The sequence below is a fragment of the Tursiops truncatus genome, chromosome 11, assembly GCF_011762595.2.
Source record: "Tursiops truncatus isolate mTurTru1 chromosome 11, mTurTru1.mat.Y, whole genome shotgun sequence".
NCBI classification, from domain to species: Eukaryota; Metazoa; Chordata; class Mammalia; order Artiodactyla; family Delphinidae; genus Tursiops; species Tursiops truncatus.
Genome location: NC_047044.1, coordinates 10,683,227 through 10,748,265, shown reverse-complemented (window position 1 = coordinate 10,748,265; position 65,039 = coordinate 10,683,227). Strand labels below are relative to the sequence as shown.

Sequence of the window (65,039 nt, the reverse complement as noted above, 5' to 3'; positions counted from 1 at the left end):
GTGAGGGGGCCCAAACTCATTCTCCTAATGAGAATTTCCTCTTATTAAGGAAGGGGCACCCTCCCCAGGGACTTCCTCATTGGTCAGAAAGGGTCACATGGCCACCCTTGGCAGTAAGGGAAGCTGGAAAATAATGATTTAGCTTTTCAGACTTTGTAGTAGAGGAAGGAAAAGAGGAGATGGATTGGGAATTTTTAATGTTTTTAATGATTTTAATGAATTTTTAATGGTTGTCAATTTTTAATGTTTGCCATAACCATAAAGGGAATTAGTTGTCCGGGTTTCAAGCTTTGACGCATCCAGAAGCTCATATGATGTCATCCAGCCTCACTCTCTCTTGCTCTCCATCTCTCCACTCACTGTCTTCTGCTTTGGCTTAATTCTCAGGCTCCTTCTGGTGGCACAGGCAGCTCCAGATTTGCATCATCTTCACAGCTAGAAATCACACCTGAAAGTTTTGTTTTCCTCATTGTTCCAGCAAAATTCCCAGGATTGAATCTCATTGGCCCTGCTTTGGTCACGGGACCAGTGTTGAACCAATCACCACAGTCAGGGGATGGAATATTATTAGCTGGACCTAGGTCATGCCGTCTCCACCCCCTTCCTAGAGCTAGGGATGAGGTCAGCCTTATAAATCCCCTGGACTGAAAGTGGAGGCGTGCTAGTCCCCAAAGAAAGCAAAGACCCTCCCTGGATAAGGTCTCTAGATCCTGACCTCACCTTCCCTGACCTCCCTCCTCCAATTCTTCTACCTGTCTAACCTCATCCTCATCTCTGGGCCCTTCTTCCAGCTTGGACCTCGTAACACTGTGCTCCACAGGGGTCTGAGCTCAATCCTTTTCTCAGTCCAAAGCCACCATGAGCTCACGCAGTCCCGTAACCTTGTGGACGTCTACATGGTGATGACACCCAGATGCGTGTCTCCAAAGCAGATCTTGCTATGGAGCTCCAAATGTATCAATCGACCACACTATGTCACGTATAAACACATATAACATACACATACATTTGTAATGTGTAAGTACATACCACAAATACACATAACATAAAATTCACTCTTGGCCGTTCTGAAGCGTACAGTTCCGTGGTATTAAATACATTCATGACGTGCAGCCAGCGCCACCACTCATAGCGCTTTTCATCTTGTAAAACTGAAACTCTGTCCCCATTAAACAATGACTCCCCATCCCCCTCCCCCCAACCCCTAGCAACCACAGTTCTACTTTTTGTCTCTGATTTTGACTACTCGAAGTACCTCATAGAAGTGGAATCATATAGTATTTTGGCGGGGGGGACTTTTTTCACTTAGCATCACGTCCTCAAGATTCATCCATGTTGTAGCATATTGCAGAATTTCCTTCTTTTTTTTAAGGCTGAATCATATTCCACTGCACATTCCACATAGACCACATTTTGTTTATCCATTCAGCCATTAATGGGTACTTGGGTTGCTTCCATATTTGAGCTATTGTGAATAATGCTGCTGTAACGTGGGTACACAAATGTCTCTTTGAGACTCTATTTTCAATTCTTTGGGGTCTATACCCAGAAGTGGAATCTCTGTGTCATACAGTAATTCTGTTTTTAATTTTTTGAGGAACCGCCATATGGTTTTCCACAGCAGTTGTACCATTTTACTTTCCCACCAACGGCACACAAGGGTTCCAATTTCTTCACATCCTTGCCAACACTTGTAATTTTCTGTTTGTATGCTTTTTAAAATAATAGTCATCCTAATGGATGTGAAATGGTATCTCATTGTAGTCTTGCATTTCTCTAATGATCAGTGGTGTTGAGCATCTTTTCATGTGCTTATTGGCCATTTGTTTATCTTCTTTGGAAAAATGTTTATTCAAGTCATTTGCCCATTTTTGAGTCGGGTTGTATGTTCTTCTGTTGTCAAGTTTTAGGAGTTATCTGTATATTCTGGATATTAATCCCTTATCAGATATACGATTTGCAAATATTTTCTCCCATTCTGTGGGTTGCCTTTTTACTCCGTTGATAGTGTTTTTTCTTTAATGCCCAAAGCTTGCTAATTTTCCTGAACTCCAATTTGTGTATTTTTTTCTTTTGTTACCTGTGCCTTTGGTGGCTTATCCAAGAAATCATTGTTGAATCCAGTGCCATGAAGATTTTGTCCTATGTTTTCTTCAAAGAATTTTCTTGTTTTAGGCCTTACATTTAGGTCCTTGATCCATTCTGAGTTAATTTTTGTATGTGGTGTTAAGTAAGGGACCAACTTCATTCTTTTTTTTTTTAATTTTTATTTATTTTTTAATAGTGTTTATTTTTACTTGTTGACAGTTTGCTCTATTTATTTATTTATTTATGGCTGTGTTGGGTCTTCGTTTCTGTGCGAGGGCTTTCTCTAGTTGTGGCAAGCGGGGGCCACTCTTCATCGCGGTGCGCGGGCCTCTTACTATCGCGGCCTCTCTTGTTGCGGAGCACAGGCTCCAGACGCGCAGGCTCAGTAATTGTGGCTCACGGGCCCAGTTGCTCCGCGGCATGTGGGATCCTCCCAGACCAGGGCTCGAACCCGTGTCCCCTCCATTGGCAGGCAGATTCGCAACCACTGCGCCACCGGGGAAGCCCCCAACTTCATTCTTTTGCATGTGGCTCTACAGTTTTCCCAGCCCCTTTTGTTGAAAATATTCTTTTCCCCACTGAATGGTCTTAGCCCCTTTGTCTGCTTTTAATCTGTCTTAGCGAGTCCTTTTTTCACGTAATCATCAGAGCAACCTTTCCAAACTGCAAATCAGTAGTAGGATTGGCTCCCAGCGCCCCACATCTGGCTGTGTGACCCGGGGGGTGGGGTTACAGAAACTCTCTTAGGCTCAGCCTCACTCATCTACAAAACAGGATCACAATGGCCATCTCAAAGGGATGTGGTGAGGAGCGCTCGAGACAAAAGACTTGAACACCCTCTGCGGTGTCTGACACAAGAGACAAAAGACTTGAACACCCTCTGCGGTGTCTGACACAAGAGAGATTTCCTACCAAGGGTGGCTCCTTTCTTAACTTCCTTATTACCAGTCAGGTAAGATAAGAAATGTACACCGTGTTCTGGCATGCAAAGCCTCTCAGAGCCTGGCCCCCATTTTTCTTTTGAGGCTCATCTCCCCGCTCCCCACTAAAGCCACACGCACAGATTCACTCGCTTAACAGCATGAGCTCTGGCCCATGGACGCACCTAGAGGTCACCTGCTCAGCCTCACATCCTCAGTCCGCACATGCTGTTCCCACCACTTGATGCCCTTCCTTCTTCTGCCTTCTCTCCTCCAAGCCAGTTCACATAACCTCCTCCTCTGTGGTCCCCACCAGGAATCCATCATTACCTACATACCTGTTCTGAGAACTCATCACGTGCCTGTAGAATGATCAGAGGATGATCTGCCCCCCTGGACTGGCTCCCCAGGGCTCGGCTGGATCTCACTTTGTCCTGAGGAGAGGCAGTGATGTGAAAAGATGAACGTGGCCTTGTGACTCAGACTCGTGGGATCTCACATCCCTACCATTCACAGACCCTGGGACCCTGGACGAGACAGTTCACCCTCTGGGCCTCAGTTTTTCATCTGTAAAATGGGGATAATCATATCTATTTCACTGAATGTTTGTGAAGATCAGAGGCCGACGGATTTTTTAACAATGTATTCAAGTATTATATGAATAATTTTAAATGTAAAACTGTATCAAATGGGAAGTGTGGGTGTTGAATGGACATTATAGCTCACCCAGGATGGGCAGCCAGGATGCAAACTCAGGTCATCTAAATGCAGAATGCAAGTTCTTAACCACTATGGAAGATGGATAGATGGACAGATGGTAGCGGGATGGAGGGAAGAACAGATAGTGGATGATGGAAGGAGGCTGCGGGGGGCGGGGTGGACCAGTCACTGGATAGAATCAGGAGGCTTCCACGTGAGGTTTTCCCAGCTGAAGCCCAGCCACTTCCCACCTAGCCCTCAAAGAGAGCTGGGATAGGGTGAGGCACGTGAGGCACTCACTTCGGGTGCAGAATCTAAAGGGAAGCTAAAGTCACTAATCAAGATAAATAATCCTTTAGGTGATATCTTCAGAAATCAAAATCAATGCAAAAAAAACCATAATGAACAAAATATCAAAAATAACGTTAATATTTTTAAATTTAAATAAAGATCAAATCTGCCCCAGCGTTTATACGACCTCCCCCTGATCCAGGCCTTACCTACCACCCCAGCACCTCCCCTCCCACCCCCGACCCATCACCCCCAGCCCATCACTTCACCACCACCCCCATCGCCACCCTGAGGCCGGCACTGGAGAGTCGGGGAAGGAAGTGATGGAGAATGAAAGAGAAGGCAGAGAGATGGGGCTGCCACGCTCTTCCCAGCGCCCAGCCCTGCCCGCCCCCCACTACAGTCACCGCCCATAGACCCAAACACAGGCCTTGACGGCTCCTCTGAGTGGCGTTCCCCCTGCCACCACAGGGTGGCGCCCGTGGGCTGATTTTGGTCTCCGAGGAACCAGCGGAAGGGGACAAGGGAAGGGGGTCAGAGCCTCCTGGATCTCCCAAGGCCGCGCTCGGTGCTGGCTGCTTGAAGTGGATTCTTTCATGAAATTCCTCACACCTTCCCTCGTGGGAGGTGCTGTCATTATCCCCGTTTTTACAGAGAAGGAAAAAGAGGCCCAGAAAGGGAAAGTGGGCGGCACCTGGTGGAGACCTGGCCATGTCTGCAGGGCTCCTCGACCTGCGCCAGCCACTCACCGGGAGCCCAGAGGCCCCACGCCTCACAGAGGGCACTCTGGGCGGTCTTGGGAATAAATGGGCAAACAGGCCCATTTGGCAGAGTTGGAGACGAGGCTCACGTGGCTGAGTCCCTTAGCTCCCGTCACAGAGCCGGAAGAGACGGAGGAAGCAGGGGAAGCCTGGGACTGCCCAGCACCATCCCATGCCCTGACCCCACCAGCATGATCCCCACTTGTGAGGCCCTGTGTCCTGGTCTGCAGACTCAGCCGGGCCCAGAGAGAAAGTTCTAGCAGGTGGGAGTCAGGAGCCTTTGTCCCTCCCCGCTCCGTGCTGACTTTGGCCAGGTCATGTGCTCCATTGGTCCCAGGGTCATCTCAGGACCCTGTGGGCCTGGGGTCACAGAAACCAGATGGGGCCTCCTCCCAGCACATCAATAGCCTGGTGTGGGCAGAAGGGCAGAGGATGAAGGGCAGCCAAGGGGATAGGAGGAAAAGAATAAAAACCAGGACTTAGGGCGCTTGGAAGCACCTCCCTACCTCCATGGTTCTCTCTTCCATAACCACAAGGAGAGAGATCTCAGACACACTAAGGGGCCTTCCAGCAGAACATTCTGGAATTCCAGGACTGCAAGCTCATTGCCATCACAAGCTGGTCTATGTCACCATTCCTGGACATGACTCGCACAGCCCAGCCTGGCCCAGGGACCTGGCTTCCTGATAACTGAAGGTTCTGGTTAACAGAGTTGCCATGCTCTTCTGGCGATGACCAACCTCAGAGTGACACTAGAAGTGGCTCTCATTTCATCCCAGGGCCCTGTTGGGAGTGTTACCACCTCCAAAACCGTGGTCTGCAGGTGGAGAAGAGGTGCCGGCTGGCCACCTGCCTTCTGGTTAGATGGAACTTTACAGTTGTAGGATGTGGAAGGTCAGGGATCAAAAGGCCCTTAGAGCTGATTTGGTCAAACCCTGACACTCACCCCAGCCATTTATTCATACAACAAATACTTACTTAGCATCACCATGTGCCACAGGCTAACCAGATAGAACCAGCCCCATCCCTCCTAGAGTTTATAATCCAGCGATGAAAACAAATATCGAGCAAGTAATTATAGTGATGGGTCCTAGGATTCTGGTAGGGTGTGCTGAGAGCCGTGAGCATGTGGGTCAGGGAAAACTGCCCAGAGAAAACAGATTAAGCCAAAACCTGAAGCTTGAGTAGGAATTGGCCAGAGAAGGCAAGGAGAAAGAGCACATCTGGTGGCAGGAGTGGCATGTGCAAAGGCCCTGGGGCATGAGAGTACACGGTCTGATCAAGGTAAAGAAAGATGGCCTACAGAGCTGTAGCATAGAGTGAATGGGAGAAGAGGGCAGAGCAGCAGGCAGCAGCCAGACTCCAGAGGGTCTTGTGGGTCATGCTATGGAGTCCCAATGCCATCCTGGAGGCAATAGGGAGCCACTGAAGGTTTTTAGGCAGAAGAGTGACGTGACCAGACGTGTCTTAGAAAAATCAGTCTGGGTACTATGAGGGCAAAGAGTCGGGGTGGGGGTGGGGCAAGGCTTGAGGCCAAAAGACCTACTCAAGCTGTCACAAGAGGAAAGATGATGTGATGGTGGCCTGAATAGGGAGGTGGCAGTGAGGGTGCCTGAGGAGTCCACGGCTCCAAGAGTCATTTAGGACACCAGACTCTAGGGCACATTGATTATGCAGGCAGGGAGGAGGGAAGACAGGGGTCTAAATCGATTCCTATGGTCCCACCTGGGTGACTGGGGGCAGGGCGGGGGAGCAGTGCTGCCGTTTGCTGAGCTGGAAAACATACAAGGGGCCAGTTTGGGACCCACTGAGCGGAGGAAACACCCAAATGGAGTTGTCAGGTGGGAAACTGGAAATGTAGGGGACGAGTGAGAACAGAGCACGGGGCAGGAGTGTCGGTGCGCACTCTCGGACCTTGAATGATAAAGAAAGAGGTGCTGGGAGAGGCCCCGAAGGAAGCCCAGCATCCCACACACCACTGTGTCCGTGTCCCCAGGGACCGGCGCATTGCTTGGCATGAGGAAGAGTGGCGAGTGGTACTTTCCAAAGATGGCGGCACCAACATCTCCCATCCGCATCATCTTATAATGTGACCCCGTGACTACGGTGGAAGTGACACTGAGAGACTTCCAAGGCCGGGTCATAAAAGGCGACTGTTTCCACCTGGCGCTCTCATGGCTCCCAAGGTTACTGGCTACCTGGAACTGCCATGCTGGAGGGGCCACGTGGAGAGCCCACAGAGAGCAAGAGAGAGATGCCAAGCAGTTCTAGATGTTCAAGCCCACAGACCCACCGCCAACCATGCAAGACAGTGAGGCTTCAGGTACCCCAGGCCCATTCTTGGGCTGCCCCAGTTGACACGAAGTAGAGCCGAGACCAGCTGTCCCCACTGAGCCCTGCCTACACTGCAGATTCATGCGCGGAATACGTGTCATTTAGATCCACCAGGAAGTTCAGGAGCGGCTTGTTACGTCGCAGAACAATCGCCACTTCGTAAATGTGTTGAACAGACATTTCAGGACACGTAGAGAAAGGGGAGCCTGCGGAGGAGTCTGGGAAGTGGTTAGGGGGTGAGAAGGAATCAGCGAGTGAGTGAGTGGCCCAAGGGCACACAGCAGACCGGTGGCCAAAACTTTCAGTCTGGTCTCTTCTGACCACTATACTTGGGTTTTGCCCGAGACTTTTATGCTATCTTCCTTTCTTCTTTCCTTTCTTTTATGAGGAGAATTTGTAGCTCCCAGACTATCACCCCTATATACAAAAAACTAGGCATATGAAACCATACAGTGAGGTCCAGGAGAAAAGAAGGCCGACAGGCCACATGATGCTGCCGCTGAGCTGCAGATGTGCTCGAGTTTCTGGGCAGCTGGAGTGAAAAGAGAACAGGACAAGTTACTCAGTTCTCCTTACTGGAAAAAGGGGAAACAGGCCAGTGCTCCGGTGAGTTGCATTTTCCTAACACCCTGCTAGAAGAAAGCTCTGTGTGCTCTTGATGTGAGGAGCGCTGAGTGACGTCATGCCTTCAACAGCAAATGCGGAAGTGGTCTCCTTATTTCCTGTAATAACTTCTTTGCTAGAGGCTGACCCCAGAGCTCTGAAGCCCAGAGTGTATCCTGACATCATTACAGAGAGAAGGACAGCGTCTCCCTGGCCGGGGTTGCAAGCATATATTTAAAATAATGATTTCAGGCCCCTCCGTCAGAGGATGGACCCAGGAGTCAGTGGCCTGACAGTTTGTACGTTAATAGGCTCCCAGGGGGACCTATCCAGGGGTCCCCTGCCAAAGACAATCTTTCCTAAATCTCAGGAAAACAGGGCCTACTGTCCACTGGGGCCCCGGAGCACCCTGGAAATTAGACGAGCCATGGGGAGACGGACAAGGGCCAGTGGCTGCGTCCACTGAGGCCCGTTCCACTGTACAGCCACGCCCTCCAACCTTCACAAGCCAGCGCGACGCTCCGCAGTATCCCCATTTTACAGATGAGAACGCTGAGTCCCAGAGGATACTGCCACAGCTCACAGGGGGAGGCACTGAGGTTCAAAGCCAGGACCCGCTGAGCTACAGGCTGATGCCAGGAAGAGGCCAGTTTCCAGCTGAAACACACATCAACCCTTCCTGAACAGCCTGAGCCCCACCAGTGACAGTGTCCTGTTCATTCCTTCAAGAAGCGTGCACTGCACACCTACTGTGTGCCCAGTCTAAGTCCCTCGGAAGCAGCAGGGAACCAAACCGACCCCGTGTATTAACTTATCTACTAACCATATTTCCTTATTTCCTGCATTCTCGACGCTCTGGCATCTGGGGCCTCGCTGCTGGGAAGCGACTTCCACTGCACCAGGGTTAGCTAATTTCTAGAGCTAGTAAATGAAGGGACCTGCCAGCATGAATTTCAGATGCAAACCAACCAATCCTGGGTCCGTATCCCCATCTGCTTCCTCTGTCTGGCTTTACATTCCAGGACGTAATAGTCTTTCCTAGACAACTAGGAACCACCCCGATTGCCCAGAGCCTGACAAAATTATTCCAACTAGCCAATCCTAACCCTGCTCCATGCTTACCTTGCCTCACCCATTTCTTCCCTGGAAAACCACAATAAAGGCTTTTGTCCATGCTTTCCTCTCACTCTTCCGCCCCCTTGACTGGCCCTGTTACTTCTCTGTGTGGCCCTGCGTGGCCTGCCATGCCCCCTCCTCTTGGGAACCTGTGCGCATAACAAACAGTCTTTTCAGACAGGCATCTCCTGTTGTGTTGGCCTCACCGTCCCTGAATAAGACCAAATCCCAGGTAACATTTTAAAACACCCAGCCAAGGACTTCCCTGGCGGTCCAGTGGTTAAGAATCTGCACTTCCCAACCTAAGTGTCCATCGACAGATGAATGGATAAAGAAGGTGTGGCCCATATATACAATGGAATATTACTCAGCCATAAAAAGAAATGAAATTGAGCTATTTGTAATGAGGTGGATGGACCTAGAGTCTGTCATACAGAGTGAAGTAAGTCAGAAAGAGAAAGACAAATACCATATGCTAACACATATATATGGAATCTAAAAAAAAACAAAAAAGGTTCTTAAGAACCTAGGGGCAGGACAGGAATAAAGACCTAGACGTAGAGAATGGACTTGAGGACACAGGGAAGGGGAAGGGGAAGCCGGGACGAAGTGAGAGAGTGGCGTTGACATGTATACACTACCAAGTGTAAAATAGATAGCTAGTGGGAAGCAGCCGCATAGCACAGGGAGATCAGCTCGGTGCTTTGTGACCACCTAGAGGGATGGGATAGGGAGGGTGGGAGGGAGACGCAAGAGGGAGGAGATATGGGGATATATGTATATGTATAGCTGATTCACTTCGTTATAAAGCAGAAACTAACACACCACTGTAAAGCAATTATACTCCAAGATGTTTTAAAAAAAAAAAAGAATCTGCGCTTCCACTGCAGGGGGTGCAGGTTCGATTCCTGGTCAGGAAACTAAGATCCTGCATACTGCATGGTGTGGCCAATAAAAGAAAATAAAACAAACAAACAAAAAACACCCAGCCCTGCCCTCTGAGCTCACAGAAACGGTTCTGACCAGTTGATTTTCAAAGCAGGAGGTCCCGGGGAGCCCCAGCTCTACCCCGGGGGTGGGGGTGATTCTAGATGGTGTGGCAACCCCACAGGCCAGGACTCAAACCCAGAAGGTGCAGCTGGGTAGCCCTGGCCTCCCCCCATGTCACGGGGCCCACGAACGTGGACACGACAGCCAAAGAGACGAGACCAAAATGGCAGAAAAGGGGACTGGGGGGACCCACGAGGACATGTGTAAACAGAACGCTTTGTTAAAGCTCTGTAGTTATACTTTTGAGCAAAAAAATGAGACTCCACGATAGACGGAACCTGTCCCAAGTTTACATACGAAGTATCAGATTTCCATCTTTTGAAGGGTTGACAAAAACTATAGAGGAACGGCTCCAAAATAAGTAGAACTGATGTCCCAGGAAGATGACTCGATGTCACACAATAACCCAAAAGTCAGAACCAAACTCCAGGCCAAATCCCAGCCTGCTGGTGGCGACAGGGTCACGGGCAGCAGCGTCCTCTGAGCCCATTTCCTGGTCTGTAGAGCGGGAAGCCGAGGCGCCCTCGGGCGGGGGGACTCCTCTGGCCCTCCCCCCTCAGGCTGCCCCTCCACTCTGGGCCATCCTCTCCTCCTGCCCAGGACCCTCTCCAGTCACAAACGCCCTGGGTCTCTGGTGGCTTGGCTCAAGTGAAGCCACTCCCTTCTTAAAAACGCCCTCCTCTGCCCATCAGCGAACCCCCACCTCTCACTCCCTTCTCGACACCCCCGTTCACTGCCTCCCCTCCCTCAGCTCCCCGGCGTGTGGCCCCTGCCTGGCCACCTCCCACCCCAGTCACTCGGCTATAACGCAGTGAACCTCCCCCCACCCCCTGACCCTGCCGGGGACACTGACGACCAACTCTTAAAAGGCCATCATCTCTTGGGCTTCCCTGGTGGCGCAGTGGTTAAGAATCTGCCTGCCAATGCAGGGGACACGGGTTCGTGCCCTGATCCGGGAAGATCCCACGTGCCGCGGAACAACTAAGCCCGAGCGCCACAACTGCTGAGCCCGCGCGCCAAGAGCCCGTGCTCCGCAACAAGAGAAGCCACCACGATGAGAAGACTGCGCACCGCAACGAAGAGTAGCCCCCACTCGCTGCAACTAGACCCCCACTCTCTGCAACTAGAGAAAAGCCCGCGCAGCAATGAAGACCCAGCACAGCCAAAAATAAAATAAATAAAAATAAATAATTTTTTTTTTTAAGCCCTCATCTTGGGGTCTCTGACCACTCCTGGGTTTCCTCCTGTCTCTCTGACTCCTCCCCTTCCTTCCCTGTGGTGGCATCTCTCTCCAGGGCCCCACGGGTTAACGCCTTGGTTCCCACCAGCAGCCACCTCCCTGGCCGGGGCCGTCCACCACCCACCTAGATGCTGCAAATACCAGCTGCTCTGTTTCCGTGGGCTCAGTAGTTGTGGCTCGCGGGCTCTAGAGCACAGGCTCAGTAGTTGTGGCACACGGGCTTAGTTGCTCCGCGGCATGTGGGATCTTCCTGGACCAGGACTCGACCCTGTGTCTCCTGCATTGGCAGGTGGATTCTTAACCACTGCGCCACCAAGGAAGCCCAAGCAAACTTAATCTTATCTGTCCCCATTTTGCAGATGACAAAAAACAAGGCTCAGCGGTTAGAAGGCCACAAAACTGGCAGATGCTGAGTCAGCATTTGCATCCAGGTCTCCATGGCTCCCCTACTGCTGACTCTACCAAACCCTTTGCCACCCACGGTGAGAGTACCCTCCCTCCCAGGCTACCGGCATGCAAGCTGTTAGACATGATCGGGGCTGCAAGGGAAGAGCGAAGGAAGGTGTAATCACCGAAGGCTTCACAGAGGAGGTGGTATTTGAGTTGAGTCTTAGAGAAAGAGATAGTAATAATACTGAACCATTCAACCAGTCCTTCAGACAAAAAGGGAAGTCCCAGATGCCAAACTGTGGCCCTGGGCAAGGGACACCTACCGGGCCTGGCTGTAGCATTAGAACATGGGTCAGTGGTCCCCAAAGCCATCCCCAGTTTCAGTGGTTCACCAGGAAGATTCACAGAACTCGGCATAGAGTCTTACCTGCAGCTGTGCTCTATTGCAGCAAAAGGATACAAAGCAAACTCAGTGAAAGCACATGGAGTGACGTCCAGAGGCAACCAGGCATGAGCTTTCAAGCAACCTCTCCCGGTGGAGTCACAAAGGAGACGCTTCAGTCCTCCAGCAAACACTTGTGAAAACACACGAGAGGTGTCGTCAACCAGGGAAGCTCAGTAGAGATCCCACTCCCCGGGTTTTTACTGGGAGCTGCTCGCGTGGGCACCCTCTGCCTAGCACATACCCAAATCCCGGAGTCCTGGGAGGAAACGGGTGTTCAGTACAAACCACACTGTTTGCACAAACAGTTTGGGTCACTCTTACCAGGGAACAGCAGGAACCCTCCTGAAATCCAAGTTCCCAGATGCCAGCTGGGGACCAAAATGCAAGTTGGCCTTTTATATATATGTGTATATGGGGTTTTTTTTAATTGACATATTATTGTTTCACAGTGTGTGTTACCTTCTGGTGTACAGCAAAGTGATTCAGACATAGATATAGCTATATACTTTTTCAGATTTCAGATTCTTTTCCATTATAGGTTATTACAAGATATTGAACATAGTTCCTGTGCTGTCCTGTAGGACCTTGTTGTTTATCTCTTTTACATACAGTAGTATGTATCTGCTAATCCCAAACTCCTAATTTATCCCTCCCCCTCCACACTTTCCCCTTTGGTAGCCTGTGTTTGTTTTCTATGTTGGTGAGTCTGCTTCTGTTTTGTATATGAGTTCATTTGCATCATTTTTTTTTTGGTTCCACCTATAAGTGATATCATATGATACTTTCTTTGTCTGACTCCACTTAGTATGATAATCTCTAGATCCATCCGTGTTATTTCATTTCTTTTTTGATGGCTGAGTACTATTCTGTTGTGTGTGCATGTGTGTGTGTGTGTGTGTGTGTGTGTGTGTGTATCACATCTTCTTTATCCATTCATCTGTCGATGGACACTTAGGTTGCTTCCCTGTCTTGACTATTGTAAATAGTGCAAGCAGTCCTTTTAAAGACTAATGGTCTCAGACCCACTGTTAACACTTTTCTGCACAGGGAATGACACCTTTCTCTCCATTTCTCTTTTTGAAGTGACCCAGGAAATGGTTTTTTTGTGCCTGAGGCCCTGATGTGTTGAGAAAATTCTAGTTTACCATGAAGATAATGTCAGCAAGTTTCCTAGGAAATAACCTTGAGCTAGGCAAGAACTGGCAGACAGTGGATGCTGGCGTGGGGGCAGGTTTGAAGAGCCGGAGAGCTCTAGACCAGCAGTGAGTAGGCCCAGCTGCTGGCCCTCAGCCGGCTCCTCACTCAAGTTCCAACTTGGTCAAGCGTGTCCCCGAAAGGAGCCTCAGTTTTCTCTTCTCCATGTGTCTCCATCCTCAGCAGGCCACCCGGGGCAGCTGGGCCACAAGTTTTCTTAAGGCCTCGCCTGGAAAGTCAGGTAACGTTTACTTCTGTCACATTCTAGTGGTCAAAGAAAGACAACAGCCCAGTCCAGATTCAAGGGGAAGAGAAACAGACACCACCTCTTGATAGGAAGAGTGGCAGCGTCACAGTGCAAAGGGGTGTGGAGACAGGAAGTGGTGGAAATTGTAGCCAACTTTTGCATCAACCACACCATCTCCCCTGTGTGCCCTTCATTCATTCATTCATTCATTCATCCATTCATTCATTGCACGCTTGAACACCCCCTAGGTTCCCAGCATTCACCAGACCTGGGACACAGAGGCGACCTTGTCCTCATGGGGCCTCGAGACTGGTGGGGAAACAGATGAATAAACCGATATGTGCCACAAAGTTACAAGGAATGAGCATTTACTTTATAGATCTTTCTTTACACCACACCTTTTTCCATAAAGAATGGAATCAGCCTGCCAAAAAGAGGCACAAGCAATAAAATTATGAATTTTAACCCCCAAAGAGAATTTAAACCGAAAGGGTAAAGAAGATCGTGTTTATTGAATAGCCAAGCATCTTACACACATTATCTCCCTCCATCTTTTCCATAACCCTGGGGTGAGGATTATTATTCCCCTTTCGTAGTTAAGCAAACTGAGGCTCATGGCAGATAAGTGACTCACCCAAGTTCACACAGGTCCTGAGTGGCAGAGCTGAATCACACTGCTGAGTCTGGCCTTAAAGTCTGTATGCCACAACAGAACAGCTGTAAAAGAGCTTCAGATTTGACTGAGCTTCCTAGCAGCCTGGGGGAAAAGGGAAACTGAACATAATGCCCAACTGACCACTAGGCAGGAAAAAGCCAGGCATTTCATTGAGGGGAAGCAAAGCCCTTCCTAGCACTCAATTAATTTTTCTTTGCTCAAGGGAGAGTTGATGAAAGAGAGCTTGTGGGGTGGAATTGATTGGGCTCAGCTTGGACAGTCCAAGTTGAATGATCCTTCAGCTTATATGCAGGGAGGTTCTGTCCTCTAGTAATCATCTTCCTCTGGGGGGTGTGTGTGTGTGTGTGTGTGTATCTGTGTGTTTGTGTTTTTTTCTCTGTGTCACCATCTTTCTCTTTTTATCCCTCTCTGTCTCTTTTGCCTCTGTCCCTCCCTTGCCCACACCCAAAATGCAGAGTCCCCGCTACCCAAAACTCTGCTGGTTTTTAGGAAGTGCTGTGACATCAAGAGACTACGCACCAGACCCCAGCAGGACAGGACTTCCTCCCCACACTGTGCTGGGCGGGGCAAACGGGAAGGGGCCTGTTGTAGCTGAGATGACGCATCCCTGCCTGAGCAGCAGCTGGGTCAGTGGGCCACAGGAGCACAGGCCACCTTTCCCCGGGGGCTTCAGAATGGACTTGTGCCACCCAGGTAAGCACCTGGGCCGACCTGTCAGTTTCCTGTTCTGTAGAATGGGGATAACGGTGCCCGCCTCGCAGGAATCGGTGTGTAAATAGATACAACACAGGCGGGACTTGCAGAAGCAGGCAACAGATATTTATGAGCTCAGGCTAGGTGCCAAGCTGTGTAGCATATGCTGGGAGTCCCGCGAACAAAGCAGGCATGGCCCCTGCCCTCATGAGCTTACGCTCTAGACGGGGAGACAGACAGTACATATATGAATGTACTATGTCAGGTGGTGACGAGCAGAATGAAGACCAGTAAAGTGAGATAAGGAAGATGGGTGGCTGGAAGTCCTCAAGAGGAGACACCGTTTGAGCAGAGACTTGTAGGAGGGAAGGGAGTGATCCGTGTGGGTTTCTGGGGAAAGAATATTCCGGGCAAAGGAACAGCCAGTGCAAAGGCCCTGAGGTGGGACTGAGAAAGGTTGTTTGCGTTGAAGATGATGATGTCTGTGAGAATGATAACTGTCTGGGTGGCACAAGGGCCCTGCAGCCCTTTTGGCCTCTGGTGGGTGACAGTGGCCTTTGGGGAGGCTAAGGGCACCACTTTTGCCAGTGGAGCGGCCAGCAGGGGACCATGGCTGAGACCCTACCTGGTAAGCAGGAGAGGAGGCTGTCAGTTGGTACAGGAAGAGGACAGGACTGTGTTGTGCTGTGTTTCTGTGAGGCCGAGAGGAGAGCGGCCAAGTCTCTGCGCCCTGCATCTCAGAATGTTCCAGCATGGCCTGGAACTCCAGAAGACAAGGGTTGCCAGGAGCTGTCCAGTTCCCCAGGTCCAGATGACGTGAACCCTGTTAGCCACAGACCCCTTTCTTCAAACAAAACCTAAAACAAAGCAGTCTGAGCCCACTCACTGGGCCTCCCCTCGCCCCAAGTGTTCTGGGGAACACAGAGAACCACTGATCCATTTCAACAGCCCCCATTTTCAGCTGGAACAAAGGAGGCCAGGAGAGGGACAGTCTTGCTAAGGCAGGATGACTCCCCACCTCCAAGCTCCCTGTCCAGTGCTCTCTCCCCGAACCCCAAGCTTCTCCTGGGGGCTTTTGGGGGCAGGTGGCTCGCGGACTGTACGGCTCGGTGAACACATCTTAGGGGCAAGTAGGGACGCAAGCGGAGACCCAGGAGGAACAGTGCCTGGCTCAAGGTCACTCAGCAGATACGAGGGTGACAAGAAACAGTGAAGTAATCCCCCCGACACTGCCTGTCTTTCCACCGTTATTCTTGGGGTCTTCGTGTACAGAAGTCCTTAGGGCGGTTGCGCCCATAATGCAAAGAGGAAACTCAGGCTCACAGAGGTGAACTGGAGGAGAGGACGGAATTGCCCAAAGTCGGGCGGCCAATAAGTGGCAGAATAAGGACAAGATCTGAGAAGAGCGAGAGCCCCAGTTGAGTCTGGGCTGTCAGGGAGGGGAGGGGCGAGGCCTCCCAGGGAGGCCAAGAGGTGAGTCACTGCTTTGCTTCAGGCTGGTCCTGGGACGACAGGGATTGAATGGAGTCACTGCAGGCAGTCTCTTGGGAGATGTGAGGACTGCACTGATCAGTTCATCTACTCATTCATTCATTCATTCATTCAATAAGTAGTCCTCTGGTGTGCAGGTCCTGGGCTGTGCAATGCTAGAGACAGCAATGACCCAGCCACAAGCCCAGCCCTGAGGGAGCTACTGGCTCGGGAATGGGGGGAGGGGGAGAAAACCCTATAGGACAGTGACCCAGGGCAGATGTGCAAATGGGCACAGACCTGCAGCCTGGGATAGAGCGACTCTCTCTACCCGGGGCCAGGGAGATCTGGGAAGACTTCCTGGAGGAAGTGGAGGGAGGGAAGGCCATTTCTCTGCTACCCAGACTGGGTCTTACTCGGAGCTCCTTCACGGCCCAGTGACTTGCCCTCTCTGAGCTCCGATTTGGCATCTCTAAGTGGACACCATCATCCTGGCCTCACCCCGGGGAAGTGGGGAAAGAACAAGGATTTGGAGTCAGCCCGACCTGGCTCAGATCTCAGCTGTGCACCAACCTGCCAGTGGTCATGATGGGCCTCTTCCTTCTGTGGGTTTCAGTTTCCCTGCTCATACAATGGACAGGATGGTGGCAAAGGGGCTGCCTGCCCTCCTCCAGCTGTGGGTGTCTGACACCCAGAAGCAGGTCCCCTCCCCCTAGGTCTGCTGAAAAGCTGAGAGGTCCAGGCAACAAAGCCCCAATGTGACCAAAGACAGCCGCGGGGCTGGTGCAGCAAGACTGCAGATTAAAAATAGAGGCAGATGGGTTGGGGGAGGAAGCCACACGATTTGGTGCGCCTGCAGGCCCTCTGGGGCTGGGGCGGGGTGCAGCTCTGCTAGCCGCCCCCCATCTCAGACCCCCTCGCACCCAGACTCTGAGAAGCCTCCGCCTTTAGGGCCCCAGGATCGCACCCTCCTCCTGCCCTGGAAAGGGGAAGCGGGGCCAGCTGTCCTGGAAGCCAGGCTGCGAGCAGATTTCTAAAAATATGATGGGAAAGAGGAAGGACAAAGGGGAAGTAGAGAGGAGCCGGGGAGATGGCCGGGACGGCACCTGGGCACACTCAGCTGGCCTGGGCACGGCGTGCGGAGGGCAGCCCAGCCACGGGGCGTATGGGTCGGTGTCCAAGGGCGGCCTTCACGAGGTGTGGGAAGCACAGCGCGGTGAGGAGTAAACAGAGCTCACGGTGGTGGCGGTGGTGACCATCATTGTAATACCTTTGTGTTTTTTATCATTAGTGTCACTATTATTATCATTAAAATCCATCTCCCATGAGCTGCACCAGTGCGTGAAACTCCATCATCACTAGGCTTGGAGTCAGTCGTGACCCCCCTCAGGCTGTGTCCTTGTCACCCTCCCTGCACCTCCGTGTCGTCAGCTCTGAAATGGAGAGAAATCCCCACTTTTAAACAAATAGGTGAAGGGTTGGAAGACACCCCCCCCCCCCCGCCCCGTGCACCACGGGATGAGTGCCACAGGCTCGGGGCTGTCAGCCCTGTTTCAGGGTTCAGATGTACTCGGCCAGCTGCCACCTGTTGGGGTCAGGACCTGACAGAAGGGGACAGTGGACTGAGAGGGTTCAGGAATGCTCCTGTCAAACCACAAAGAGCTGCATGAAAAAACAGGCACATAACCCCTCTCTACCCTCACTCCAACCCACTCTCCCAGGACAAAGGAAAAAGCACCTTCCCAGCTCTACCATGTTGGCCTTGTTTTTGGTTTGTTTGTTTGTTGTTGTTGTTGTTGTTGTTGTTTGGCTGTGTTGGGTCTTCGTTTCTGTGCGAGGGCTTTCTCTAGTTGCGGCAAGCAGGGTCCACTCTTCATCGCGGTGCGCGGGCCTCTCACTATCACAGCCTCTCGTTGCAGAGCACAGGCTTCAGACGCGCAGGCTCAGCGGCCATGGCTCACGGGCCTAGTTGCTCCGCGGCACGTGGGATCCTCCCAGACCAGGGCTCGAACCCGTGTCCCTTGCATTGGCAGGCAGATTCCCAACCACTGCGCCACCAGGGAAGCCCTTGGCCTTGTTTTATTTCTTACCCCAAAAGAGAAAGGGGCTCAGACTGTAGACATCACCCAGCATCTTGTCTTCATTCTCCTTGGTGCTCAGCCACGGTCAACATTTCTGTGTCAGAATATCCAAGCTTAGCGTCTTGATGGGGTTTTGATGATTTGCGCAGAGATACCTGGCTTCTGAAGATCGATGTGAGGGTTGTGGCCTTGGAGGCCCAGATGAGTGTAAATCACAGCTCTGTCACCTTCCAGCTGTGTCCCCTCGGGCAGGTCACTTAACCTCTCTGAGCTTCGGGTGCCTCATCTATAGAATGAAATTTAGAAATACCTTCCTCCAGAGCTGTGGTCAGGATCAAACCAGAGAGTGGATGGCAAGAGCCTGGAGCCCCCAGGGCCTGAAGCACAGAAGGTGCTCACCCAGCATGCCTTTCCTTAGCCAACAGCTTGGCTTGTTTAGGAAGCAAGATCCCAGAACTGCTGCGGGGATGGGAAAGAGGTGACGGAGGGGGGGTGCCCAGACAGAGCACAGGAGGGCCCCTGAGAGGAGATGGAGACAATGAGTAGGGGCCGCTAGGCAGAGAGGAGAAGGAAGGGCATTCCAGACAAGGGGGAACAGCATGTGCAAAGGCCCGTGGAGGGAGAGGGCGCACTGGAACACGTGAAGGGCAGCCAGGAGGCCTCAAGCCTGGGGCAGGGGCGGGCCCAATGTGAGATGAGGGTGGGGCACCAGCAGGTCTGATGGACCCAGTAAGATTTGGGGGTTTTATCCCCAGGACAATGGGAGGCCATGGGAGGGGCAGAGTGGAGGCAGGGAGACTTCGGGAGGCCCTCAGTCATCCAGACAGCGGAGTCCAGGGTTGTGGGGAGGGTGGAGGCCATGGAAACAGAAAGAAGGTGGACAGGGCTTGGTGATGGACACGAGGATGAGAGAGGGGGTGCGTGTCAAGGTGCCTCCTGGGGTTCTGGCTGGGGTATCTGGGGGGCCATTCCCAGAGCTTGAGAACTCAGGAAGAAGGCCAGGTTGATGGGAAATTCTAGGAGTTCCGTTTCAGTCACAGTGACAAATGAGCGTTGGTCAGGACACAGGGGGATGGAGGGGTCTGAAGCTCGGGGAAGGGGTTGGAGCTGAGGGTATGTGTGTGATTCCTTGGCCCAGGAGGGGAGAGGGGGATTCATGAGACCCCACGGGGAGAGGGGAGAAGTCGGCCTGGGACCCAGCCATGGGATCCACATTGGGGATTATCAATAGAAACACGGAATTCCCACCCAGCTTCTCTCCAACAAGCACCCTGTCTGGAATCCATGTGGCCTCCAGCAGCAGGTGTGCCCTGGGCCAGAAACAGGCCTTCAGGACACAAGCCCCAGCCAACAGGAAAACAACGAAAAGCAAACAAAACACAAAAGTCTGATCTTTCACCCCAAAGTCAACTAGAGGTGATTGGGTTCTTCCACCATGGAACTCAGCCTCCCTTCACTCCTGACAGAGGAGTTCTGGGTCCCAGCCTCTAACGCTGCCTCCCTTGCTCTGGCCCTGCTCCTGTCTCCCTGAGGGTGGCCCCTCACTCCTTCTGTCCCTGCATGTCCCCAAAGGCATGCAGAACCCACCTCTCCTGGGATGGAGGCTTAGGTGTTGGCAAACTAATGTTTTGATCCCAGCACTGCCACTTCTTGGCTATGTGACCCAGGGCAAGTCACTTCACCTCTCTGACCTCAGTGTCTTAAACTGAGAAAGATCCACTTCAAAGAGTTGTGAAGATTAAATGACATGATTTACATGGAGCTGCTGGCATAGGTGTGTTTGAATTTAGAGGTTGATGAGACTCTTGCTTTGTCCCCCGGTGTAAGTACCACCTCCCCTCACCCCCCAGGAAACCAGGATCTCTAGACCTCATAGTTACAGGGACAGAAAGGAAAACTGCCAAGTGGGTCACTAGAAGGATGGTAGCGCTCCTATTCCTTCCTTGTTCCTGAATCCCAGGAGATTACCTCTTGGGGAAAGAGCACCATCTAATGGTCATTGATTTAGGGTCTAGAGTTCATCTTGGAGGAGGAGGACGCACCCAAGCAGGACATCATCTGCAAGCTGACACCTCAGCAGCACCTCCATAACGGCTCCATCGTTCCATCAGGCCAGCATCCTCTGGTGTTGCATCCCATGGCCACATGCTCCTCCCACACCTCCTTTACTGTAAAGAGGGTCGTCCTTTAGTCTGATGTGTTGCAGTGTTCTGGGTCAGCAGATCAAGCCCCTGGACAGTGGTGCTGGCCAAGACTCTGTGGGCAGGAAAGGCCACCATATCCAGACCAAGGGATCCAATGTAATCGGTTTGCCACCAAGTTGCTGTTTCGTCTTCTCAAGAAACAATGGGTCTCTGTTGCTGGCAGGTCTGATATTCAGCAGTGGTGGTAGCTTGGAGAGCCTGGGTGAGTGGGTCCACGCAGAGCCTCCACAGAGGCCACATTCATTCGTGTACCGTTGTACCAGCACTGGGCTAGCCAGTCAGAGACTCGCTGATGTCAACTGGCTGAGTCATTCTATCCGCCTGGTGATTTAGTGCCTCTCCTGTGGTGGCTGCTTCCTGGGGAACATTAGGGTGTTCTACAAAAATCTTCATACCCTGTGCCCACTCCCATAGGGCCACCCACTTGACTCTTCCCCGGAACCTCTCTGTTCCCAAACTTCCTTCTTTCCTTCCTTCTGACCGAGAAGTCAAGGCATCTTCTACTGCCCATGAATGCATGTATATTCTTACTTCATGCTGCTTCTCTTTCCACATGAAATAGACCAGGTACCCTACCCAAAGCTCTGCTCACTGGGAGGACTTCTCACCACTCTCTCTTGAACACCTTGAGCAGGTCTGTAGTTCAATAGCTGTCCAGTTTTACTTGTACACAAACACTGAGCCACCCATCTTGGAACCGAGTTCAGGCATTTTTCTCCTTTGTCATGACGTCACAAGGGACCCATCCATAAAGACATAGTATGAGCTGAGGGACCTGGTACCACAGAATGACAACAAGTGGATGACATGAGGGTCTGGGTCACCTGTCCCTGGGGCTTCCTGGAGCCTTCTGTCTCTGCTCACACCTGTTCCTGGGTGAACCACTTACAAAGGGTTGCTGTTGGGCTCACTTGACTTTATGACTTGGTGGGTCAGACCCATCTTGGCTGCCTGACAGGGGAATCATTACCATTTATACTTGCCACAGTGTTGCAGGAGCCTTCCTTCTGGGGGCCTGGCCTCTCCTTCAGTCAGTAGGGCCTGGAATCTAAAACCTGCTCAGGTCCACAAACCAGGCAAGGGCTCTTGGCTTTCCATGTAGTGACTGCCCTTTGGGAGGGGCATATCCTTGGGCAAGGCAGCTCCATTTGGGCTGAGGTAAGTTCCTGAGGAGGGACTCAGCTGTGAGTCATCAGGAGGCTACACACACACACACACACACACACACACACACACACACACACACACGCACAGCAGCTGAGGGAATGGGTGCCTTGGTCCTGAGGGGGAGAGCTGGGTGACACAACATGGCTCCCATTATACGTGTGTTGTACCCTTCCCGTATGTCAGATCCTCACTGAGTGTTTGACAAAATTCAGATCTTTTTAATCCTGACCACCACCGTCTAGGTTATGGTTCATGCTTCAGAGACAAGGACACTGGATAAGTTGAGTTTCAGGTGTGGCGGATGTAACAAAAAGACTCAGAATAGCAGTGACTGAGACATTCTCAAAACTTATTTCTCTCTCATTGAAAAGTCCAAGTGGGTAGCTGGTGGAGGTGAACGTGATGACTCTTCTCCACATGGCTGCCCAGGGCCCAGCCTCCTTCTAGCTTGGTGCTCTGCCACCTCAATGCCCAGCTAACATCTCAAAGTCCAAGATGACTGCTCAGTCAACAGGAGGGGAAGTAGGGAAGGGGACCTCTTGATATTCTCTGCTTTTATTTGGAAGAGATCATATCTGTCCTTGCAAAACCTTTAAGAAATGTGGCCAGGCGCTTCCCAAAGCTAGGACTGGAGTCGAGAGGATGTGGATGGGCAGACAGGAAAAGGCATCACAGGGTGGAGGAGCTGTAGAGGCAAAGGTGGAGAAGTAAGACTGAGAGTTAGACCATTTTGGGGGCAGCGAGGAGCAGGCAGGCTGTACTGGCAGGCTCTTGTTGAGAATGGTGGGGAATAAGCCTGGCTGGATGAGGACTTTCCCCCTATGGAATAAGGATTCCTTGGAGATTTTGACCAGGAGAGTGTTATGGATGGGACAGGAAGAGGGGTGGGGGTAGAGGTAGGTCAGCTGACCCAGGTGGGGGAATGGTCATAGCACACTGCCAGAACATTGGCACACCTGTGTCTCCTTTAATTCATTTCCAGGTGACGAGGAAAGAACTCAGACTTTGTCGTCATCCCAACCCAAGTCCCACCCTGGCTCAACAACTTGTGCCTTTGGGACCCTGGCCAGGTCACCTCACTTCTCTGAGCCTGAGTGTCTGGGGCAGGCACTGTGAAATGTCCCCCCAAATTCAGTTTCCCCATCTTACATAGTAAGGATATCAGGACCACCCTATTAAAGGCTCATTACCCAGCCTCCCTTGAAGGTAGCTGTAACCGTGTGGCTACATCTGGCCAATGGGATGTGAGGCAAAATGATCACCACTTCCTGGTCATACAAACAAATGAATAAATGACAGGTGCGTGATCCAGTGAAGAAGTAGAGTTGCAGCAAAGGATGAATGTCTTCAGCAAGTATTGCACTGAGCTCCTGCTCTGTGTCAGGCTCTTTCTAGGGGCTGAGGATACAGCAGTGAGCAAAATTGTTGAAGTGCCTATTCTCATGGGGCTGAGTGGAATGAGTAGAACACAAAAGATGCAAGTAAACAAGATGGCTTAGGGGGTCTGTACCCAGAGGGGCAGAAGAAACATAAAGCTGGTAGGAGGGGAGTGTGGGGAGGGACTGCTTTAGACAGGGCAGTCAGGGAAGGCTTCTTGGAGGAGGTGACATCTGAGCCAAGGCCTGGATGAAGAGGGCAAGCAAGTCATGGGTTTCTAGAAGGAAGAGGGCCCTGGGGAAGTGAGAGCTAGCTGGGGTGGCTGGAGCCGAGTGACGGAGGGGAGGGCGGGGAATGAGCCAGGGACCACCAGTTCTTCTCTCTCCAGACCCAGGGGAGCTGAGCAGCGGGGAGGCCGAGGAACTGCAGCGGATCAAATGGCATCGGAAGCAGCTTCTGGAGGACATCCAGGTGTGCTCACACTCACGCTCACAAATACACATGCTCTTGTCCACACACATGTTCGTGCTGACACACCCTCAAATCACACACACCCACAAGCAAGCAGTCATACATGTTCGCACACCTCCTGACCCAGCCTGGGCCAAGAGCGGGGCCAGATTCCAGCCCACAGGTAGCCTCAGCCCCAGCCCCCAGGAGTGGGGAGAACAGAATTCCCAGGGGAGTCCCCACTCCTGGGTTCAGCTGCTGGGCTCAGAGAGAGCCAGGAGAGCAGGGGAGAGAAAGGGAACCATCAGTTCAGCACCTACTATATGCAGAGCCCCACCTGTATGGCCTCAGTCTGGCCTCATCTCCAACCCGGACCTCAGATTCATCCCCCCGAAAATGTAGACCATTTGGTCAAGATAACACCATTATCTGCCCAGCACTTGTCAGTTCACCAGTTTCTCAGACATTAGCTCATCTGATTCTCAGCAACCTTCTGAAACAGGCCCTGCTTCTGCTCCTGGAATGTGCCACCATGCTCGGTCCTGCCCCCGGGCCTTTGCACTCACAGTCCCCTCTGCCTGACACTCTCCTAATCCCTCCTCATGGCTCCTTCTTCTCCTGGTTCATTCTCAGCCCAAATGCCTCGCCTCCTAGGGGTCGCCCTGTCCACTCTGGCTGTAGTTGGTTGGACCCCACTTCCCATCCCAACGCATGTACACCTAAGATTCCAGAGAAAGACGAAGGCACAAGATAACTCCCTCAGCAAGTACTTACCATGTGCCAGGCTCTTTCTAGACCATTACTCTGATCATCTTCTGCATGGTCCTTTCATTTGCCCCACGATCCAAAGTCCAGTGGGGTGAGCTCCATGTAAGGAGAGCCTGGGTCTGTTTCCCACCACTATATCCCGAGTCCAATAGTCAGAGCATAGTAGGTACTCAGTTAATACTTACGAGTGAACCTTCATTTTATTTGTGGGGAAGCCACTCAGTGACTTGGCCAAGTTCACATGGACAGGAGCTGACTGGGCTCAGAAAGAGGCTCCAGGCCCCATGCTGCTCCTGGGCCGCAGGACAAAGCCCTGTTAGGACCACCCCCATCCCAGAGATCTTCAGGGAGGGAAGGCAGGGGCGCCTTTGGGGGCTCTTGCTGCTGCCACTGAGTTAGGGAGTCTCCTCTGCCACTGGGCACCTCCCGCCAGGTCAGGATGGAAGAAGCTTGGGGGTGTCAGGGAAAGCAGAGGCTTGGAGTCAGATGCTGGACATGTGCCTTCGCCTCTCTGGGCCTCCGTGTCCTCTTCTGTAAATTTCACTGGAATTGCAAAGTCCCTGAGAAGAGGTCCTGTGCCGTCTTGTACCCTGTTGACCCATAACTCCTGGCTCGTAGTAGCCACAGAGCCTAGGGAGCGGGACAGGGTAAACGGATGGAGGGAGGGAAACCAGAGAGGAGCTGGGGCCTGATCACTGGGTGAGAGTGGGTACCTCCTGCCTGGCCAGGCAGTAAGGAGCCATGGATGGAGTTTGAGTGGGAAAAGGGCCGGCACCAAGCTGTGCTTCGGAAAGATGGCAGCTGGGCGGAGGAGGGCTTGCCGGGAAGCTTTGGCTCAAGGGTAGGACACTTTTCAGCTGCAGATGAGAGATGGGAAGACCAGAAATAGAGTGGGGGAAAGGCTAGGGACTGGGGACTCCTTCACGCCACGAGAGGAGCCCCGGGAGAACTAGGGATAAACAGAGGCAAGAAGTTTGACTTGGGATTTTGAGGATGTGAGATATTCGGGAAAGGGATCCACCAGGGGGAGGGTCCCTTAGTGGCAGCTCAGGACAGAGGTTTGGGAATCACGCCTGGAAGTGGGAATGGCTGTGTTTGGGGGGAGGGGGGGGTCGTGAAGCCCTTTCTGTCCCAGGCTCCGCCCCCTGACTCTACCTCCCCACCCTCCCCCCACCCGCCACCCCACAGAAGCTGAAGGACGAGATCGAAGATGTGTTTGCTCAAATCGACTGCTTCGAGACAGCAGAGGAGAGGTGAGGGGCCCGGCAGGGGACCCTGGGAAGCTGCCACAGTGGCTTCCTGAGGACGTCACATGCCATGAGTGAGAGTGAATGAGCCCGGGCCCTGGTGAAATCAGGGGTCGGACCCCCAGAGGGGAGGCGTAGGGGGGTGAAATAGGAACAGGGCGGCCCTGACACTCCATCCCGTGGTCTGGTCTGGTCCTTGCTTCCAGCAACCCCTCTCCTCAGCAGCAGCCCCGTTCTCCCACCTCCTCCACCCAAAGTCTCTCCCAACCCACCCTGACCCAGCCCCTGACCAATCGCTGGCCAGGAGCATCCTGGGTTGGGCCAGGGAGAGGGGAATTTCAGCCCCAAGTATGAGGATAAGGAAGCCAGGGGCCTTACAGGGACAGGAGCCTGGCCTGTGGCAAGGCCGAGGCTGGTCCACCTCACTCCACCCATAAGGTGTCATCACCCCACCCCTTCTATAGGAAGACTGCCCCTGGCTCTGTGACCTGCGGTCGGTCCTCCACTAACTGAGCCTCAGTTTCCCCACTTGTACAATGAGAAGGTTGGTCCCTACATAATCCCCTAGGGCCCCAGGGCACTGACTCCTCCATACGGTGTCCCAGGAGATCCCCACCCTGCCCCTGCCAGCCTTCAGTTCCCTGATGCCTCTGATCTCCACCTTCCTAGCCCGGACACGTGCACGCACTCACGCCCACATACACACGTGCACTGCCCCCGTGTCTCCAGCCCCAAAAGTGACAACAACATAACGTTTACACGGCACCTAACGCTAGCTATTTTCAATGCTTTAACCTTTCGACAATGCTTGGGGGGCAGGTGATAGTCACCGCATGCTACAGATGAGGAAACCGAGTCCCAGAGAGATGAGTGGGATCTGCACCAGAAGCCTGGCTCCAAAGCCTGTGCTGTTACCCACAACCTCCCTGTTATCTTGCTCCCCCTCTAAGCACGGGGCCCCTCTACATCCCCCCCAGGAGCATCTCTGGCTCCTGAGGCCACAGCTCCAGAGCTGGGCCCATTGGAAATATGGTCTTGTAGCTCAGGAAGGGGCCCAAACCCTGCATTTCTCACGTTCTCCCCGGTGATTCCAGCCCCACTTGGAGGCCCTTAGGGAATACTGGCTCTAGCTGAGGGAAGCGTCCTCGGGGATTGGAGGGGTGTCCTGGGGTCCGGGAGCGTCCAGGCTGATGTCTTCCTGTCTACAGCCGCATGGCCCAGAAAGAGAAGGAGCTGGGCATCGGGCGCAAGAAATTCAACATGGATCCCGTGAAGGTAGGCAGTGCGGGGGCCGAGTCAGGGGGCCGGGAGAGCTGCATGCTGGGGCCCTCCACGATGTCCTCTTGTTCCCCCTCAACTGACACAATTACCCACTTTACAGATGAGGAAACTGAAGCCCCGCCGGGCTCAGCATCTTATCCTGCCCCACGCCTGTTATGGCTGGGGGCTCCGCCACCCCACAGCATAGTAGCTCCGGGGCATGAGGTGGGAGCCAGGAGGATGCGATGGGGTCTGTGATGTCTGTCCCCCGCTCTGTGAGTTGGACTTTGGGCAGTGGGGCCCTTAAACTCTGGGACTCAGTCTCCAGAAGTGTCTTCCAGCCCCTCGGCTGGGGAGCCAGTCCTGAGATGCTGGCGTGGAGCCCTGAGTGCTCAGGGCTCAGCTACGCTCTAACCCCACCCCCACTGGTCTCAGAGCACCCCCAGTCCCCACCCCTCGCCCAGCCAGGTGGCCCTGGGCTCCTTTCCTGTAGGAGCCGGGACAGGAGGAAGCCACAAGTTGACACACAGAGGTGGGGTCAGGGAAGACACGGGGTCCCTGGAAATTTACTACTCTCGCTTAGAAGGTTGCCTCTTCCCCATCACAGGCCTCCCGTGTCCCAGTGGCACAGCAATCAACCCCTGCCCCCATCCACACAGACCACACAGACCACACACACACACACAAACACACACACACACACACGCGCGCACGCGCGCGCTAACTCACTTCCTACCTGATCCTGCCTGCGCGCCCCTCAGGGAGGGGCCCCTGAGGGATCCCCTGGGCCATCTGCCCGTCACTCAGAGCCCTCCACAACCTGTCCCCCCTCTCCCAGCAGCCTCTTCTCCAAAAGGAATAGGGACTCGAAGGCATCATCACGGAAAACCAGACAGCAACCCCTCAAACTCCTAAAATTAGATGACAGACTTCCATTCCCTGGGTCGTGGGGAGAGATGTCTGAGATATTGTCAAATCAGAAAATCGGGCGAGGCACACTCCCATTTTCATACAGAAAAGGGAGGAAAGGACCACCAGGGAAACTGTCTACCTCCGAGTGGTAGGACTGAGCAATTTCCTCTCCTTTTGACTGAGCAGTTTTTTTCTAACTTTTATACAATGGACATAGATTACTTGTAAGAAAAAATGAAACACTATGTTTAAATAATATGAATTTTAAGGGGGACAAAAGGAAGGGCTGAATCATTCAATCTTAAAATTATAAATTCATAGAATCATCGAAGCATATCCTCAAAGAGCGTCAGACTGAAGGGCACCCTGGGGAGCACCTGGCATGAACCTGGTTCATGGCAGGAACCCCATCTCTCTTTGCACGTCTCTGCTGATGGGGAACTCACCACCTTACAAAGGCAACTTCTATTAAGGAGGGAACACAACTTCCCAGAACAAGCTGTGCCAATGCTAGCATGCCAGGCCCAGGGCTCTGGCCACAGAGGCTCTCTCCCGCCCTCCTCCCAGGCCAGCTGCTGGGCGGGGCTACTCACGGGCTCTGTGTACCACCTCCAGGGTATCCAGTATCTCACTGAGCACAAGCTGCTGACCCCGGATGTCCAGGATATCGCCCAGTTCTTGTACAAGGGCGAGGGCCTCAACAAGACGGCCATCGGCACCTACCTGGGGGAAAGGTAAGGAGGGCGGGGCCTTAGGGAGGTAGAGAATGAGGGTGTGCTGGTGTGCATAGGTGTGGGTGAAGGGATTGTGTGTGCAGGTAAGTAAGGGAATGAGTCATGTTAGGAAAGTCATAACTCCTGGGGTTCAGCGGCCTAACTGATCACGTCCCTCCCGACCCTGAACCAAGGGCTGCCTGCCGGCCTTCATTCCTTCCTTCACTCATTTAGAAAACAAGTAGATATTTTTAGTATCTACCGTGTACCAGACAGTGTTCCAAGCCCTGGATGTACACCAGTGAACAAGATAGACAAAACTCCTGGTCGGGGGGGCAGGCAGGGGGATTAAATTGGGAGTATGGGATTAACAGATGCATACTACCATATATAATAGATAAACAACGAGGATTTACTGTGCAGTACAGGGAACTATATTGAATATCCGTAATAAACTATAATGGAAAAGAATTGAAAAAAAGAATACAGATATATACATACATATGTATAACCAAATCACTTTGCTGTGCACCTGAAAATAACACAGTTGTAAATCAACTATACTTCAGTTAAAAAGAAACAAACCACTGGATGTCCAGTGGTTAGGACTCGGCACTTTCACTTCCATGGGCCTGGGTTCAACCCTGGTCAGGGAACTAAGAGCCCACAAGTCACGCGGCACGGTCAAAAACAAAGACAACACAAAATCATAAAGCTCCTACCCTCAAGGAGGTACATTCTAATGGGGAAGGCAGATCCCAAAATATGTACAATAAGTTAGAAAATTATAAGTTCTTTGGAATACAAATAAAGCAGGGAAGGGAGATGAGAAAGTTCTGGGAACCATGCTTCGAAGGCTGTGGACTTTAAATAGTTGTGGACACAAAGGGTCTCACAGAGAAGGTGAACTTTGACTGAAATTTAAAGGAGGTGAGCAGTGCAGCTCTGGGGAAAGAGCATTTCAGGCAGAGGGAACAGTGTGTGCAAAGGCCCTGGGGCAGAAGCTGCTTAAAGAACAGCAGGCTAGTGAGACTGGAAGAGAGAGAGGAAGGGAGAAAGTAGTAGGTGACAAGGTGGGGATCCCTGAGAGGGTTCTGGGCAGAGGAGTGGTCTGAGGGGACCCTTCTGGCTGCTGGGTGGCAGATAGACTATAGGGGACAGGCGTGGAGCTGGGCCAACAAGCCAGGGACCCTTCCCCCAGGCTCCCCAGAGGACACTCTCCTTCTAAGCAAGCAGGGAACCCAGGTGGCAAGAAGGGCAACGCTTTCTGATTTCAGATGTGGGAAGGGGAAGGAAAAGGGGGTGGGCATTTTCTCTTGATTGTACAGATGTGGACACTGGGGCTTGGGGAGGTCAAGTGGCTTGTGTGGGGTCACCCATGAAGGAAGTGACAGAGGAAGGATTTGACTCAGGGCAGGCCGCTCTGAAACCAGAGCTCCCCTCCTGGGTGAGGACAGTGCTGGTGAGCTGTCGCGGGGTGGGGCGTCTGCTGTGTGTGGCAGGACATGGACGTGCACACGGGGGCGGGGGGGACTGTGATGTGGGCTCAGACAGATGGGAACAGACCAGATGGTGGCTGGATTCAGAAGGAGGACATCTCTCCCCTCCTTGGCCTCCCCCACCTCAACCGCCCCCCCGGAGGTGGGTGTCAGCAAATGCCCGAGTGTGTCCCGCCCTCCCTTCTGCCTCCTCGCCAGGGACCCCATCAACCTGCAGGTCCTCCAGGCCTTCGTAGATTGCCACGAGTTCGCCAACCTCAACCTCGTCCAGGCCCTCAGGTGAGTGGTGCAGGGGGCAGGGGCCTGACCCCCGAGGGTGGCACGGCAGGAAGGGTTGGGGCATCACCACCCACATGGCTAACAGCACAAACAAAGCATCAGGAGAAAGAATGAATAAATGAGGGAACTCCCTGGCGGTCCAGTGGTTAGGACTCAGCGCTTTCATTGCTGAGGGCCCGGGAACTAAAATCCTACAAGCTGCGTGGTGCAGCCCCAAAAAATGTTTTAATAAATAAATAAACTTAATTAATGACATTATCCCCCCCCATAGAGCTGAGGTTAGATGAGATAATAGGTGTGGACTGCCTGGATCAGTACCTGGCTCGTTACTACTACTACTATTATTATATTAAATCATTATTATAATAATATTAAATCATAATCATTATTACTATTATGATGCCATTCCCATCCCACTGCTCTTTGGATTAGTGCTTGTTTTACTTATTTTATTAATGCAGCTTAGTGTGTACTGCATTTATTATTACTTATTATTTTCTAATTAGGATATTATTGTTGCTACTCATTTTTACAACAATGGGAGGCATTACAGTATATGCGTTAGGAGCACAAGCTCTGGAGCCAGACTGCTCAGTTCATATCCTATCTCTGCTACTCACCCCTTGGGAAAGTCACACACACACACACACACACACACACAGAAAAAAAACCTCTCCGGGGCTTCCCTGGTGGCGCAGTGGTTGAGAGTCCACCTGCCGATGCAGGGGACACAGGTTCGTGCCCCGGTCCGGGAAGATCCCACATGCCGCGGAGCGGTTGGGCCCGTGAGCCATGGCCGCTGAGCCTGCGTGACCGGAGCCTGTGCTCCGCAATGGGAGAGGCCACAACAGTGAGAGGCCCGCGTACCACAAAGAAAAAAAAAAAAAAAAAAAAAAAAACCTCTCCGTGCCTCAGTTTCTTCATCTGTAAAATGTGGATACTAACAGTACCAACCTCATAGGGTGGTGAGGACTAAATGAGAAAATGCTTAGAATTGGTCCACCGTCAGTGCTTAGTAAGTCTTGCTGCTGCAGATGATGCCTGGAAAATCAGCTCCTGAGTGGGGGCATTTGTTCTGGGCTTTGATGGATGATTAGGAGTTTGCTAGGCAGAGAAGGAAGAAGCCACCACCATCTAAGCAATGTGGCCTTCCCTCTAACTCCCACGCTTTTTAAAGGAGAGGGGTAGGTTGGGAGTCTCCAACATTCATTTGTTCATTTATTCACCTGTTCATTCTTTCACTCATTCAGCTAGCCTTTACTGAGCAGTTACTGGCTGTCCCAGCTCACCAGGAGATGTGAGAGGAGCAGGCACTGCCCTTGCCCTTGGGGAACTTAGTTGGAAGCTGTGGAAATCATTTACTTCCCAGCCAAGGGAAGACACTCCCCCAGGGTCCCACAGTCAAATCCCAGGGCCCAGTGGCCAGGCGGGGAGGGGCCTCAGACCCGGGAATCCACAGGGCTAAGGTGGACTGGGCCGCAAATGGTGCTGGGTCTCAGATGGGCAGGGGGGTGTGCCCGCTCAGCTCCTGTATTCTAGAAGAAAAAGCATTTCTTGGATCCCTCCTGCAGTCTTGGTGCTCAGAATAACAAATTCCACTGACACCCCCCCACCCCCCATGAACCTAGATGACAGGTGCAGAGTCTCTCATTTACAGGATAAAGAGACTACGCCTGGGAAACACAGAGCAGCTTATGGGGTGGGGGGATGGGGTACCCCCTAAGCCCCCTCTTAGAGCCTCCCCCACCTCCACTGCCCATGGTTCTGTTCTTCCCCCAGACAATTCCTGTGGAGCTTTCGACTGCCAGGCGAGGCCCAGAAGATCGACCGCATGATGGAGACCTTTGCCACCCGTTACTGCCTCTGCAACCCAGGTGTCTTCCAATCCACAGGTGCCAGTGTGGGAGGGGACCCTGCCAGACACAAATCTGCCTTCTGAGGCACCTCGGCCTCTCTACCCCCTCAGGTCTCTCCCAAGCACCCAGACCCTGGGAGCCCAGATCCCCTCATGAACCCTCACTGAGTTCCAGCTCTGTGCCAGGCCCTCTGCTGGGTGCTTGTCAGGCAGAGCTGCCTCAGGGCATGATCCTTGGGAGAGAAGGCAGGAAATAATGGCACAGGGTGCTAAGGCATCAGTGCCTCATCTGAGGGCAGGGATGGGGGAACTCAGCATGTCCAGGCTGGCTTCCCAGAGGTCCTGAGGTCTGAATGGGGTTTTGAAGGATGAATAGGAGTTCTCCAGGAGTTCAAGGGGAGAAATGGCCTTTTGGACAGGAGTTCTAGTTTGAGCAAAGGCACAGAAGCATGAAACAGCCTGAGCAGGATGCAGGGCGCAAAGGGGTATAGAAAGATATCAGCAAAGCTCAGTCCCCCACATCCCCCAACATGGTGGGCGAAAAGTCATCATGGCAGGCTTGTCCTGGCCTCTTCTCTGGGTCTGAAGATACCATAGCAATAACCAAGTCCACATATTGAGCACTCCCCATGTGCTAAGTGCTTTACCCATGCAAAGTCATGTAATCCTTACATCCACTCTACAAGGTCATCAGTGTTCTCATCCCTGCAGAACACAGACTCCGAGAAGCGAAGGGAGCTTTTCAGCAGTATATCCATGGGCAAGTCCTACAGAGCATTTGCCTACCTTGTAGTTATATATAAATTAGGGATTTGCTTGTTTGTTACCTGTCGGCCCCACAAGTCTAAATATCTCACAAGGATGGGGACCATACAGATTTTTTCACCAGTGAATCCCCATTCTGTAGCACTTAGGAGGTACACAATAGATATTTGTAGGAAGGAAGGAATTTTAAAGCACCAGATTTGAATCACAGTCTCACTACTTAAGTTTGTGACCTTGGACATGTAAACTCACTCTCCCTGTGTCTCCGTTTCCTAATCTGTAAAATGATGGTGGTAACAGTGCCTACCTCATAGTGTTGTCAAGGGCTGTAAAGAGCTTCGCACAGGGCAAGCACCAACATTAGTGCCACTGCCACCAGAGGGAGAATCATCGATGTTCTAGAACATGAAGCTACTTCAAAGTTAAACCTCCTAATATTGCAGATGGGGAAGCTGAGGCTCTGGGAACTCAGGTACTTTCCAAGGTCAACCGGAGAGTTGGGGACACAGCTGGACTTCCCTGGCTCTGGACCCAGGGCTTTAAAACATCATAGAGTAGCGATCACCTCCTTCCCAAACGCTCAGCCCAGCCTCGCTCCCAAGCACGTGAAAGTCTGAATAATGGAACAGGAGCGCGGCTCCGGGAGCCCCACAGTGCTAATAAGATTACCAAGTGGCACGTGACGAAGCCCTGAACCGTGTTGCCAACAATAAGCATCCTCTGAGTTCCAAGAAGGCAGAGAACAGAGTGGGCGGGAGAGCTGGGAGGGCTCGGGGGGTGGGGGGAGCTGGAGGGGGGGGGCTGGGGGGGAGGAGGGCTGGAGCTGGTGGGGGAGGGCTCGGGGGGAGGAGGGCTGGGGTGGGGAGGAGGGCTGGGGTGGGGGGGAGGGCTGGAACTGGGGCGAAAGAGCGGGAGGGTTTAAGTGGGTAGAAAGGGAAGAGGAGGGAGTGCCTGGCAGGGGCCCCAGCAGGAGCAGAAGTACCAGGGTAGGAAGGCACACAGGGGCTCCTGAAGCTTGTTTGGAGCAGGGAGTCCCATAAGAGTGGGAGGCGTGGCCAGGCCTCAAATGCCAAGCCGGGAGGACAGAGTGGACCTTCAGGACATTGAAACGGCCCATTCTTGGCCCCTAGAAGGGATTGGGGCAGGGGAGGGGGGAGTGGCCAGAGCCAAGACTGTGCCCGCTGTCCCGTCCCCACAGACACCTGCTACGTCCTGTCCTTCTCCATCATCATGCTCAACACCAGTCTCCACAACCCCAACGTCCGGGACAGACCACCCTTCGAGCGCTTTGTGTCCATGAACCGTGGCATCAATGATGGCAGTGACCTGCCTGAGGAGCAGCTGCGGGTAAGAGGGGTGTGGCCCCACCTAGCCCCGTCCCCAGGCATCCAGGAGGAGCCTGTCCTTAGGTCCATGGCCCAAGAGGGGCTCCTCTAAGACAGGCCGCTCCAGGAGAGGGCGCTGCTGAGATGGCCCTCCCAGGTTGGTCACTGTCTTGAGAGGGACCATCACAAAAGAGGTTGATCCCGAGAAGGGCTTTCCCACGTGGGCCCATCTTAAGAAGGAGGTCCAAGACTGAACACCCAGGAGGTCCTCCCAGACCTCAGCCTTCGGGGAACTCTGGGCACCCGTCATTCACACCTTCCAGAAAGGGTGCCTCACGCAGCCTACATCTATTTTTTGGAATCCCAGATTCTTAGACTCTCAGTGGGTCAGGGCTGAAAATCCCCAGACTCTGCTCAAACCCCTCCCTCTTTCAGAGAGGAAGGAACAGGTCTTCCACAGGCTACACATCAGCTCGGGAGTCGAGCAGAACCCAGGCCTCCCATCCCCTCCTCAAACAGTCCCACCCCTGCTACACTGCACCGAGCCCTGTGCCTGGCACGGGGCACCCAGGGATGAGTAAACCCACATTCAGGGTCTGGTGGGAGGATGATACACATGCGAATTATAACCCTGCGTGATTCATGCTGCACTGACCGTAGGATACACAGCTATGGAGACACAGAGGACACTATTATCACTCTCCTGGGAGCAGGGGAAGGGTGCCATCCTGGAAGACTCCACAGAGGAGGTGACTTTTGAACTGGGCCTCGAACGTTGAGTGCGAGTTTGCCCAGAGGAGAAGCAGGGAAAGGACATTCCAGAAAGAGGAACTGGCCAGCATCTGACCTGGTTGGGAAAGGGAGGGGCATCCAGAGTGGCCAGCTGGGTACATACAGACCGTGATGGACACCGAGGTTGGGCCAGAGAGACCATAGCTTCGAACGACAGCCTCAGGAGTTTGCCTGCTTCCTATGGGCAAAGCGGAGCCAGGAGCTGTTTTAGAAACACAGGAGTGAGATTCAAAGCCTGGCTCTGCAAAAATGAATTGACGATTCATTTCTAGGACCAGAGACGCCCCAGAGCTCAATAGAGCTTCAGTTCCCTCCAGGTCAGAGCACGGCAGGAGGGGAGGAGACAGTGTGAACCCCACCCCGGCAGCTTAGCACCCTGTGTACCTCCGACAGCAGAAGTCTGGTCGGTGGGGGGAGAGCCTGAGTCTGGAGCGATTCTGGTGCCCCTCGGTGTTTGAGAACAGCCTCGCCCTTAGCCCACCCTCCTCCTTGATCCCCAGACAGTTTATCCTGGTGGGCAGGGGGCACGACGTAAAATGAGGGCTTGAAAGTAGGTTAGAGCTCAGGTCAAGTACCATCTCCCCGTTTGCCCGCTGGGTGACCTTAAATAATGACTCACCCTCTTGGAGCCACCATTTCCTCAACCAGGAGCACAGGGATAACGATGCCTGCGTCACAGCTGCTGTGAGTAGTAATTTTTAAGACTGTAAAGGGCATAGCCCATGCCAGGTACATAGCACAAGCTCTAAAGTGTAGCTTAGGTCGCTATTAAGAGTGATTAATAATCTTTTAAAACCCCCAGCCCTTAGTAAAATGCCTAAAACGTGAAAAGCATTTGAAAACTGGGAACGCATCTCATCGCGGTACTTGGGGCCGGAAGCTGGGCGTACCTTGTCCAGCAGGTAATGAGTTAAGGACACGCCAGCACCAGTCCTGTGGGATCTCCCAGGTGCCACTTTATTGCTTCAGCCCCCAAAGAGCCTCCTTCCCTCCAGAGGTATTTTTCCCAATTCAAGCCTTTTGTTAGTAACAATGCACTGCATTTGTATAGAGCTTGTAACTTTCTTCTCATAGGGCTTTCCGGTCTATTATCTCAATTTAGCTTCAAGCTCTTCCTGGGAGGTCTGGGAAGGGTTTATTATCCTCCTTAGCAGCCGAGAGGGGCAGGCACTGAGCAGGGAAAAGAACAGAGCGTTGGAGTCACAGCCACATCCAAGTCCTGGCTCCCCCATTTTCAAGTTGTGTGACTTTAGGTAAGTGGCTTGACCTCTCTGAGCTCCCGGTTTATAGGATTAGTGTAGGTAAGCTTATAGGATTAGTAAGGTACTTAGCACAGCACCTATGTCGTTGGACTGGCTAGTTAATCCAGAAGCTTCCCAGGACACAAAGTGAACCACACTGGCCTGGTCCTTGCTCTTCAAAGCCTTGCTCTTCAAGGCTTTCACAGGAAGCTGCTCAGGACCGGGGGTCCTCTTGCTTTCTCTTGGGGTCTCATCTTCCCCATGTGTAAAGCAAGGACTCGGCTCTAAGCACCTTCAGGTATTGAGTTTGCAGCTTTGCAAAAGGATTCTCCAGGACACATAACATTTTTAAGTGACCTGATTTATGAAATTAAATTGACACAGATACATCACCTAAAGAGAGGTCACCCCGTGACCACGAGGGTGCGCAGCTGGGAAAGGCTTCAAAGAGGTGCATGATGGGAGCTGGGGCTCAGGCATGTTGAGCGGGTCTTTCCCTGGCCACCCTGATGGGGACGGGGCGAGTGCCTAAGAAACTCAGCCCAAAGGTACAGGGTGTAGACTCAGAAGATGGGAGATCAAATCCCAGCTCTGCCCTTATGGTTGTGTGCCCTTGCGTGTGAGCCTCAGTTTCTCCATCTGCAAAGTGGGCTGATGACACTGACCTCACATTGTTCTCCTGAGAAGCAGACAAAGCACTTCAAGCACGTGGCACCACTCACCTTGACAGGGTTGCCCAGAGAGGGAGCCAGGGTGGAGATGGGGAAGAAGCAGAGAGGATAGAAGGAGGGCTTGTCCACTCTCCAGTGCCACAGGTGGAGAAACCGAGGTCCGGGCAAGGGAACAGTCTCCCAGTTCAGGGCATCTTCTGCTGCAGGCAAGGCCTGACCTCCTGGGTTCCTGTCCAAGCGTCTCCATCAGAACTGACCATATACTGGACCCATTAAGCCATCTCGACAACCTTAGGCAGCAGGTACCATCCCCAGTTTACAGCGAAGGAAACTGAGCTCCAACAGAGGTAGCTGGCCAAGGGTCTCAGTCTGTGAGGAGTCCAGATTCAAACCCACGTCTGTCTGACTCCAAAGCCCTTCCCTCTGCAGAGACCAGAAAGCAAGATTAGGGGATGGAGACCTTGGCCATGTTTCCCAGCTTCCAGTGTCTTCCTGGCTGGAGGAATCTCAGCTCATATCATGGAAAAGATGGGGGATTGATGGTTGGCTTCAGGCTCGGCTAGATCCAGCTGCTCAGTGAGGTCAGAAGAGCGCAGTCTGGTCTCTCCACCTCTGAGCAACCTCCTCTTCCAAGTTGGCTTCCCTCTTAAACAGGCTTTCCCCAAGTTGCAGCAAAGATGGCCTGGGCAGCTCCAGGCTTCCATCTTGCTTTATACTAGAGTCCCAGAATTAAGGCTTAGTGAATTAAGGCTTGTTGACTGGCGTGGGTCACAGGTCCCTCTCTGAACCCGTGGCTGTGACCAGTAGGATGAAATGCTCTCATTAGCCAGATGGGATTCATTCACAGTCTCCTGGAGCCTGGGGGCGTGGCAGGTGGGCAGTGAGTGTCAACTCCCCCACCCACCCAGCAACCTGGACAGAAAGTCCAGGTGCAAGGATGTTTCATTACAGGGGGTGGGGGCGGGGGGAGCCTGGGGTTTACAAGGTACAGGAAATGTGGGTGAACTGAGCTGTTTCCCTTGTGGGGGCAGAACGTGTAGGCTGTAGGGTGCCAGCCAGAGCTGCCATGGGGCTTCCTGTGGGTGTCATGAAGGATGAGGTCCTCCCTGTCCCCCTGCTCACCTCCTTGGGCCTTCAGAATATTTGTGCTCACAAGGCCTTGCTGCCACAGACCTTGTTCAACCGGCCACCGCCACTTGCGGAATCCCAGGGCCAGGCTGGGCCAGGGCAGGATGGGTAAAGCGGGGCTTCCCGGCTGCTTTAGGGATGCAGGGGTTCCACACAGAGAAAGTGGTCCCTGCTCTTCCCCACTCACCCCACCACAGCCAGCAGAGCCCACTCCATCAAACCCAGGAAGACCTGCTTCCAGCCGGCACTCTCCTCCCCCCATCTCTTACCCCTCCGCCACCCCTAAGCTCCTGGATCAGCAAAGCCCTTTAAAAACCAGAAAACACCATTTCTAAAACTTTGGGGAATCGAACAGTACTTGGGAAATTTTTCATTTAAAATTTCGAGGAAACCATCTGAACAGCAGCACAGACAACTGCAACAGAAGGAAATGATGTCATTATCTCAAGGACAGAGACCCAGCATTGTGTCTGGTTTTAGTCAGCAGAATTAGACAATTTAGAATGTGTTTTCCAAACGCTCGGGAAATCTGGGCAGGTTGTCTATGGAACGCAGTGCCCCACGGCAGGGGGTTCAAAACACACAGGGGTGATCTGTTGCCAACATCCATATCTCTCCCACAGGGAGGTCTTAGCCCTGGCTTGCATACTTCCAGTGACAAGGAACTCATTACCCTACAAGGTTGCTCCTTCCATATTTCAGCAGCTCCAACTTCTAGAAAGTCCTCCACAGAGAACTAAAATCTGCTTTCTGAGAAATTCCTACCCCCCAGAACAGGTCTCTGGCCTCTGCCTAGGAGAGGGGGCTTTAAGAGCCTAGGTCAGCATCCCACCTTGAGTCACAACATGGGCAGCCAATCTCCAACTCCCTAGCAGGTCCTCTGTGTCCCCCAACCCACGATACACCTGGAAGTCTAGCGACTGCACCTTAAAGAAGAGGAGACCCCTTCCCCCTTAGATGTTGTCCAAAGAGGCACTGAATCCGGCTGCTGTGCCCCAGAGAATGTGTGTGTGTGTGTGTGTGTGTGTGTGTGTGTGTGTGTGTGTGTGTGTGTGTATGTGTGTGTGCACGTGCACGCACGCACACGCACGCACACTGGTGAACATGTGTATGTGTGTACACATCCCAGCCAAGCATCCTGTCTCCAGCACTCTCAGACATGGGGGTGATGGACCCTGACTCACTCATCTGACCCTTGAGAGCGGTGCTGGGTGGTCAGGGTGCAGGTGGGGGCTTCTCCTCATCATCGTCTTCCCCTCGACTTGGGGGCAGGGAGGGGCTCTGACCCCAGTGTAGTCCATTTACTCTCCCTAGAACACTGGGGGTCAGCATTGTCCATTTTTCAGATGTAGACAGAGCAGCTCAGAGAGGTTGAGGGGTGTGCCCGGGGTCACACAGTCATCAAGGGACCGAGCTGCGATTTCAGCCCAGGTGGCCTGACACTGAGCAGGTGCTCTTCCACGCGCATTCTCCTGCCACTGGCTGGGATTCCAGCGGGAAGGTGGGAGATGGGAACCATCAGCTGCTAGGTCAACAAACAGTCGCTACCCTGCTTTAGGCCAGGCCCTGGGGGAGGCTCTGGGGTTATGACACCCAGGCCTTTCCTGGAGGAGCTCCCCATCTACCTGGGGAAGTCAACCTCAGCAAGCAAACTGACAGCAAAACAACTGGCCGCTGCGGGGACCGTGGGTGAGGCAGCCAGCACGGTCTCTCTGCGGGGCTCGCCCCACCCGCTCCATTCTACAATAGCACAGGGGGAGGCATGACATGGGGTTGGGGACAGGGGAGCACCACTGGGCCTGGGGGGACCGGGGAGGGTTTCCCCAAGAAAGCCAGGGGCCAAGGAGGAGCTAACAGGAGGGGAAAGAGTTTGCCCAGAGGGCCAGTGACCTGCCCGAGGTCACACAGGCGGAACCCAGGCCCTGGACTGGGATGAATGTCACAGCGGGTCTTTCCCTCCCTTCTCTTGGGGCAGAACCTCTTCGACAGCATCAAGAGTGAGCCCTTCTCCATCCCCGAGGACGATGGCAACGACCTCACTCACACCTTCTTCAACCCCGACCGCGAGGGCTGGCTGCTCAAGCTAGGTGAGAACGTGCACCGACGTGCCTGCACACTCACGCCACGGGCGAGAACGTGCTCATGCACGCGGGGGACGTGCACCGACGTGCCTGCACTCTCACGCCACGCGGCTGCCACACACATGCACCTGACATGCAGCCTCGGGGGTGCAGTCAGGTCAGCCCCAGGTCTCCTGACCCTGGAGCAGCAGTCTGCCCGTGCCATCCGTCCATCTGTCTGTCCTGGGGATAAGGGGACAGTGCAGGAGGGGAACGATAAGCAGGAAGTGGGGACGGGAAGCTGACTGGTTCATAGATAAACGGTTCAACCGCAGGTCCTTCCTGAAGCGATTCTGAGTTAGCCCAGACCCAGTGAGGTTAGGGCATCTGCCCGGGGCCACACAGCCAGCCAGTGGCGGCTTTTGGTGGGCAGAGGGTTGGGTGTCCTTGAAAGACAGAGGGAGGGGGTGTGACAGGATGTGGCTCAGGGAGCCTCCCCTCAATGGGACTAGGGGACATGGAGGGCCTCGGGCCTGCAGAGGGGAGCTGTGGCGGGTGCCACAGCTGCAGCGGCTCCGTATGCTCCTGCCACCCCCAAACACTCCTGGGCGCCGCCCCAGCAGGGGCAGCCCAGCCAGGCACAGTGGTCCTCCAGGGCAAGGGAGGATAGACACCTCGTGTTGGAGCAGGGGTCCTGGCCTGGGGTGCCCATCCAAGCCCTCCATCTCTCCAGACCCACCTCCCAGTTTACCCCCCTGCAGACTGCAGCCTCCTTCCTTGCCCAGCTGACTGTCCTCAGTCCCAGGGAAGCTCTAAGTCACAGATCCCAGCTCCTCCACCCATCCTCAGCCTGAGTTTCCACAGCTGCAAAATGTCCCATCCCTGGGACAGTTAAATGTGTGGGAAGCCAAGCACCTGGGCTCTGGGGCTGGGACACTGGGGTTCGAATCCCAGCTCTGCAGCCAGACCTCGAGCAGATGACTCAGCCTCTCTGCACCTCGGTCTCCTCATCTGTAAAACGGGGTTAATAATGGTCCCCTCCTCATAGGTGGTTATACGGATTAGTAAGTGAAAGTTTTTTGAAATCTCTAGAACATTGCCTGGCAAATGAAAGATGAAAGGCTTAGCATAGTGCCAAGCAGGGAGTGGGCCAAGGCATGAACGGAGGGGTGAGGGCAGCAGGAAAGTGCAGGAAATGACCAGCCTGCCCCAGGGCCTGATCATGGAGGAGCCTGGGTCAGGCAACTCAGGGGCCGTGGGGGGGTGATAGAGCCACTCAGGTTTTGAGTCAGGAAGGGATAGATAAGGGGGAAGGTGTGGCAGGCAAGGGACTGGGGGCTTGCTGCTCAGGTCGGGGCCCAGAGGAGAGCGTCTGAGGCCCTGCTGTTCCGTGGAGGGAAGTGCTGGTGGCCCAGGGCAGAGGAGGGCTGACTGACTCCACCACTGGCTTTCGCAGGCGGCCGCGTGAAGACGTGGAAACGACGCTGGTTCATCCTGACGGACAGCTGCCTCTACTACTTTGAGTTCACCACTGTGAGCCTTACCCTGCCCTGCCCCTCCCCCCAAACCCTTTCCAGACTCCCACTAAGTGGTCCATTGACAGAGCTTGGGGCCCCTTGAGATCTTTCGGACCTCCTCCATACCCATTTTACAGATGGGGAAAACTGAGCTACAAAGAAGGGAAGGGGCTGGGCCAAGGTGCAAGGCAGAGCCGGGGCTTAAAGTCAGGCCTCCTGACTCCCAGCCAGGGCTCTTTCCGTGCTGCTCCCCTGCCCTCTCCAGGGCTGCACAGAGTCGGGGGAGATGGGCACACTCCTCTCTGGGTCTAGGGAGCCCCCAAGGTCACTCCCTGCCCTTGGCTTTGAAGCTCCATTTGCAGATCCTGACCTTATCTCCCGTTCCCCTGCAGGACAAGGAGCCCCGGGGAATCATACCCCTTGAGAACCTCTCAGTGCAGAAGGTGGATGACCCCAAGAAGCCAGTAGGTATCGGTATGGAGGCCCGAGGCCAGAGCGGCTGCGGGAATTTCCAGAACAGGGTGGGAGGAGAGAGGGTGCCCATCACACTTTCCGGGTGGCTCAGGGTTGCCCCAGTCTCCCTCCTGGGGCCGTGGATCCTGGGGGCAGGTCAATGGCATCAAGAGGGCCCGGCCTCGCTGACTCTCAGAGCCTGACACTGGCTCAGGGACGTTCAGTAAGTCTCCACTCATTTCTGAGCCTCAGTTTCCCCATCTGTCAAATGGGGATTTGAAGAAGAATCATGGATTTAGGCCGAGCCAGGCACGTAATAAGTTCTCAGCGTGAGGAGCTGCAGCTTCTGCCCCTTTGCCTCTCACAGGAAGGCCCGGGGGTCGGGTCTGTCCTGTCGCTCATCCAAGCGCTGGTCTTGCCCAAGCATCTAGGCCTCTCTGAGCCTCCCGGAGAGCCCAGTATAGCAGCCCTTCCCTCCCACCCTTGCCCTGCCTTCACCTGGCCACTTCCCCGCAGTTCTGCCTGGAGCTCTACAACCCCAGCTGCCGAGGCCAGAAGATAAAGGCCTGCAAGACGGACGGCGACGGCAAGGTGGTAGAGGGCAAGCACGAGTCCTACCGCATCTCAGCCTCCAGCGCCGAGGAGCGGGACCAGTGGATCAAGGCCATTCGGTAATGGGTGGGCGGACTGGTGGGGAGGTGTCTCCTGTCACCTTCCAGAAGCGCCTACTTCTCTTGGAGCCCTGTTTCCTTGTCTGTAAAGAGGGCTAACTCTAGAATCTCCCTCCTGTTTCTGGCATGCAAATCCCTTCCACACATATTCTGTGAGCAGCCCCTCTGGGCCGGCACAGTGCCAGGTCCAGGACACAGGGGAGAGAGGCACCGCCTTCGTAGGGATGGTGGAGGATCACGGGAGATGTTACATGTAAAGCTCTTTGCCCAGCGCCTGTTAGCTTCAGGACCCATAGTGGCCCTGGAAAGACCTGATGGAGGGGGAGAGGAGGCCCTTCTAGGTGGAACAAGCAATGCAGGCAAAAACAAGGGGGCACGTCAGGCCAAAGCCACGCTCACCTCCATTTTACACATGAGGGCTGAGGCCCAGAGAGGGGAGGGACTCGCCCAGGGCCACACAGCCAGTGAGGGGCAGAGCCGTGACCGGCAAGCAGTTCTGCTGGTTCCACCTGGGTTCTTGTCACCTCCTTCTGAGAGTCTGTTGGGAGCCTGGGGAGGGGTCCAAAGACATTTGGGGGCAGAATTCCCAAGGCTCTCAGGCCTCAGCCTCACCCACTCCGGTCCCGCCCGTGGGACTCTGGGTTAGGCCAGCGAAGCTGGACACACCCTGGCTTGGTCCTTGCTGGGGTCATCTGGCTTTTCCCCTGAGGCAGGGCAGGCCGACCCCTCCCTGGGATATGAGACTCTTTAAGTCAGCCTGCCCAGCCCTGAAATCTTTTCACCTACTCTCACTCCAGAGCCAGCATCACCCGTGTCCCCTTCTATGACCTGGTCTCTGCTCGGAAGAAGAAGATTGCCAACAAGCAGTGAGCTTCCTGGGAGGTGGTGCCCAGCTTCCTGGGAACCCCGTGACCTGTGGTACCTGGAGACCTACCTCCCACCCCAGGGTACCCTTTCCTGGCCCGCAGACATCCTCCCTCAACCCCGTTCATTTCAAGCTGACAGCAGAGGGGAGGAAGGGCTCAAGAAAGAGGGTGGGTGGGAACCACCGAGGACTCAAAGCCCGACCATGAGGCCGCTGGCCCTGGACACCCAGGAAAGGCCCTGCCCCAGCCCCAAGTCCACCGCAGTAAGGGGTGAGGAAAGCAGCCCAGAACCCGGCACCCCGCCCTCTCTCTGGGGCTCAGTTTCCTCTCCTGTCAGACGTCTCCGTGCCCTCTGAAATGCTGTCAGCCCTCGGAGCAGGAGGGACCTGCATGCTTCCTACCCTCCGCCATGGTGATGCCCCCTCCTTCTGCTCAGGGGGTTTCTCGGCCAGCCCCTCCCCCATCCTCATCTGGGGCTTGGCCTTCCCTGCCCAAGGGACACACGTACACATCTCAGACCCACCGACAAGACCTCTGGGAGACCCGAGAGCACTGGACTAGAAGCCCTGATGCCACGGTCTCAGTCCCAGCTCTGTCTCCAACTTGCTGTGTGCCCTCGTCCAAGTCACCCTCCTTCTCTGGTTCCTGGAAAAGTACGGTGTTTGGAGAGAAATGTCTTGGCCCTTCTGGCTCTGTGCACCGCCCCCACTGCAACCTCCAACCTGCCAGCAATGGCCCTAGGTAGGTCCCAGCAGGGCGTGAGCTGGCCACCTCCCTCCTCTGAGACTGCTTCCTCTCGGTAGAAGGACAGGATTGGACTGGGTCTCCCAAGGAGCTTCTGGCTGGACATGTCTGCACCAGAGCTGGAGGGGGCTCTGGACTGAAGGCTGCTGGGAGGCAGAGAGCAGAGTGGGCTCCATCCCCAAGGATGTCCATCTTAGAGAAGGGGCGGGTGGGACTCCTCAAGAAAATGGCAGACAGCATCCCAGACAGATGTACTCAGGCGGAACTGGCGGTACAATCAAGAAGCCAAGTAGAGAGCTTTGTGAGCTGTGGTTAACAAGAGGGTTACCTGTGGTTACCTGGAGGCAGCGGCCATGCCAGTGAGTGACACAGAAGCTTGTAGCACAGTCTCAGCTACAGCTTCCCTGCTGGACCACTGCCCAGGGCTCCCGTGGTGGTGAGCAGGGTCCCAGCATCCTGAGGTCCTCTAGGGTAGCAGCATCAAGAGTGGAACTGACTTCCCAGCCCACAGGCAGGCAGCTCTCCAGGGAGATTCCAGCCTGGAGGAGGATTCCACGAACAGGTTTCTTCTCAGTAGCACTTCTCACCCCATCGCACAGGCCCTGGGGGGTGTCCCTGGAGGGAAGTTGCCTGGCAGGAAAGCAGGATATGGGGTTACCTCTGCCCCGCTCCCAGCCTGCGTGGGCAAGCCAGAGCAAGATGGATTCCCCCCGGGGAAGGGAGGCAACCTCTCCTCCCCTCCACCTCCCACACACATGCACACTCTCCAGGGTGTCAGGATAGAGTAGCTGCCTTGCAGTGGTGAGACCCCTATCTCTGGAGGTGTGCAAGAACCTGGTAATGATATTGCACTGACGAGGATCTGGTTGGGCATCTGCAAGAAGAAGCTTTAGGACGTTTGAGGTCTTCCACAGACTCCATGTCAGCCTGGGAGCTGAGCGCCACCTCTGCTGCCTCATTTGGCCCCTGAAGGGGCAGCCAGGCGTCATGGGCTCTGAGGTTCTCTCCTGCCACTGGTTATACACTGGCTACGTGACCTTAGTCCACTTCCTTCCCCTCTCTGGTCCTCAGCTTCCCCCCACCCCCGCATCATTGAGAGGGTGGAATGGGGGATTTTCTGGGCATGAGTGACTGTTCTGGGAATCACTCAGAATAGAGAATAAAGGTCATGATTCAACTCGTGAGGGGCTCTGTCCTGTCTGTGACTACATCTCCCATCCTTGAGCCCACCCTGCCCCTTCACCATCCCTTTCCCAGCCAGAGTGCAGGAGGGCCAGACAGGGAAGAGTAGACACTCCAAGGACCCTGGACCCTCATCCTCTGGGCACTGGGGCTGCCACACTGGGCAGATCTCCAGGGGCTGGATTTGTGTCAGGGGTCCCTCAGAGCATGGGCAGGAGTGCACTGGTTCTGCCAAGGCCGGGGGAAAGCAAAAGAACTTTCCAATAGGCTGTGCTGTCTAAAGAGAGAAAGAATGCTGCTCAGGAGATAGGTAATAAGCTCCCTGTCTGCAGAAGGATGCAAGTACAGATTGGCTCCAATGATCACTTGGGGTGTTACGGGGGGACTTGAATTTGGTCATTTTCATTTATTTGTACTTTCCACAATGTTCATTACGTGGACAAGACAGAATCCCTGTCCACATGGAGCTTACATTTTGGTGGTCTTGAATTCTAGGACTCTAGACAGCACTCTCGGATGTGTAAGGCACTGAGGTGGCCCCTACACCTTAACCCAGCCCCCTGCCTGAAATGCCACCGTTGAGTCCCTCCTTGAAGACCTTAAGGTGTTGGACTGATCAACATGCTTTCATTTGGCCCAGGCTTATGGAGAACCTACTCTGTACCGGGTTCCACACACAGAACCAGAGGTCCAAAGATGATCAAGGCAAATCCCTTGCCCTCAAAGGGAGCTCAGTCAGCCGGGGAAGACAGGTGCAAAGGAGGCCTGACAGCCCAGGCCAACACTTGCCGGTTATGTAGAGTGGAGCACAGGGGCTGGTGGAGGGCTGGGCTGAGCTGGCCGGAGAGGCAATCTAAGGGGCTTCACAAAGGAGCTGCGCTTGAGTGTTGGCAATCAGGTGGGAGAGAGCTCACTCACGTCTGCTTCTTCCCACCACACACACACTGACTGCAAATTCCTCACACGCCAGACTGTCACCGCTCGGTGCCTGGCACAGAGGAAGTTGCACAATAATTCTTGGTTAGACCGAAGTCAACTGAAAAGGCCCTCAGGGGCTCCACATCAGGAGATGCAAATATCTGGAGGCGCAGGGAACTGTGGGAACGGTGGTGCCGGGCCGGGGCGGGCGGGCTGGGGAGGGGGCGTGGCCAGAGAGGCAGGCAGGGCCACAGTCTGATCCAGCTCTGACTTGCTGGCCCAGGAACTCCCCTGCTCCCGTGGCCTCTGCCCACCTTCCCACCCTTCTGCCACTCTTCACTCTGGGCAGCAGGGGGCTCCCACCACCCGTGGATGAGCGGTTCCACGACACAGCCAGACCGGAGATGGGATCGGCTGCCCCTTTCAGGGATGAGGCCTCAGCCCAGAGTAGAGCCTGGACCTGGACCTCCTGGAGACAGATGCACCTGGTCGACTAGGACCTGCGGGCTTGAGCAGGCCCAGACACCCATGGGCACAGATAAGCATGGGCCTCCCCTCTCCCCTCATGCCAGGCAGAGTCAGCCCTGCTCAGCCTAGGAGTCGGGATACCCTGGGCTCTGGCTTTCTGGCTGCGGGACCCTGAACTAGTAGCTTACCCTCTCTAGATGTGATCTTCCTCCTTGAAGGGTTCTGACAGGTGAGTTCTAGGACACAAACCTTTAGCGGGGACCTCCCTGTGCAAGGGAGTCTCAGACATGGGTACCAGGCAGCCCCTGCCGTGGGGTGAATTGAGACTGTTGTGTGTGGCGGGGTGGGTGGCAAGTGAGAAGGTGCCACGAAAGCCACGTACTGTAATAGGCCACAGGGGGCAGTAGTGAGGCCATCCGGAGGCCCTGGGTTCAGGCCCGACTCGACTCTGTGTCTTAAGCAAGTTTCCCAAGCATTCTGAGCCTTGGATTTCCCATCTATAAAATGGTAGTGACAGAACATATGCAAAATACTTAGAACAGTGTTGAGTACCTGCTCAGGGTTACATGCTGCTATTATTATCCATCACAAGGCAAACTAGGTACGTGCTTTTATGGAGATACAAAACAGGCTGGACCACTGGAGGAGGAAAGATGCAGGGGGGGGTTGGGGGGTCGTAGCTCTGGGTGGGCTTCTTGGCAGAGGTGCCCATGAAAGGTAAGATAAATGGAGGCCTGGCTCTTCCAGCCAGGAGGAGCCAAAACAAGGATGCTTGATAAGGCAATGTATTTCTGGAACTCCCTTGAGCTCCCAAAAAGCCCCCAAAGCAAGAGGAAGAAAGGTTGAGGGGAGCTGGGCCCTGCCAGGGGCTGAGCTGCGTGCACAATGCTGGAGTCCCTTGCATCTCCAAGGCCACCGAGCCCCTTGTCATGAAGCTCTGGCTGGGGATCCAGTAACATGGCTGCTGAACTAGGCCATCACAGAACGAGGGAGAATAAGCTTGGCACCGGATGGCCTGCGGTGGAGCAGGAGGGGGCAAGGGGGACCCCTGCCAGTGCCTGGGAAGTCGGAGCACTTCTGGCCTGGAAGCGCAGAGTTGGCCCTGGGACCCTGCGCCCGGATGCCCAGGGCCAGGAAATGGGGGGCAGGCAGCCAGGAGTCGAGCAGCAGGTATGAGAGACCTGGAGAAATTGATTTATTAGAGACGATGAAAGGAGCTAAATATGTTTGCCAGCTCAGTGATGACTCAGGCGCTCCCCAGGGGTCCACAAATTGTGAGCATCAAAGAATCAAAGACAGGCCTCCTCCCACCCGGGCTCTGCCAGCCTGGAGCCATCCTTCGGCAATGGAAGGACCACTCCAACTGTCCTGAGAGCCTGGTCCTCAAGGGGCAGCAGAGACCTAGCCACTCCAGCCAGCATCCCCTGCCCACCCCCCACCCCACCAACCCCCCCCAGAATGGCTGAAGAGCGAAGCTTCAGAGTGAGGCAGATCTGGGTCGAAGTCGTGGCCTGGCCCCAAATTGCTGCATGACCTTAGACAAGTGGCTGACCCTCTCTGGTCCCACATTCACCAGGGAGGACAGATGCCCACCAAGCCAGGGCCCTTCCTCCCTCTCCCTGTCTGGCAGTGTCATTCCTACCTAATTTGGCTTCTTCCAGACAGCTGTGAGCACAGCCTCCTCTGCCTGAAATCTACCAACTTCCCTCCAGGAGACAAGCCAGATTCCACAGGGCCTCATTTCCGGAGAACATGCTCTTCCGGTACCAGCTTCCAGGCTGGTACTGGGCTCCAGGAGAAACAAGAATGAATCAGAGTCAGAGGCCGGAGGCAGGACAGACAGAGGAGGGAGGAATGATCTCCTTGTGGGGCAAAGGGCTGGGGGTTGCAGTAGGGGTGTGGGAAGGGTCCTGCGGCACCTGGGAGGACCAGTGGAAGAGGGGCTGTCGGGGATGAGGAGGGACATCTGTCAGGCAGCTGGGGGGACATGGCAAGGACTGTGCAGCAGCGTGGCACGGCTGGGGAGCGGTGAACTGTTCACTGGGCACAGAGGGGGCCTGTGCCTAGAACAGCAGCAGTTGGAGTTGAATGGAAGCTGGGACCAGGCTGGCCAGCGAGCAGTTAGACTCTGTCTGGATGGGGAAGGGGAAGAGGTCACAGCAGGAGACAGGTGGGGCTGGAGGCTGTTTGCAGGTAGTCCTTCTGGCTTCGTAGCCTGGGGCTGCCAGGCTCAAGGGAGGGTGTGCGATTTGATTCTGCTGCTGGACTCCAAGGCCCATCTCTCTGCTTCCACAAAGAGACCTCCAGCTCCATCCAGGAATTCCTTGCCCTATAAAATCATCCTTCCCCTTCTTCATGCAGAAACTGAGCCTCACAGAGGTCAAAGGACATGTGCTAAGGGGTCACCCACCACGGAGGCTCTGCGAGGAAGACAGAGGCAGAAGGTACCAACATTTATTGAGCATCCTTCATCTCATCTATCCTCCCAGTAGCCCACGAGGGAGACAGGATTATTCCCATTTAACAGATGAGGATGTGGAGGCTCAGTGAGTTTGTGACTTGCCCAGAGTTACATGGCCAGGAAGCAGCATCTGATCAACTTGTTTTTGTTGAGCTGTTGAGGCCAGGAGGAGCCAGCAACCTGCAGGGAGTTTCCAGCAGAAGTGGAGGATTAATCCATGACCTTTACAATCTCCTTGATCTCTTGAAACTAAAGCTTAACTCTCTTCTCTTCCTGTTTCCTCCAAAAGATTTTCATTTAATAAAATGAAAGCGCCCAGAAAGGACCCAGCTTTGACCCAAAGAAATTATTTTTTGAATAAAATATCCTCTATTAAAAAAGAATAAAACAGGGCTTCCCTGGTGGCGCAGTGGTTGAGAGTCCGCCTGCCGATGCAGGGGACATGGGTTCATGCCCCGGTACGGGAAGATCCCACATGCCGCGGAGCGGCTGGGCCCATGAGCCATGGCCGCTGAGCCTGCGCGTCTGGAGCCTGTGCTCCACAACGGGAAAGACCACGACAGTGAGAGGCCCGTGTACCACAAAAAAAAAAAAAAAGAAAGAAAGAATAAAACATGTTCATTGGAGAAAATTGGAAAATGCAATGATCAAGAAGAAAAAAAAAAAACTTAGATCAAGAGTTCTTCTACCTGATATCATAAACATTTCAGATTATTACCAGCACACCTATACACTGTATATGTTACATCTCTGCAACGCTTCTACTGCACAGACAAGTTTGTAACGTGTCCTTAACACCATGGAATCGATATTTCCCCATGTGTACCAGTCTGCACAGGCTAGTTTATGCTGTGGTAACAAATAACCCCCAGATCTCAGCAGCTTCACACATAAGAGTTTACGCCTTGCTCACACTGTATGTTCAGTGGGGTGTCGGACAGGGGCCTCTGTTTATCACAGTCACTCAGGGACCCAGGCTGCGGAGGTACCATCCTGACACAGGCCACTGGGAGTACTGTCTTGGACATGTTATCACTTCTGCTCACTTTTCATTGGCCAAAGCAAGACACATGGCCACCTAACTTCAAGGAGCCAGAGAGTTACCCTTCTACCACCTGCTTATCAAGAAGGGAGAATAGAAATACTTGGACTGCAGCACTCATGCCCATTGTAATTAGGATGACCAATTGTCCTCACTTGTCAGGACCAAGGGCTTTCCTGGAATGCACTCTCAGAGCCATAACTGAGAAAGTCCAGGGCAAACCAGGATGAGTTGTTCACCCTCCCTGTACCATGTTATATATTCTTCACAAACTCATTTCTCAATGACTGCCCAGCAGTCCATCTAGCAGATGAGTCATGGTTTTCCTCCCTAATCCCCTATTGTTGGAGACTTAGATTGTTTCCAGTTTTACACGTTTATAAATCCACTGTCTTAATAGCTTCATGAATAAAACCTTGTCCATATAGCTTCTCAGAAGTGCAATTACTGGCCATTTTTCAGTCTCAGAATACCCGCCGTCCCTTCATATTTCAAGAGTTTGGAACAACACAACCTGCCTTCTACAGCAGAAGCAAGGTCCACTCCTGAACACTCACCCGGAGCCCTGAGCAATCATTCTCCAACCTTAGCAGCAGAATCCCCTGGAGGGCTTGTTGAAACGGACTGCTGGGCCCCACCCCCAGAGTTTCTGATTCGGTAGTCCTGAGGTGGGCCCAAGAATTTGTGTTTCTAGCAAGTTCCCAGGTGACGGATGATGCTGCTCTCGGACCACACTTTGAGAACCACTGGCCTAGTGGTTTAACGCCCCTGCTTTGTAATTTGACAGGTGATTCTGCTCAACTACTCACCAGCTGTGTAACCTTGGGCAAACTGTGTAACTGATCTCTCTCAGCCTCAGTTGCCTCATCTGTGAATTGGAGCCATTGTGAGGATGAGCGCAGCAAACATTTGGAGAGCTCTTAAAAGCATGTCACAAGAGCTCAGTTAAAGATAGCTACAGGGCTTCCCTGGTGGTGCAGTGGTTGAGAGTCCACCTGCCGATGCAGGGAACACGGGTTCGTACCCCGGTCCAGGAAGATCCCACATGCCGCGGAGCGGCTGCGCCCGTGAGCCATGGCCGCTGAGCCTGCGCGTCCGGAGCCTGTTGCTCCGCAACGGGAGAGGCCACAACAGTGAGAGGCCCGCGTACCGCAAAAAAAAAAAAAAAGATAGCTACAGTTATTCAGTGGTAGATTAAATAACTTCATGTCTTCATGTTTTAAAATATTTGTTAATCTGAATAGAATTGCATTTATTAAAGTTTTCGTGCCTTTTATGTCTCTGGGTGGGAATGATTTTTTTTTCCATGCGGTGATGAAGCATTTGTATTTCCTTTTTTTTTTTTTGCGGTACGCGGGCCTCTCACTGTTGTGGCCTCTCCCGTTGCGGAGCACAGGCTCCGGATGCGCAGGAAATACAGGGAAGCCCCTGTATTTCCTTTTTAATATGAATCGTCGGCTCCTGTCCTTTGCCCACAGGTTTCCCTGTCTTTCCTCATGTTCTGCCCAAGCTCGTTAGAGAGTAAAGATAACAGACAGACCCCATGGCTGGTCTTGTTTGCTACAAAAATTTTCCAGTGTTGCTGCCTGCCTTTCTACTGAGGTCATTTTTCTGGTCATTTTACACAGTGGCCAAATCCATCTGACTTTTCCATTTTTATTCCCTCTATCACTTTTAAGCTGAGATTGTCCCCCTTCCCCAGAATGTGAAAACATATATAAAGGAGGGCTTCCCTGGTGGCGCAGTGGTTGAGAGTCCGCCTGCCGATGCAGGGGACACAGGTTCGTGCCCCGGTCCGGGAGGATCCCACATGCCGCGGAGTGGCTGGGCCGTGAGCCATGGCCGCTGAGCCTGCGCATCCAGAGCCTGTGCTCCGCAATGGGAGAGGCCACAACAGTGAGAGGCCCGCGTACCGCATAAATATATATATATATAGGAACTGGATTTCAAATGATGGGATTTGTTGTGCCCTGACAGTTGCGGGTGGGGTTGGGGAGTGGGGAGAGGGTGCCCTCCTGGCTCACCTCAAACCCTCTCTCAGAGTATTGGGTACATGCAGAAACCCAGGGCCTCTCTGCACTGCCCACCACGCCGCATCCTCAGCTCTGCCCCAGACACAGCCATGTTATCTGTCTCCCCATCTGCAGAGACCCCCTCCAGAGAGGCCCTGGGCAGTTCAGGGTTGGAAAGGACCACTGGAAATGCAAGGGGACAGGATGACCAAGGGTGTAAGAACTGGCCATAGACCTTAGACAGCCTCGGTTTCAGATCTCTCAAGTGTTTGCCCTATGAATTCGCCTGAGGCTCTATTTTCTCATCTACAAAATGGGAGTGATAATGCCCGCATGAATGGAAAATTTTAAATAGATCACCAGCCACAGCGCGCTTAGCACACTGCTGGGTGCAAAGTAAGCACTCAATCAATGGGTCTTGTCGTTATGCCCAATTCTGTTCCCAGGGCGGGGCATGAGCCCCACAGCCTTTTCCTCTGTTTGGACTGAAAATACCCAGCACCGCGGGTCCCAAGTCCCCAGGTCTCCGCAGAAATGAATCTCGACGCCTCAAAGAGCCCTTGCGCGTTCAGGCTTCGAAGCGCGACCCCAGACACTCCAGGGACAGCTCAACCTATCAGCCCTGCCCGGGAACTGCATCGCCCAGGCGCCGGGGCTCAGAGAGGCCAGAGTAGTGCGGGGAGGGCGGAGGGGGCTGCGCCCCTCCCCACCTCCCCCGGGTAGCTGAGTCCGCGCCCAGCGGCCTGCAGACGAGCCACGCGCGCCTCCCCGCTCCCGCGTCACCGCCACCAGGCGCGCCGCTGGGGCCTGATTTCCATAATAATCAGCCGCAGATCTTCCGAAAAGACCGTGAGCGGCCGCCGCCGCCCGCCAAGGATGCTCCGGCTGGCGGGCGCCCCTCTCCCGACCAACCCCGCCACCCCGGAGGGAGCCTCATTCTTAAAAGCTTTCGAGATACCATGGGCTCGGGAGGCAACTGCGAGACACCCGGGACGTCGCTCTCACCATTAAGGGGGTTGGGGGGGGGGGGGGCGGGGAGGCCAGGAGAGGCCGAGGCTCGATTACAGACCAGCCTCAGAGACAGTAGCAGGGGAGGGAAACTGAGGCAGATAAGGGCAGAGGCACGTCTCCAGGCAGGTTCTCACAGCGCCCCTGAGAGTGGGTTCTCTGCTAAGCCCCACTTAACAGAGGGGGAAACTGAGGCCCGGAGAGGTTTCGGGTCTTCCCAGCTGATGAGGGCTGAGCAGGGACCCCCTTCCTGGCAGATCCAGAGCTCGCGGCCTCCTCCCAAGAGCACGGCTGCGCATGTGCATCCCAAGATGAACTGACCTTGGAGACAGACTGAGCAGAGCCCGCAGGAGGGACGACGCCGAGGCTTCGCACGCACCCGGAGCTGATCTGGTCTGGAAGTCCACCGGGCTTGCAGAACCGAGTTCGAACCCCTGCTCTACCACCTGCCAAGCAGGGGTAAGCAAACTGCAGCCCACCGGCCAAATCCTGTCCACCAAGCTGCCAGAAACTAAGCATGGTTTTTACATTTTTTTAATATTTAAAAAAAATCAAAAAAAAATCAAAAGAAGAATAAGATTTCCTGACATGTGAAAATTATACAAAATCCAAATTTCAATGTTCATACGTATAGTTTTATTAGAACCCAGCTATACCCTTTTAATATTGGTTACTGAAATCGCTGCTTTCCACTACAACGGCCCAGTTGAAACATCTTGACGGAGAGACTTGGCCCTCAAAGCCAAAGACATTTACAACCTAAATCCTTTCCAGAAAAAGTTCGCCCACCCTTGCACTAAGGGGACAAGTGATGCAGTCTCTGAGCCTGTTTCCTCATCTGAACAAATGGGACTAACATTAAATGAGGATTAAATGAAAAGAGCAGCAAAGCACCAGGAAGTTAGCTCCATTCTCCCTGCCCCCCTTGGAAATACTTGTCGTTTTCTCCTAGCCCCGGCCACTTGCTCCCTCTCCCATCCCGGAAACACAGCCACCGGGATGAATGCACCTTGAACTCAAAGTGTCCACCGCCCACTGCCTAATCCTGCTTGTCCTCATTCCATCCTTATCAACTGAGCCCCCAGCCCCCTACCCATCAGCGACCAAGGCTGGCTGGCTCCCCATCAGCGCCCAGCCAGTCCCTGGCACACAGTAGGTGCTCAGCAAACACGGTCTAGATGAATGGATGAGGGGATACTTGGCAGTCTTTCTCTTTTCTCCATTCTCTCTGCTCTGACTTCCGCCATTTCCTGCAAAGTCTCCCTGACCCCGTCGAGCTCTCTCCATTCCATCTCTGACCCTGCAGACAGGGTGACCGGCCTGTGTCACACCTCCCCCCGGCTCCTCACTGCTGTCTCTGTTCAGGCCATGCTCCCCAGTGCAGCACACAAAGAGCTCACCTACCGCCCTTATTCAGTCCTACCAAATATCCAAACCGCTAGCACATCCTAGAACACAGAAGGTTGGAGCCAGCCTCCAGGCGGTTTCCCCTGTTCTTCCCTCTGGCCTGGAATCGTCCTCCTTACCTCCAATCCAATGTGCCCGGCATCTTCTACTCGACCCCTCCCCAAGACTCAGTTCAGGCCCCAGCTCCTCCTGAAAACCTTCCAGATCTCTCACCCACCTCCGCTGCCCCCAGTATACAAAACTATCCTGGCACCAGTGGGATTTCAGTGCCATTATGAATATGCATGATTGCATGAATATGCAGCCCCTCGTGAGCCCGTGAGCCCCTTGAGGACCAAGATTGTGACTGGTATTTCTGTATCATCAATCCCAGCAAAGGCATGGCCCAGAGAAGACTCTTAGTAAAATTTTTAATAAATGCATCAACGAAGGAAGGAAGGGATTAACACATATGGAATCTCGTCCCTCCCTTGCTCAACAACTTTCAGTGGCTCCCCAGTTCTCCCGTATAAAGGCCAGGCACCCAGCCTGGTCTTCAAGCCCTATATGAAGTGGCTCTGATCACATACACACCTGGTGGGGGGTGGGCAGAAACAGAACTGGGTCCTCCAGGCCTGTCTCCCCTAAACAGCCCTAACCTCCAAGCATTTGCCCATGCATTTCCCCCTCCCTGTACATCTTCTTCACTCACCCCCATTTGTGCCTATGGGAGCCCAGGCCAACCTTGGAGACCTCACAGGGCTTTAGGGATCCAGGGGCACCTGATGTAGGGAAGCCAACTACTGTCACATTCCCCAGATCCCACAGCAAAAGACAGTGAGCAGGGGCTCTGACCACGAGGACCTGGGTCCAGGGTGAACCCTGCCATCTACTATGGGGACATCACTTCACCTCTTGGAGTAAAATGGAGAATAACACTTGCCTCATAGGGCTGCTGGGAGGTTAGAGATGCTGTGGTCTAAAGATTCTGGCACACAGTAGGTGTTCAATAAACAGCAGCTCTTCCAGTCCTGGTCAGAGCCTTTTTGCCCAGAGAAAGGGCTCAGGGAGCAGACCTAGAGCTCCCCGCAGCCTGCAGCCCCGACCTCTCTCTTCCCCTCTCTCCCTCACCCCCGACAGCGCCCGCAGCCAGCAACTTATACTGCCGTGGACAGAATGACAATGAGGCCAAGACCTAAGCAAACCTATCTGGAACCCAAGGCTGGAAAAGGGGCTCAGAATGAAGACGAGGCAGAGAGAGACAGGACTGAGGCAGGGGTAGGAGAGGGGCAGCGGGGGGGGGGGGCACGGGGGGCGGTAGGAGTTCTGGATGAAGATGGGGCAGAGGCTGCATAGGAGAGGGCAGAGCAGGGCAGGCCAGGGGCTGGCAGCACAGGATGGGGCTGGGATGAGGCAGAGCTGGGGCAGGAACCATAAGGGCTGGAGCAGGGTTTGGGTTCACTGGGGAGATGGGGCTGGTACAGGGATCAGGACAAAATCATGCCACCCCCGGGAGGTCAGAAACAGAGACTGTGAGAGAGCTAGGGGTCCTCCCAGGTCAGGGGAGAGAAAGAAACAGTTTGAGAAAGAGGTGGAGAGGAAAGGAATCTAAGAGGGGAGTGAGAGCAGGGAGACGAGAGGAGGAAGCCACTGACACTTGAGTCCTGGGGACAGTCCCACCTGTGCCAATCTCCTCCCTTGGCAGGTGGGGCCAGTGTAGCCAGAGAGGGCAAGGACTCACCGGGGCCCTGGCAAAGGGGAAGCACAGTGGAGACCAGCTTATCTCCAGACCCAGAGAGGAGGCTGGAAGGAGGGGAGTGGGAGGGGCTAAGATAGGGGGCAGGGTGGGACCAGCACAGACTTCTGGGGCTAACAAACCAGAGAGACCACTGCCATCCCTCTCAGCGTATCCAAGTCAGCATCACAGATGGCGGGACCGATTCCTGCCACATGCCCTGCTCATCCCACCTGCCTGCCTTTGCTTAAGTCAGTGCCCCCACCCCCCGTAAGGGACGCCTTTATTTCCCCCACTCCAAACACTTCAACTCATCCCCAGTCCGTGTGCCCTGACTCTTCCGGCCCTCAGGCACTCCAGCCCCGACCTCCCTCAGCAATGACTGTCTCTCCCTCACCCTTGATGCTACTGGGATTACATTCTGATGGACCAAAGGTGCGCGCTGGGCCCCCATAAATGTGTTTAGTCCTCACAAACAGCTTGAGAGTCTGCTGGGCCAGGTTCAAGTCCCAGCAACTTCATTTTTTAATTTGAATTTTTTATTTTATATTGGAGCGTAGTTGATTTACAATGTTGTGTTAGTTTCAGGTGTACAGCAAAGTGATTCAGTTATGCATATACATATATCCATTCTTTTTCAGATTCTTTTCCCATATAGGTTATTACAGAATATTGAGTAGAGTTCCCTGTGCTATATAGTAGGTCCTTGTTGGTTATCTATTTTATATACAGTAGTGTGTATATGTTAACTCCAAACTCCTGACTTATCCCTCCCCCACCACGTTTCCCCTTTGGTACCCATAAGTTTGTTTTCGAAGTCTGTTTCTATTTTGTAAATAAGTTCATTTGTATCATTTTTTTTAGATTCCACATATAAGGGATATCATATGATATTTGTCCAGCAACTTCATTTTTACATAGTAGGTGTTTCATAAACGCTGTCCCTCCCCCTCCTTCCATCACATTGGTAGCTCGGGACACACGTGCACACACACACACACACACACACACACAGAGTATGTGCCCAATAGTGGCTCCTGGGCTGAGCTGAGGCGCCCTTCTGTTCCCAGTGGATCCCTCAGTCCTGAGAGGAGTCGTGGGTGTCTCCCCTGCCTTGGCCTCTCCACCCAAGCCTGAGCTATCCAGCTTGGGAGAAAGGCCCATTGCTCATTCCCCTTGAGTCTCTGCAGCTCAGGCAATCAATCGGTCACCATAGCAACCAGCCCTCCAATCAGAAGCAGGCACTTCACGGCTGAGCCAGAGCCACCCACCCACCCACTCAGGCCAGGCTGTGCAGGTCCCTCACCTAGGACTACTCTGGGGGAGACAAGGGGGCCCTGGTATAATCTGTGGGCACCTGCCTGCATCCTCAAGACCCAGGGATCCCCAAAGAGAGAGCATTTTCTTGGGGGGGGGGGAACGTGGGGGGACAGAGCGACCACTCCGTCTGACCTGATTTCCACAAGCTTCATTCCCATATGTTACTGCCCTCAGTGTTCAGAACAGGCCTGAGGGGTGGGGATCATTACCCCCTGGGCAGAAGGGGAAGCTGAGGCCCAGCTGGAGAGTCGGTGGCCGAACTGGGCATACATTCCCTCCCTGAGACCCTACCTTCAGCCCTCTCCCTCCTGGCCAGAAGAGTGGGAGCAGGAAAGGGGGGAGCAGAGAAAATCTTGACCCCACTACAGCCAGCACCTACCTTCCCACTAAATCTATGTGCGACACTTCCGGTGCCCATTAGCACCAGGCCCATCAGGGACCATTAGCCGAGATCTACGAGCTGCCCACCCACAGCCGGCTACAGCCTCCAGCCCCGATCTCCCATCTTCCACACAGTGCCAGCCAGGTGGGACAGAGCCCAGACTCTGAGTCAGAGTGAGCCCCACGTTTGACAACTGGCTCCTTGCTGGTGAGCCTGAGCAAGCCAGGTGACCTCTCTGAGCCTCAGTTTCTCTGTCGGGAAAGTGGGAATAATTATCCCTGTCTTACAGGGGAGTGGTGAAGTCAAACAAAGGGTGTATAGACCTTAGGAGAGAGCCTGGAATGTGGCTTGTACTCAGGAAGTGGAGAGAGGGCCCCTTGGAGCTGCGCTAAGGCACCTCTAGGGTACCTTCTCTAGGAGGAGATAGGGGGCAAATGCTACCGTTATTAATAACCAGCCCAGAAAAATGTAAGTTACAGATGAGATTTAGAAAAGGGAAGCAACTTGCCCCACACCCAACGCAACGAGGAAGAGGCAAGGTTCGAACCCAGGTCGGTCCGACTGAGACCTGAGCCCTCTCTGCTGCAGCCCAGCCTCTCCTGGCCAGTCCAGCTGCAGCCACAGCCCATCACCCTGTGCCACTGCTGCCCAGCTCTCCCCAGTGTTCAACACTGATTGAGGACCTGTTGTGTGCCTGGCTCACTAGGCGCCCACCACAACCCACAGGGCTACAGAAGAGAAGTCAAGGGGACGCTGAGATGCGCTGGGGGACCAAACCTGGTTTAGGGTGATGGGGAGACTTCCGGGAGGAAGGAAGAGGTTATTTTCACTCCTCAGGCTGGGAGTAGCATCACACAAGCTGCTCCTGCTACCCACTGTTTGGAGTTTTTGCCGTCTGCCTAGAAGGCCCCCATTACTGTGCTCTGTCTGCTGGGACCCACAATGTGCCGCAGAGAGAGCCATCTGGCCCAGCACTGCAGGCCCAGCCGTAGGCGCCAGTTGTCTCAGCCCCACCCAACCTGATTCTAGCTTCCTTCTCCTTCCTGCCAGCTGGACTCCAGACCCCGTGATCTCCCTCTTGTCACCTTTCCTGAGCACCTACTATGTTCCAGAGACTGCACGAGGAGGCACATTTACAAATGTTAGCCCAGCCACCCTGCTGAGCTGTCCCTCTCTTGGAGCTGAGGAAGTGGAGGCACACAGAGGGGAAGTGGATTTCTCAAGGTCACACAGCTGATATAGGCCAAGATTCGAAATCAGGTCTGTGAGACTTCAAAGGCCGACACATCAGTGCAAATACCTAGGAAGACCCCAGGGCCCCGACTTTTGGGTCAGCCTCTTTTCCCTGCCCCCCTTCCTAATGGCTCCTGTAGGACAGGGTGGAGCAACTTGATTCGAGTTATTATCATATTTCTGCTTCCCTCTTCCCTCCTCCAGAAAACAAATTGATTCATCAAATTCCACCTTTAATCTGTCCTGGGGAAGGGGAGGGATGAGCCTCAGTCCCCCCAGGAGGAAGCATGCCTAATAATCAGCCCACCCAACCGTGCGCTGGGAACGTTCCCCTACGCTCTACCGTCCCGTGATTAAACGCTAATTGCCACCATGCTCTCAAATTGAGGACTTTAATTTCCCGAAACGAAAAGTACATTTCAATCAGTTCCTCTCCCAAACCATCCCTCCTAACAGGAGCCAGGACCAGAACACAAGCGCCTCAAGGCCACAGACAGATGAACCTACTTCCTACATGCCTGTCTTCCCCTCCCCCGCCAGCACCACGTCTGTCCTTTGCAGGCACCACCCAAGAGATTCCTACAATTGGGGGTTCAGAAAAGTGAGGCAGGGCTCCCAGCGCTGAGGAAATAACCAGATGACAGGGCCACAAGGAGGGTCAGCCGCAGGCAGGGCCACAGATGCTCCCTCCACTCCCACCAGGTCAGTCTGGTCCTTAGATGCTTCAGCTCAGCCCAAGAGAATGGGCAGAAGGTTGGACAGGGGGCCCAGTGAGAGAAGAGACTGGGAGGAGGGCAGCCAACCTCCCCCCTCTGGGTCTCAGGGTCCTCATCTGTCCCAAGAAGAGACTGGGGAGGGGCAGAGTCAAAAGCTAGAAGGCTCTTCAGTCTGTGCCTCCCAGGAACAGATCGGGGACCAGGACTCAGCTAGCTCAAATCCTGGAGGTGCTGGCTCACCAGGTCTTAAAAGGGGTCCAGGAGCTGACTTTTTTTTTTTTTTTAAGTTCTCCAAAAGACTCTAATATGCTGCTGGGGCATTTGGAAACTGCCAGGCTAGTCCAGCCCCCTCAGTTGACAGGTGTGAATGTGGGCCCAGAGAGGGTGAGTGTCTAGTTCAGGGTCACACAGCAAACCAGAGGGTTAGGCCAGATGACCTAACAGCCCTTCCAGTTTAAATACTTCAAAGAAGGTGGCAAAGACAGAGTGAAGGGGGCTCAGGTGTGGCACCCACTACCAGGCAGAGGAAGTGTTGCCAAGGGGTCCAGAGCTGAGAACACTCAGATTTCCACTCTGAACCACTTTCCTTCCCCAGTGTTGGTTGTGATCTTGAGCAAGTCACTCCTCCGTCGCTGAATGTAGAGGGGGCTGGGGATTCGCATGATGTCTCTCCAAAGTCCATTCTGGCTCCAGAGTCCTGCAGTCAGGCCAGCTGGACTCATCCTCCTCCTCCTCCTCCTCCTCCACCCCCCCCATCCCGGCAGACATTTATTGAGCATTTACTAAGTCCAAGCACTGAACTGAGGGACCGGCATGGATTTGTCGATCCTTTCAACCATCTAAGAGGTGTTCCCTTTTTCTCCACCCTCTCCCTGCCCCCGCCAACCCTTAGAGAGCAGCAAAGTGAGGCTCAGGGAGGGAGCTTTCACAGCAGATCAAGCACGGAGAATCGGCTCTGGTCGAATTCGAACTCAGTGTCAGTCAGTGACGGCAGCGTTCTAGGACCCGGCGGTGCACGGGAGACGGGGCGGGGCGGGGCGTACCCCGGGCCGCGCCCCGGGGGCCTTCATTAAAGCTCAGCGAAGCGGAAGCTGCCGACGGCGGCCCCGCCCAGGCGCTCCCGGCACGGACCCGCAGCGTCGGCGGGAGAACAGCTGGGAAGGGGGCGCGGGCTGGGAGGCGGGGCGGCAGAGTCCCCTCCACTCGGTGACCGCCCCTCCTCCAAGCCAGGCGGCGGTGGCGGGGGGAAGGGCGCGAGTGCACTGGGGGAGGAGGATGGGGGGGACACCAAATCGGGGTGAGGTGCCAACACAGAGACTAGCCCCAGAAAGTCCAATTTCCGTCATCCCATTACTGCGTCCCCCCACTCCCGCCACACACCCATTTTACAGGTGGTTCGTCCTAGGTCGGGAGCAAGACTAGAACCAAGCTGCTCTCCACTCGGTTGCCAGACCTCAGCGAGAGACTAGGGATGAGGGGAGGAAGCAAGGACCCGACCGGCACTTAGAAGAGGGTTTGGAAGCGGGTGTAGGAGGACATCCAGGAAGGCGCCCCCCGCACCCGCCAGAGCGGAGGCGGCGGGAGACTGAGCCTCGCCTGCCCCAGCGCCGCCGCTCCCTCCCCAGCTAGCGCCTCCGCGCTCGGCGGTCCACCCTCCCCCTTCGCTCGCCTCCGCCAGCCTCCCGGCTCCCGGAGGGCTCCCCTCCTCCTCCCCAGTCTCTTTCCGGAAACTGGTCCTCTCCCCCGCCCCCAACCCCACTCGGCTGGTTTATGGCAGTCTCCGCCCACTTCTGTGTCCCTGCTGTGTGACCTTAGATGAGTGACTTAACCTCTCTGAGCTTTAGTAGTGGCCTCCGGTATAGATTTAAGTGGAAAAAAAATTAGAAGACCCCGGTGATGGAATGCCACCATTTAATGGGTTAAGAAAAGGGGAAATGTGTGTGTATATATTTGCTTTCCTCTGCGTGTTTGCTTGTCTCGGCGCAGACACCCTGGAAGGGAAGCAAGGTCGCAGGCATAGCCGGCTGCTTCCAGGAAGAAAAGCCTGGTCCTCCGAGGGAAGGGACGGGAAGACAGAGACCCGGTGTAACACACACTTACCTTTTAACTACTGAGATATAAATGCATTAGCAATTCCAATGAATAGATTAAATAAAACGCAAACATTTACAAAATTGAACTTTAGAAATAATACTGGTACCTGGATGTGTTGTGAGATGTGTGTGTGTGAAGCAGACAGACACAGGGAAGTTTCAGTGAACCGTCCCTGTTTTGATTGTCACTGCCGGCTCGCTAGAGCTCTTGCCTGCTCTCAATTTCTGTTTTCCTTTCCTCCCCCACCTCCTCCCTGCCTCTCCTCGTCTCCCTCCCCTCCTCCTCTTCTCCCCCCCGAAGAAGCACCTTGTCGCCCACCCCACCCACTCTTGCTGTAGCCTATGGGTGGAGGGCAGCAGGGATGTGTGACAGTGGAGCCGGGGGGAAGGGATGGGAACAGATGCGCCTCCCACCAGCCTCTCACAGCATCATGGGGACCACACCATGCTGCACACTGCAGAGACCCTGGCCCACTCACTGTCCCTCTTCTCATGGACAGGCCCCTCCCCTCCCCTCCCCTCCCTGGCCTCCTCCACCTCTCCTCTTCCCATATGGGCGAGATTGTACCCAGAAATGGCACCTAGTAATCAGTACCTGGGCCCAGTCTGAGGTGTGGCAGTGTGGCCTCAACCCACAGCAGGGTGCGGCTGGTCCAGGAACTGGGAACTTTTCCAGAATCCAGGCAGCAGCATCTGTCAGGGCTCCAAAGGGGTCACCTAGCAGCCCCAGGAAGGCAGGGCTGGGGACCCCCTAGAAAGAACCCCCTCACTAGTCTCTCTGTCTCCAGCCTCACTCCCTCCAGCCGACACCCAGAATGCAGGTGTTAAGGGGCCCCTTTCACAGATGAAGAAACTAAGGCTCGACAGATTAAGAGAGGGAGTTAGGCTGGTTAGGATTCCGGGTTTTCACTGCCGTGGCCAGGGTTCAATCCCTGGTTGGGGAACTCAGACCCCACAAGCCATGCGGCAAGGCCAAAAAAGAGATTAAATGACTCGTTCAAGGCGACACAGGCCGTGTTTCCTGGGCTCCCATATCAGTTGGCTTCCAGTTACATTTGGTCAATGGCTGGGAGCCTGGAGGATGGGAAGAAGGGAGAAGTCTGGATGTTTCTCCCTCTCTGTCTGCCTTGGGCATGACTGTGTCTCCTCCAAGTCTCCAGCTCCTGCTGGAAACGCTCAGCCTGGTTCCAAGGTCCTTAAACTCCAGTAATTCTACCCCTCCTTTGTCCCCCTAGCCTAGGGGAATCTCTTCTCCTTGTCCCCTTCTAACTCTTCTAGTCACCCTGTGTAAGCAGCCCCCTATGGTGAGTCACGTGTGTCCAGACCTCAGCCCCGTTGCCCCCCACTCTCACTCTCTATGGCTGCTTCTCCCTCACCTCGTGTAGGTTCTCCAATCTCTCACCAGGTGCCTCTGGGCCCTTCCATATGCTGTTCCCTCTGCCTAGGACACTCTTCCTGAAGCTCTTTGCCTGGCTGGTGTGTCCATCCCTCTGCTCAGCAGCTTAAAGAAGGCCCCCTCCATCTCCCAATCTTAATCCAGCTTGCTTCTTAATCCCTCACGAGGCCCTGCCTTCTGCCTCAAAGCCCTGCACGCTGCCTGTGGTTACGCATCATCTGATTGTTTGCTAAATGTCGGGTTTTGCCACTGGACCACGTGCTCGGGAACTCCAGGCGAGCAGGGCATGTTTGTCTTCTGCACAGCTGTGGCCGTGGCCCCAGTGTCTGATACCACACCTGGACATAGCCATCCTCAGTCAATACTTGCTGAATGAATGAATGAATGAATCTATGAAACGGTCAGTGCATAGCAGGATTTGCAGATGGACACATGGGCTGGGCCAGATCACAAAAGGCCTTAAGTGTTAGACTAAGAAGGTGAGTGGGACACGGGGAACGTCTTTCCATCTTCTCTTTCCTCATCAGATGCCTGACTTGCTTATGTCCCCAAGCTCACACTGACAGCACAGTAAATGTGTCTCCCAATTCTTAAAAGCTTCCCAGCCACCGCGGCCCTTTGCAAGCACGCACGCACTGAGCGTGGGCGGCTGGAGAAGGAGGCACAGGGAACTGTGTCAGGCAGTGTGGGTCGCCGGGAGGCCAAAGCCCCGATCAGGCTCTTCTCTGCCTAGGGCGGCCCCTCAGGCCATGTTGCTCTGCTAGCCTGTCCCCTCCCTTACCCTGAGAGCCCCAGGGAGGGGTGATGTCGGCACAGCCCAAGGCAACCCGCAGGGTCTGGTTACGGGGTCAATCTCGGGAGAAAAGACCGTGGGACCTGCAAAGAGACATGGCAGTCCCTGGCATGTTCCCCTTCAAACACTGGGACTGGACTTCCCTGGTGGCGCAGTGGTTATGAATCCACCTGCTAATGCAGGGGACACAGGTTCAATTCCTGGTCCGGGAAGATTCCACATGCTGCGGAGCAACTAAGCCTGTGAGTCGCAAGTACTGAGCCTGGGCTCTAGAGCCCGCGAGCCACAACTACTGAGCTCGTGAGCCACAACTACTGAAGCCCGCGAGCCTAGAGCCTGTGCTCCACAACAAGAGAAGCCACTGCAATGAGAAACCCGCGCTCCGCAACAAAGAGTAGCCCTTGTTCACCGCAACTAGAGAAAGCCTGAGCGCATCAACGAAGAACCAGCACAGTGAAAAATAAATAAATAAAATAAAATTATAAAAAAACAAAAAAAAACACTGGGACTGAACCAGCCCCTGGCCCCTCCTGGGCAGAGCCGGGTGGCTCCCCTGACTGTCTGAGCACTGTGCTTGGAACCCAGGAGTTCTTAGCCCCTTGGGGCCTTGGAGCTCATGGTTTCTCTTTCTC

At 54.0% G+C, this 65,039-nt stretch overlaps 1 protein-coding gene across 4 annotated transcripts; it reads left to right on the top strand.

Moving 5' to 3' along the window:
* The first annotated feature begins 14,631 nt into the window (after positions 1 to 14,631).
* On the top strand, positions 14,632 to 45,444 carry CYTH4 (cytohesin 4). Of its 4 annotated transcripts, none has more exons than XM_033866109.2 (13): positions 14,632 to 14,747; positions 23,435 to 23,517; positions 25,453 to 25,517; positions 26,720 to 26,786; positions 28,299 to 28,417; positions 30,094 to 30,174; positions 31,954 to 32,066; positions 33,993 to 34,141; positions 39,927 to 40,038; positions 41,468 to 41,544; positions 41,921 to 41,992; positions 42,498 to 42,652; positions 43,450 to 45,444. In XM_033866109.2, the coding sequence occupies exons 1-13, from the start codon at positions 14,651 to 14,653 to the stop codon at positions 43,520 to 43,522; spliced, it is 1,263 nt and encodes a 420-aa protein (XP_033722000.1). In that variant the 5' UTR covers positions 14,632 to 14,650; the 3' UTR covers positions 43,523 to 45,444. The 4 variants fall into 4 exon arrangements, with proteins under 4 accessions (XP_033722000.1, XP_033722002.1, XP_033722004.1 ...); XM_033866113.2 differs by lacking the exon at positions 14,632 to 14,747 and adding an exon at positions 22,721 to 22,739; XM_033866114.2 differs by lacking the exon at positions 14,632 to 14,747 and adding an exon at positions 22,857 to 22,875.
* Positions 45,445 to 65,039: the final 19,595 nt, after the last annotated feature.

Excerpts from the sequence above, each read along its gene's own strand:
- CYTH4 (XM_033866109.2), top strand. The coding sequence starts at position 14,651 with ATGACGCATCCCTGCCTGAGCAGCAGCTGGGTCAGTGGGCCACAGGAG. Across the intron at positions 25,518-26,719 it reads TTCGAGACAGCAGAGGAGAG|CCGCATGGCCCAGAAAGAGA; the intron begins GTGAGGGGCCCG and ends TCCTGTCTACAG. Across the intron at positions 41,545-41,920 it reads ACTACTTTGAGTTCACCACT|GACAAGGAGCCCCGGGGAAT; the intron begins GTGAGCCTTACC and ends GTTCCCCTGCAG.